A 72,089-nucleotide genomic window follows, 5' to 3' on the forward strand; every position below is an offset into this window, starting at 1 on the left:
ATGGTTTCTTCCACTGAAAACTGATAAGTCTTTGATAGAATTTGTATAATCTTCCTGTTAGATTGAATGCCTGTTACCTTTTAAAAATTATTTATCTATTATTTTCCTCTTTAAAAATATTTTCCTGTGCGTTATGAGTAAAAATATTAAATGTATTATCTAAGTGGTCATTTTATCTATCTCAACCTTTCATAGCCTCCAAAGATTTTAATGTTCATTTTGTATTTTAGGTTTTCTCTCTTCTGTTTCTTCCTCCCTTCCTCCTTTCCCACTCTCCTGTCAATTCCCATTGTATCTCTGTTTTTGATTCAAGGTGTTCTTTGTAGCTCCCTAATGGTATTAACAGAGACTTTTTTTAAAGATATGTACATCTTCAAAATCATCAAGGCATCATCCCCTTTTCTATAGCTTCTATTAATAGGCCTGCTGTTGCTTCTGTTTTTATGTTTGAGTTCAGAAGATCTCTCCAGTTCAAAACTAGTCCATATACATAATTACCACCATCCACGTGGGCACTAGTAAGTCTTCTTCCAGATTTCAATAAGAGGGTCAGGTTGATATAAAAAATCCTTACCTGTCGGTCAATTTGCAAATTATGTTCAAAGTTCTTTGATAATGTTTTATGGGCCTGAAATTAGGTCTCATCTTCTATCCCTTTGGATTTTCTGATTGAACTATAGAGTCAGGTGCAGTTTGAAGTTCTTCTTTTAACACTATAGTCCATGAACACCCTCACTCTCAGCATGGTAAGCCTTGTCTTAGCACTTTTCTCAGTGCTTTCCTAAGATGTGTAAGCACTCCAGGGAGTGAGGAAGCCCTGCACATGCCTATACCCTGCAGTGACGCAGGCTGGCAGAGTCTCCCAGTACAAGTGAGAAAGAGCTGTTGACAAAGGCTGGGGACAGAATTTTCACTCTGCCTGGATAAAATTGTAACTTCTCTGCACTTGAGGGAAAGCTGCTTTCCCCCCGCCCCCCTCATCATTTTTGCATCTAGTTCTCAGTCTGGCAAAGTCAGATGGGTTGTCATAGTCTTTTCTTCTTTTTCCTTTTTTTGGCAAATGTTCTGGTTTGTTAAGACTGTAGTTGAATGTAGTATGTTAAGGGTACATAATCCTTTCCTGTTTTGTTTTTGGTTACTTAGTCTCCTTCATATGACTGCGGTTGCATATGACATGTGGTTCATAGATAGACTTTTAATACTTTTAAATCCATCTCTATTAACAATGGCATTTATTTAAAATCTGATTGAAAATTTACCTATGTTCTTTTTTCTTCTTTAATTAGTTACAACAGCACAAACCTTTTTTCTCCCCTCCCTCATTGTGTGCATGTGCGTGTGTGTATGTGTGTGTGTGTGTGGAAGAGGAAACTTTGCAAGAAGCATATCAAACCCCTATAGTTTGTCAGATCATTAATCCAAAAGTTTGCCTCCTTCAACATTCCAGACTAAGGCAACTTGATATTCTACAAGCAGATATTCCTAGGACTGCAATTAAATTTACCAGGGGGAAATTTCTAGCATAGTCTCCCAGACCGTAGTCACAGTAGAGACGGTCAAATATCCAACAATACCAATTCTCATCTTCTTATTTTCAGTAATCCAACATTCCTTTCTTATTTCCTGATCAGGATTTGGCTGAGAATGTGGCTGTCCACCTAAGATTTTATTTCCCAGACTCCATTGCACCTTGCTGAGGAGATGTGAATAAGTTAGGGCAAGAAGGGGTGTGAGTGAAAACGATAGAGGTAACTTCCTAGTTTTATGGATATAAATGCTTGCTGTGGTATACCTTTTCCTACCCTATGTTATTGGAACCCAATCATGGGGGCTTCCAGCTTCAACCGCACAGGTGTGTCTGACACCCTGGGCAATGGTAGGGGAGGAAGACAGAAGGGTATGGGCCCCTGCCACTGTAGCCTTCTCACCCATGAACTCTTAATAAAAAAGAAATATTTTCCAATCTCATTTAAACCTCAGCATTTTGAAGTATTTTTATTGTAGCAGATTTTCCTGTACAGTAACTAATACAAAATGCATTTAAAAAGGGTAGATGCATTTTCCTCCCAAATATGAAGAAAAAATGACCATGAACAATTTGTAAACTTCTACATACTGCTTTGATAAGATCAGGCTCATGAGCACTGAAATGTTTTCACAGTAAAGACAGTGATTTCTTGGAGTATTGTTGCTTCCAAGGCTTTTACATGTGGGGTGGTTAAAATGGATGTGTCTGTGGTCTTTGGTGGGGGTGGGAAATGGAACCCTATCTGCTCTTATTTATTGGGATAAAATGATTGATGAGAAATCACAAATGGAAACCCACATTCTGCCAGAAGATCTCACAACAGCATGATATTACCTTTCAGGAAAACTATAAAGGGTTTATAAAAGCAAGACAGAGATAGTAGCCTTTTTTCAATGGCGTCTTCCATTCCCTCACAGAGCTACCATCCCTAGAGGGATATTTTAAAAGCTGAATCCTTAGCCTTTTGTAACAACATAAGCACAACTTTTTAAGACTGACCTGACATCCTGCAACTCCTTTTTTTTCCCTCCAGTGGAGATGTGAATCAGTGGCAGCTTCATAGCTTTTTATTGGATGTCTTTTGAGCATGGACTACATCAGTTTCCTATGGAGCTTGACAAAGGAGAAATTTTGGCAATGAGAAGAGCCTCTGGCGTGTTAGAAACAGAAAGCAACATATATGTTTCAGAAATAGCAAATGGCTTGCCTGCCAAACCAACCCTGTGGTGCACAGGGTTCTGTATTACAAGCCTGCCTGCCTCTAAACTCAAAGCAGAGGGGAAAGCAGTGGAGTTCTTCTGGCTTAGAGCTGTTTCTCTTAAATCTGTGCTAAAAGAAAAACCCATGACCTTCATCTCTTAGCAAAATCCTCATGCTTTGCTGATTCTTATTTTAATGCAGATTTCTATGTCCTTGTATATAAAAGCAACTCTTTGAAGGCTTTAAGAAACAAGGAATTGCAGTGGAATGCACATATGAATTATTATTTACTTGGAATCATAAGCATGAATAGTAGGCAGAAACAGAATTGACTTTTAAGAATAACAACTGAGAACTGTGTGGCATGTACTGTGCTAAGCATTTGACATGTCATTAATCTTAATACTCCCAGAGGATATACAATGTTATCTCCATTTTACAAATGAGAAAACTAAAAATAACACTCCCAAGGGAATACAACTAGTAAGTGGTAGATATGGGTTGCTAATTCAGGTTAAGCTAGTTACCAAATCTGTTATTGTCACTATATTTTGTTGTACAGACCTTAATTACTACACAAAGCAACATAAACTATTTAGTGTCTATGTACTAACTACAGATAAGTGTTACCAAAAAGAAGTAAGAGTTAACTTTATTTTTTGTGAAAGAAATATGACCATGAACTGTATAATTACAGATGTTTTCTCGAATTTTGAAGCCTTACCTAAATTTTGAACTGAAGTCCTCAGAAATCATGCCAACCTTAAAAGCCTGTGGCAGGCAATGAAACATTTATAAAATGTGACAATAACTGCTATTCTTGGTAATAATGTCTAAGTCATTTGATATTTTGCATTTGCTTTTTTCTTAAAATCTCCAGAATTCCAAAAGTCAAAAAGCACCATTATGGCAGACACACACACACACACACACACACACACACACACACACGCACACACACTAAAATAACACCTTTCAAGGACTTTGTTTTTGGCTTCTCAAGAGAAAAAAGATTTCTGTTGCTTAAGAACACAATGCTGACTGAACAAAAAACAAAACAAATCAAAACCAAGAAACATTAACAACAGAAAGATGAGGACCATTTGTTTTTGTAAGGAAAATGCAAGGGACAGAACCTTGGAACCCTTTTGCATAACTTGTTTCTCCTGATTTTCCTAGCAACAGAGTGAATGCAGCTGCAACTACCAAGCCAAAACTTGTGGTTTCTTTGAGTCAAAGCCCAGCTCTCAGCAAATTGATTTTGGTTTCAACTAATTGCCTGACGTGTTGGAGGCACAAAAAGGTAAATTAAGCCTTTTGTACTCCGGATATTGAGTTTGATTCTATACACGAAAATAATCTATTTCATTCAACCTTTCTGGACATAACAGCTTCACTATTCAAAATACAATATTTTTGCTGTTTTTGGCACCCCTCCCAATCTGTTTGAAAGTCTTCTGGTATCTCCCACTAAATATATCATTTTGCATCATAGTCACCTAGTCTTTTTCCCTTGGTCATTGAATAATTTGAGGCAGGCCTCCTGGGAAGCTATGCCCAGAGTATTCACATTTCTCTCTCTCTCTCCCATTAAAACTTACCTCTTCTGAGTGATAAGCTATGTCAGTCCTTGCTCTTCACAAGTGTCATTACATTAGTTTATAAAATCTCACTGTGGTCATCTATTTAACTACAGAAACACTTGTCTGAATGTAAAAAGAATATCAAGCATGGCGTAAGAACCACTGCAATTCAGCAAAATGCTATCATTTTATTTAATGGCTTTTTAAGATTAAATCATGTAATTTACCATTTTATTACCACCACTTCATATTCATTCACTCATTCATCTATCCATGTACCCATTCATTCATCATCCATCCACTTATCTTTCCATTCACCCAACCATCCTCCATTAATATTAATTTGCTCATTGAAAAAATTAGTATTGAGCTTCCAGCTTAGTTTTTTAGGTGCTAGAGCTACAGCAGTAAAAACGTAAAACAAAATGGTTCTGCCCTCAGAGTACTTGCATTTTAATGCATAAACAATTAATAAAAACAAGCAAAGGAAAATATAACATGCAATATAATAATAAGCCCTATAAAAAGGATAAACCTGAGCAGTGGGGAAAATGGGGAGATGTTGGTCAAAGGGTAAAAAGTTTTATTTTTGCAAGATGAATAATTTCTGGACATTTAATATGCAGCATGGTGACTATAGTGAATAATACTGTATTATACATACTTGAAATTTGCTAAGAGAGTAGACCTTAAGTATTTTCACTACAGAAAAGCAAAACATCACATTGCACACATGAAAAACATACAATTTTTATTTGTCAAGTATACTCCAATAAATCTGCAGCGAAAAGGAAGGCTAAAACAAATTAAGAAGCAAAAGCAAAAGAAGTGCTGAAGGTAAATGGACCTATTTTTTGTTGTTGTTCTTTTAAGATTGGTTAAGGAAAAGGTTTTTTGTTTGTTTGTTTTTTGTTTGTTGTTGTTGGTTTGTTTGTTTGTTTTTGAGACGGAGTCTCACTCTGTCACCCAGGCTGGAGTGTAGTGGCACGATCTCGGCTCACTGCAAACTCCGCCTCCCACGTTCAAGGGATTCTCGGGCCTTGGCCTTCCAAGTAGCTGGGAATATAGGCGCCCACCACTACGCCTGGCTAATTTTTGTATTTTTAGTAAAGATGGGGTTTCGCCATGCTGACAAGGCTGGTCTCAAACTCCTGACCTCAGTTGATCCACCCACCTCAGCCTCCCAAAGTCCTGGGATTACAGGCATAAGCCACTGCACCAGGCCAGAAAATTTTTTAATAAGGCGATATCTGAACAGATCAGTGAAAAGGGTAGAGAAGCCAGCCATAAGAATAACTATCTGAAGGAACACTTATAATTAGAGAAGAGCAAATTCAAAGGTCCTGAGGTAAACACAGATGCGTGGCATGTCTAAAGAATGTTAAGGAGCGCAGTCTGATGTGTGATTGGAATGAGGTAAATAAGGAGAAAAATGATAAGAGATGAAATCGTGTAGTTATCGATGGGCCATATAAAGTAAGGTTTTGTAGGTCATGATAAATATTCTGTTATCCGTTATGATTTATCAATAAATTACCTTAAATAATTTATCGTTATCTTCTCTGGTTCCATAAGCTGAGTCAACTGAGAGTGAGGTTCTTGCTTGTAGTTTCTTAGGATGTAAGTCAGATTTCAGCTGGGTCTGCAGTCATATGAGGATTCAATGGGCTTTATGTCCATGTCACTTGTCTGAGTTGGTGTTGGTTATCTGTTTGATGCTTTTTAGGGCTGTCAGACAAAGAGCCCATGTGTGGCTTATTTATGTGTCTTGAGCTTATTATAAAATGGGGCCTGGGTTTTTAAGAGACAGTGCCCCAAGAATAAACTTTAAAATTGAGCATTCCAAGAAGTAAGAAGGGGAAGTTGCCAATTTAGTTAAGGCTGTGTCTAAAACTGACACAGCAACATTTCTGCCATATTCTATTTCTCAAAGCAGTCACAAAGCCCCTCAGAAGCAAAGGAATGTAGAGATAAACTCAATCTCTTAATGGAGAAGAGGCCAGATCGTATTACTGAAGAGCATGTGAAATGGTAAGTGCTGTTGCAGACACATTTTGGAAATGTAAGTTGCCACAGTAAGAATATTGGATTCCATTAGGAATATATTATAAAGGTACTGGAGGGTTTTGAGAAGAGAAAATATATCCTATTGTATGACTTAGAGTCTTTTTGTTGAGAAAGAATTTAGTGGTGCAAATTAGAAAAAATGAGATTGCTTAAGAAGCTATCGGCCAGGCGCAGTCGCTCACGCCTGTAATCTCAGCACTTTGGGAGGCCGAGGCAGGCAGATCATGAGGTCGAGCAATTGAGATCATCCTGGCCAACATGGTGAAACCCCACCTCTACTAAAAATACAAAAATTAGGTGGGTGTGGTGGCACGCGCCTATAGTCCCAGCTACTCAGGAGGCTGAGGCAGGAGAATCACTTGAACCCAGGAGGCAGAAGTTGTAGTGAGCCAAGATCCGCCAGTGCACTCCACCCTGGCAACAGAGTGAGACTGCATCTCAAAAAAAAAAAAAAAAAAAGGAACTATCAAAATAATCAAAGTGTAAGGAATTAATTTAATGGCTTTGGCTAGGGTGTTGGAAGTGAAGATGGCAAAATTAGATTGGATTGTGCATTTACTGACATTGAGATTTGCTGATGAATTCGATGCAGGTTGTGAGAAAAAGAGATTAGTCTACTAACAACATTGGCTGAGCAACTTGGAAAATAAAGCTCCCAGTTACTCAGGTGGAAAAAGTGTAGGAAGACCAAATGTGGAGGTTTCCAAATCAAGAATTGAATTGGACATGTTAAATTGTAAATGCATATTGGAAGTTAAAATGGAGCTAATTTCAGGAGTTCAAGTGTTAGGTTCAAGACAGAGACATGAATTTGGAAAAATCGAGATCTAGATGATTTTTAAACCATGATAGTTGAGGAGTGCCCATATAATAAGCACACAAAAAGAAGAAAAGAGGGCACTGGATGCGTGTCTGGGTTACTCAATGTTCGAAGCTTGGGGAAACGAAGAAAAGGATGTGCATAGCCATAAGTATCACTCTAGTGTAACAACCTCCTAAGCATTCTTACTGACAATATTACTGATGACCCCACTGCAACCCCAAGCTTTCTTTATCCATTTGCCTGTCAAGCCGGAATTATCTTCATCAAGTACAGCTATAGTCCAGTCATGTTACCTTTCTGCTTAAAACCATTTGTCAGTAATTTAGCTAATGCTCAAAGACCTTACTTAGATCTCATGACCTGTAAGCTCCTGAAGGAGGGCTCATCTGCAAATGTTCTTCTTGTTACTACCTGTACTATCTGCATCGTGTTCTACCTGGCATGTTTTCCCCAATCTCAGGGTATTAGGCCTGCCCATCCTCCTGTCTAGAATTTAATTCCACTTCATATCTTCGCCAGTTTAACTCCTCATCATACATCTCTTCCCCATTTACATGCCATATGCCCTGATACTTCATCAGATTCCTTTGCTTTCACCCTTATATCTTCCTATCTGTTACTTCAAATAAACTGAAATTTCAAATTACTTTATTCTGTATTTATTGGACAAATATCTGTCATGATCATTAAACTTCAATAAAAAAGGCTTCCTGTTTCTTTAAGTGACTACTCATTGTCTGGGGTGCTGATACAGTCTCTGGCATAGAGAAATCACTAGTTGTTACATAAATAAATTAATTAACTTTTGTGTAAAATTACTTAATGTCTAAAATGGGTGCTGGGAGATAACAACTTACATGGGAATTTGAATATAGATTTAAGAGAAAGATAAATATATATAAGAGATAATGTAATTCAGTTAATTACCCTTAACTTGTAATGCTACCCCCATCTGTGGAGCTTTCTAATATATTAGCATGACGTTAGAAGGAATAAAAAAAAAATCTCAGACAAATTCTCCTTCATGTTCCTCTTCATTGGCTACTAGTTAATCCACTTACTCATAAAACTGTGTTTGGTGGACAACAGTGTTAGCAAGTTAGGGTTTCCAGGCACTAGGATCCCTGGGTCCATTTTGAAGGGCCCATAAGCCTTTTCTTAAAATTTGTGTAGAGTTCATGTTTTTCATCAAAAGACAAACCCTCTTTGTTTTCCAATGCATTATCCTGAATTCTTTTCATCTTGCTACAGTTTCCATTTATAAGACTTCCCTACCTTCCTCTTGTTCCTCATCTGCATGAGTTGCAAGCATTTTGCCAATGCCTCCGGCAAGTGGAGTCTTTTTCCTAAACCATTTCCACATGTGGCAATATCTTCTCCTAGGGCTGTTAAGCTTTTTTATCCTTGCAGTTTGAGACAGAGGTAACTTATAGCATAGAGTCTCTGGGTATTGAAAACATGATGGATGTCTTGTTTGTCTTGATTGTACCTTGCCTCTATTTCAGGCATGCACCAAATAGTCTGCCTTATTGATGACTGTGACTCAAGTCACTAACACTCAGCAGTGACAGTTCAGCTGCAAACTGATCACCAGCCTTCCCTTTTGTGCCATTCTTCCCTCACTTAATTCCTAAATGGCTATTTCTTATATTTTTATTGAATTTGTTTTTGTTCAGTCCTTAAATATTTTCTAAAGACCCTTCAATCAATTTAAATCAGAATGTTCTTTACCTTATAGTGTTGGTTTTTTGTCCTTGTTATTTATTAAGACACTTACTGAATCATAATTATTTACTTCATAAATATTATTTGTATTTTTCCAATTGCTTATATGTGAGATAAGAATTAATATCTTCATTTCAGCTTTCAACAAACTGTACTTTCAAGCAAAATTCATATTCACTTTTACAATGCCCAAAAGATTCTCAAGAACATTAGAATCCAGAAATAAAAAAGTATAAGATGATACATCTAATTTGCAAAAATATATATATATAGTGATTTTCAACATTAGTTTGATAAATAGAAATAAGAATAGAAATTGTAGAAACCTCTTTTGGTGTTTAAAATCCATAGCAAAGATAGAGATACATAAATGGGGTATGTAACTAGAGTGTAGAGTTTTCTATCTCTAACATATTTGAAGACTCAGGTCTGTGAAATATTATTTGTGATACCACATTTTCTCACAAGTAAATATTGTTATAAATTTTAGGAATAACTTGTGAGTTGAAACTAAGTCTTTTAATTTAACATTATTACAGTAAGTTAAGGGGTTGGGAGGGAATATTTCTAAAGAAATAATTTGCAGCGATGTGTAATCTAAAAAACAGGAATTCTGAATTGCACATTAAATGATATCAGAACATTATTTTGGAAAGTTACTCTAAAAATGACAAGAATTGAGTTCTGTTATGATTTTTCTAGAGAGTTTCTGTGTAGATATCTTTAAGCAGTATTTGCATAATGGTGAGTGCTGATGGTAGAGTAACAAGATATTTTATTTACTTACAGTAGAAAGCAGTATCTTGCAAAAGAAAATAGTTCTGTCATAATAACTTGTGACTCTGGGATTATGACCAGGACAAGGCTGGTTTTGTGATAGCAAATGCTGTATTTCTCTGTGGGCAGAATAGGTTTACATGCAAAGAAGTACTGATATAGAATATTTTATTTCTTTCAATTGAATTTTTTTATTTTTATACACAATATAATTAACAAGTGAGAATCTGCCCACATTACACCAGCAGAAGAACAGAATAATAGGATTTAAAAGTATTTCAACACCTGACTTTTCAGTTAATAAAGACATCCAAATGGTAAAATTCTGTTTCAGCCAATTAATTTACATAAGTTAAATTAACAGATCTTTAAAAAGGCATCTCTACTTCCAACACACACCATGCTGGTGGGTGTCAATTGCACAGCTGAGAAGAGCAACAGTTTTGGGTCATGAATTTTAAATGTGACAATTCAGTTCAAGAAACCATGTCCCTAATAACCAGCTCTCAGTAATTTTAAAAATAGTTGTTTTGTTTGTTCAAGTTTTTATTTGAACCACTGATGTCCCTCTCCCTTTCTCCATCCCTAGCCAGTCATTTTTGAAAATTATGGGTATTAGTACATTGTCTAGAATGTACCAGTAAAATATAGCATGGGTACACTGATGTGTTTATTTTTGTTATACAAGATTTAAAGATGCTTTTTTAGAACTCTGAAGCATAAGCCAATGACATAATTAAATGGAAAACATGTGTTATTTCCTCTGTTTTTATTAGCTAGCTGTATAGGCAATTGATTTCCAAGTGATTGGTTATTTTGCACCATAGTCAATTTTTACTTGTGATATATTCTAGCAATAGAATTTTTTCTACTGCTGTGGAGAAATTATTTGGTATCTTCAAATGCATAGAAGAGTCACCTTTAGCATCTATGTGATTGGAAGTTACTATTAGTTGTTAATCTTTTTGTTGAGCAAAGCTCCTTTTTGTTCCCATTGGCTTGCTCATAGTCATACTGGTTAAGGCCTTGCATCCAAATAAAGTTCTTTGCATGATGAATTATCATCCCAGAAGTTTTAAAGTTGTTCAAATTTTAATTATAGAGACCACTCAGATTTTTTTTTTTTTCTAATTCATTAAAGGTAGGCAGTAACATGAACCTAAAGTTTAGCATGTTTACAAGGTTCATAATTTTCATGCTTGGAAGCATGGAAAATCTCAAAACTAGAAGAAATTAACATTGATTGTTGCCCCTTGATTGCCATTTGATTTGGTTCCTTTTCTTTGCCTTTGCCTTTTTCCATAAACTAAGGGAATAGCAAGGCTACTCTTGTGATTAGGATAAACATCAACCCCCTACTTAGAACCCCATTAGTCAGTGTACTCAAAGGAAAGTTGTAATTTGTTAGCAACACTTTCAAGGCCATGATTTCCTTTTAATTCCTACCTTTCATCACTTTCCTGATTTCTCACCAACTCCCTCACAACATTTTCCTTTCCAGGATCCTGATGTGGGCCATATTCCAGCTACTTGATATTCTTTCTCTCTTACCTGAGCTGTCTGTCTTCCCCAGTTCTTCTTCTTTTCTTATATCTGCCTCCATTTCTCGACAGTCACTACCTCTGAGAAGCCTACCCTGACCTTCAGATACTAGGCTGGATCTTCTTACATGGACTCTCATGGCATTTGTTACTCCGATTCTCCTTCCTCAACCCTACTCCAGCAGCCAGAGCATAACTCTGTTATGGTTGGCTGTATGTAATCCAGGCTTCAGTGACATTTCCAATTTCTGGTTAAATATAAGTGATTTAATAAGTTTCTGATTAATTAAAAGGTTTATTTGCAAACATTCTAGAAAGCATAATGCATTATTTTCTTCCTCCATTTGATTATCAGTTACCAATTCCTTAACACCTTATAATCTGGTTTTCTTCTGGTTTCTTCTGGATGTCATCTTTGGACATAATCTATTAACAGAGTCGTTCTGATTGTCAATCCAGTTTTCTCTTCTTTGTCCTACCCTCTTTTACTTCCTTGTAGTGTATAACACAACTGGTCGTTTCATTCTTTTTAAAAATATTGCTTCCCCTCAATTTATAATAAATATTTAACTCTACTTGATTTATCTCCAAATTTCCATAGACAATGATTAGATGTTCTCCAAGTTTTCGTTGGGTGAGATTTTCTTTGTTGGCCTTCCTTTAGAAATCAGTCAGGTTCACAGCCTCAAGTCTCACTTCTGTGCCCAGGATGCTTAAATTATTCTTTTTAGTCTAGCTTCTTTCTGGAGATTTAGTCTGTATTTTCTCTATTTGTAATGACTCTCGAATATTTCCACGTAAATGTTCCGCTACTTTAAACCCAACAAGTTTGTAAAACACTCTCTTAGACCCCATTACATACTCAAAGTCTTTATATTCTTTGATAACTCTCAAAACTGCCTGAGGTTGAAAGCTTTCATTCATTAATGGCGAATTCTGTCTTCCCTCTTAATGTCTATGTTCCCAAATCCTAATGAGTCCATTTCCTCAGGATTTCTTACGTGCATATTTTCTTTTCTTCCTGCTAATACCACTATAGTTATGACACAGGTTGGGTATATTTTGTTCACATTCTTAAAAAAGAAAAAAATTCATTTAAGTGACATTTCTGTCTCAATTTTTTCACTATTACTGTAATAAAATTTTAACCCTTCTCAGAATGTTTAAGTGACTTTCCATTTTGACAACAGCATAAAGTTAAAACATCTAAACCTTATACTCCAAATTCTAAACAATGTTGTCCCAAGCAACCTGCTGTGATTCACCTCTCATCACTGCCTTTCTCAAAGTCATTAAGCTAGCCTAATTCATTTATTCAACTCCCGTCTCAGTAAATGTTATATTTTTCTGCCTTTGAGATAAAGGCAGAAAAGTTTATACCATTCACTGAAGCTGATAATGTGTTCACTGTACTCTTGGCCTATCTATTTCTATTGACTAAGTTTAGCAACCTTCTTCTATGCAACTTTCTGAGCTTATTTTCATATTAAGCCCACTCATATATTATTATTTGAGGCAATAATTTATTATTTTTCCTTTTGTTTTATCCTCTAGAAACCTAGTTCACCATATATATGAATGCTTCATAATTACTAGTTGATTGCATTTTGCATTTAATTTGATTAACATTTTTAACTGGAAAATTATGTTTGGTTGGAAATTTGGAATCTTTATTTAGTAAATGAAGACAAGAAACTAAATCATAATCATTACCACATAGGATTTAAGAGAAAAAATACATATTAAATGCTTTTGTGAATAATAATATCAGAATATGTGTTAAATTAGCTCTTTCTAAAATGTTTTTACTTTGTTTACTTGGCATTTAATAAAATACTCAGAGAAATACCACAATTTTCTTGAATACCTTCTTCCTATCCTAGTTGTTTTGGTCAGTTTTGAAAGGTAAGTTGCTTTACCATTTTATCTTTGAGATGATCTTGTTAGCTGGAAATCCTTGAAGATTTGAGTGAAGAATCTATTATGTTAATTAATTTTATCTAAGGCACCTCCTAATTACAACATTTTGCTTAATATAGATACCTGCATTTATATATAAACAATGAAAGTTTATTATCCATTATTGTGTGTTTTTGTATGTTCTTGATTATTGTATTATAATCAGAATTGCTGTTGATTGTATACACTGTTCATATCTCTTTAAACAGTAAGGTTTCTTTTAAAAAAGGAAAAGTAAAACATTTATTTTATTTATAATTGCTAAGGCTTTCCTGTTAATTATCTCTGATTTTCTTAACAACATTGTGAGATAAGAAGTACTATTATTACCCCTATATTAAGGAAAGAAATGTCATTTAGGGAGATCCTGTGATTTGCGTAAGATGAGAAAGTCATTAAATAGCAGACATATTAGTACATAAATATCCATGAATCACTCATCAAACTCTCCTTGCCTCTGTAACTTGGCTCACTTTAGAATTTAGAGGCAAATTACAAAATGTTGCACATTTTTGTGTGTGTGTGTAAATTATATACTGTTTTTCCTATACTAATTTTGGGTTAGAAATTTCTCATGTAATATTTTACTCTTTCCTGACATTGTCAACCTCTAGAGCTGAGAACTCTGGAGCCCTATTCTTACCACATACTATACTGAAACCAACTGACATAATGTACCAGGCAGAATTTGCTTGAATAAGTAAGGTATTCATCATTGGAAAGATTTTAAAGGCAAATTATTGAATGTTGAATATTTTTGTTATGTAAATAATATGCGCATTTTCCTTATAAGAATTTGGGGTAAGGAATTTCTTATATAATTAAAAAGTCTATAATTTGACAAGTTGCTTTTTGAGACACACATATATAATTTATATACATCATTCCTTGGTATTCATAGTTGCTATACAGTATTGTTTAGGAAATAAAGAGAAAAATGTCTATACATGTTCAGTACTGGCTTGGTTGTTTTTTTTCCTTGTATTTTCTATCCATGGTTAGTTGAATCCAGAGATAGAGAAACCACAGATACAGAGGGCCTAGGATATATAAAATCTACTCAAAATGAATCTAGATTGACAATTTTTGTGCAAGATATTTGACTTTTACACAAAGTGATCTGAGAAATCATGTGAGGATTTGGAACAGGGGAGTGACAATTTCTGATATCTTTTAACAAGATCATTTTGGCTGTTATGTTTAGAATAAACCCAATGGGGCAAGGACACGGAGACTCCAGGTAAGAAATGATGTTAGTTTGGACAAGAATGACGGCAGTGATACAGGTGAGAAACGGTGAGATTCTAGACGTTTGGAAGGAAGAGCCAACAGGGTTTTCTGATAAACATGATAAGTGTTGTGGGAGAGTGGAGGAGGCCAGAACATAATTCCTACCTCACCAGAATACTGTGAAAATGCTTAACAGGCAGCCAGCACACAGTAAGTTCTGAAATGGTATTTGACAATGTACGTTCTCTGGTAGAGATAAGCAAACTGAGATGCAAAGCTGTTAAATCACTCACCTAACATGACCTTGATAGGTAGTTAATGTTATTGCTCTAATGCAAATCCAACTGTAGATGAACTGTGCTAAAGGTCAAAGGCTGGGTCTATATCCTTGTCATTTTTTTCTCATTCTACAATGTCCTTTTGATTTGAATAAAGATAAAATGCAGTGGAAATGTCAGTGGAATCAGAAATACGTTTTTTCCTAAACATTTAAGTCACTTGCAACAGCCAGGTATAATTTTGTATTAACTGCAGGAAGTCTAATAATCAGGTTTCTTAAACAAGCATTTTAATCCAATTGCCTCTCTTGAATAGATATTTTCCCATTAATGTTGCACATAGGTGAAATTCTGAGCCACACTTAAAGTCACATTAATAGAGAACAAAATAATATAGCCTTGGGAAATTTATTTCATGGCCTTTAGACTGCTTCTTTCAAAATCATTGTACTTTATAAATGGTTGGAGAGTTCTTCAGGAACCATTTGATTACTGAGAATACTTATGGGGGCTAGGAGATATTGAAGGAAAAACAAAAAAGCAGCAACACCAAAATAGCTCTATAACATACACCTTAATAATTAATTTTAACTATACTTTTCTCTGACCCTTTCTACCTTCTTTGATCACTGTACTATGAGTTGGTTTTTGCTTAGATAAAACAATGTTCTGATTCATATAATTTTTATGGTAGTGCCTGAGATATTTCACTTTCTCTCCATCTTGTTTAGCTTCTGTAGAGAAAGAAGCCAATGGAAAAATGAAGAATGCCTTATGGTCAGGCGCGGTGGCTCATGTCTGTAATCCCAGCACTTTGGGAGGCGAACGAGGGCAGATCATGAGGTCAGGAGTTCAAGACCAGCCCTGCCAATATGGTGAAACCCCGCCTCTACTAAAAAATAAAAAATACAAAAATTAGCTGGGCATGGTGGTACGCACCTGTAATCCAAGCTACTCAGGAAGCTGAGGCAGAAGAGTTGCTTGAACCTAAGAGGCAGAGGCTACAGTGAACCGAGATTATGCCACTGCAGTCCAGCCTGGGTGACAAAGCGAGACTCTGTCCCCCCCAAAAAAAAGAAAAAAAAAGCTTTATTTATTGCCTCAATGCTCAATGTTTCATTATATTTTCTATTTTCTTTTACGTTATTATTTTTGTTTTTCCATAAGTTATTTGGGTACAGGTGGTATTTGGTTACATGAGTAAGTCCTTTAGTGGTGATTTGTGAAATTTTGGTGCACCCATCACTTGATCAGTATACGCTGCACCACATTTGTAGTCTTTTATCCCTCACCCCCTTCCCACTCTTCACGGCAAGTCCCCAAAGTCTATTCTATCATTTTTATGCCTTTTCATCCTCATAGCTTAGCTCCCATGTATCAGCGAGAACATACGATGTTTGGTTTTGCATTCTTGAGTTATCACAGTTTCTTTATCCTCTTGTTGACTGATGGGCATTTGGGTTGATTCCATGATTTCTCAATTGTGAATTGTACTCCTATAAATATGTGTATGCAAGTTTCTTTCTCGAATAATGACTTCTTTTCCTCTGGATAGATACTCAGTAGTGGGATTGCTGGATCAAATAGTAGTTCTACTTTTAGTTCTTTAAGGAATCTTCACATTGTTTTCCATAGCAGCTGGAATAGTTTACATTCCCACCAGCAGTGTAGAAGTATTCCCTATTCATCATATCCACGCCAACACCTACTGTTTTATGATATTTTCATTATGGCCATTCTTGCAGGAGTGAGGTGGCATCCCATTGTGGTTTTGATTTGCATTTCCCTGATCGTTAGTGATATTGAGCATTTATTCTTCTACTTGTTGGTCATTTGTATATATTCTTTCTAGAATTGTCTATTCACGTCCTTAGCTCACTTTTTGATGGGATTGTTTTTCTCTTACTGATTTGAGTTCATTGTAGATTCTGGATATTAATCCTTTGTTAGATGGATAGATTGTGAAGATTTTCTCCTACCCTTTGGGTTGTCTGTTTACTCTGCTGACTGTTCCTTTTGCTGTGCAAAAGCTCTTTAGTTTAACTGAGTTTATCTTTGTTTCTATTGCATTTCCTTTTGTGATCTTCGTCATGAAATCCTTGCCTAAGCCAATGTCTAGAAGGATTTTTCCAACGTTATCTTCTAGAATGTTTAAAGTTTCAGGTCTTAGGTTTAAGTTTTTAATCCATTTTGTGTTGACTTTTTTATAAGTTGAGAGATGAGGATAAAGTTTCATTCTCCTACATGTGGCTAACCAATTATCTCTGTACCATTTGTTGAAAAGGTTGTCCTTTCCCCACTTTATGCTTCTGTTTGCTTTGTTGAAGATCAGTTGGCTGTAAGTATTTGGGTTTATTTCTGGGTTCTCTATTCTGTTCCATTGGTCTATATGAAAATGACCATACTGCCAAAAGCAATCTACAAATTCAACGTGATCCCCATGAAAATACCACCATCATTCTTCACAGAATTAGAAAAAATAATTCTAAAATTCATATGGAATCATAAAAAAGAGACCTCATAGCCAAAATAAGAGTAAGCAAAAAGAACAAATCTGGAGGCATCACACTACCTGATTTTAAACTATACTGTAATGCCATAGTCACCAAAATAGCAAGTTATTGGTACAAAAAATAGGTACATAGATCAATATTTCATTATATTTTCTTACTTGCATGTTTCTATCAGATTTTTTCCTTTTGGCTTACTGACAAAATTAATATCCCTATGTACTAAGCCAATATATTGCATAACCCTTGGCATACTTTTCTTCTCTTTACAGGTTCATCAAATATACAGTCCACATTACATACCAGTAGAATTTGTTCAAAAATAATTTCTGACATGAAAGTTGGGCTTTAGAGGTTGATTAAATGAGGATAGATCATCAAAAAATCAAAGACAATCACATATATTTGCATGTATGTGTGTATGTATGTACATGTTTTATATCATTGCATAGTAATTTGACCTTTTTCTTTGTGTATACAGTTCCATATGTTTTAGCACACATCTAAATTTGGGTAGCCACCACCATATACAGGGCAGTTGCATCACTCCAAACATTCCCTCCTACTCTCTGATATAGTCACACCATTCCTCAATACCTAAACTCTGGTTGTCACTATCCTTCATCACTACAGTTTGTTGCTTAGTGAATGCCATATAACTGAACTCATAAAGAGGTAATTCTTTAAAACTGGCTTCTTTCATTCAGCATAACACCTTGAGATTCATTCAAATTGTGTTTATTTGTGTTCAAGTTGTGTTGTCAAGTTGTGCTCATTTAAGTTGGGTCATTTCTTTTTATTGCTGAATAGTATTCCATTGTATGAATATACCACAATTTGGTTTAAGGACATTTGGGTCAAGAATATCTGGATTATTTCCAATTTGGAGAAATAGTGAATAAAGATTCTATGAACAGAAATGACATCAGCAAAATAGTTGACTGGAAGCCTTTAGTGCTTCTCCCCGCAACAAAAACAGCCAAAACAGCTAATAAACAACTACATTTTAACAAAAATAATTAGAGAACATGAGAGTATGTCAAACGAGTAATAGAAACCCTGGTGTACACAGAAATTCAGGACAGCCACATAGAGAACAGAAGAAGACATCTGGCCTCCAGTACCCCTTCCCCAACCAGGATCAGCTGGGAACCAGGAGGCATTTTTTATAGAGAAAAGATAAGCAAGAGGAACCCAGCTGCCCACATCAATATCATGGACAACTACAGTCCTCGCCACTGAGGTCCGCTGCAGCCCTCACAGGTACTAAGGCCCCTGAGGGAGCTGCCTGAGGTCTACACAACTGAGCTCCCAACAGAGAAGCAACCAATCCTGGGTCCCGCCCCCTGTGGCCTGTGCAGCTATTGTGCTCTGCCATCGTGGAGATAGAACTACTGCTGGAGTGTGTTGTGCTAAGTGGGCAAGTGCCCATAGCACCCCTTAATCCTTGAGGCAAGGCTGCTGCCAAACCACCCCATTCAGTGGTGTGATATCCCCAAACTAAGCTGCAACCTGCTTTTACATGGGGCCAAGTGGCAGTGGAACTGCTACACCTATTTACCCCTCTTAATCCCCAGGCACAGCTGTACCCAGATCCCTGAGGTTGGGGCTGAAGATGTACACTCTTCTGGGGAAAGTGTGCTTGGCGTAACTGTTTCATTTACCTCTCTTAGATGTGACTGTGCCCAGTCTCTAAGGGCCTAAGCTGAAGCTGAATGCTGCCTCCTGGGAAAAAAGTGTCTTGGCAGAACTCCTCCATCTACCCCTTCCAAGTGCTATTGAGCTGAAACTGCATTCCTCCTCCTAGAGAAATTAGGCTTTGGCAGAACCGTCTCATCTGTCTCTACCAATTACGGTGCTCTGCACCCTTGTGTCAGAACTGAAGCTGCCCAATACCTCCTGGGGAAAGTGTGCCTTAGTGGAGCTGCTCCATCTACTTTTCACAATTGCTACTGCTGCATCCTGCCTCTTGTGGCCTCAGCTAAAGCTATATATTTCCTCCTGAGGTAATGGTGCCTTGTCATAGTTGTTCCATATGCCCTTCCCAGTCACTGATGAACCCTGCCCCTAAAAGTCTGAGCTGAAGCTGCATACTGAGTCCTGTTGAAATGATGCCTTGGCAGAGCTGCTCCAAAAACACATAGGCCTGGTGCCTATGTTAAAGCAGCATTCTGCCTCCCAAGAAACACACCTGACACCAAAAAAGAAGCACACCAATAAACAAACCTGACTCCCAAAAACATCCTTTAGCTAAGTCTCCCCACTATGAGAAAAATAATGGGAAGACCCCAAAAGCCCTTGTCACCAAGGATTTTAACAACGTATACTGTCACCACCACTTCCATGAACTTCAACTGCCTAGGCTACCGAGGTACCTGCAGTTATTGCTCATGTTGAATGCAGGTGAAGAAGCTGTATAATGACTATAGCACTACATCTACCTAAAAATAATCACCACACCCTTCCTAAAAGACACAACGAGACTCAACTGCAGATGAAGATCTTTCCCTATGAAATCCACACTACAGAGCTCGGAGGAGGCAATTGTTCTAGTAGAAGCACAGATACCAAAGCAGGAACACAAGAAACATGAAAAATCGTGGAATTATGATAGCACCAAAGTAACACAGTAACTCTCTGAAAAAGGCCCCAGTGGAAAGGAAAACAACAAATTGTCAGAAAAAAAATTCAAAATAATGATCCTAAGGAAACTCAACAAGACAAAGAAAATGCAGGTAGACAATTCAACAAAATCAGGAAAACAATTCACAATATAAGTGAGAAAATGAACAAAGAAATAGATATCATAAAAAAGAACCAAAACTTCATCTAAAACTTCAATGAATGAAATAACAATAGAGAGCTTCAATAGCAGACTTAATTGAGCAGAATAAAGATAGGTTATTTGAAATTACACAGTCAAAGAAAAAAAAAGAGATAATAAAAAGAAGGGAATAAAGCTTACAAGACTTACAGGCCACCTTTAAGTGAAACAATATTCATATTGTGAAAGCTTCCATAGGTGAAAAGATACGCAAAGCATGCAAAATTAACCTATTTAATGAAATATTTCTGAAAAATTTCCACATCTGGGAAGAGATATGAAAATCCAGATCTAAGAAGCTGAAAAGTCTGCAAATACATTCAACTCAAGAACGTGCTCTGTAAGGCATATTATAATCAAATTGTCAAAAGTTAAATGATGAAGAAAGAATTCTAAAAACATCAGGAGAACAACATCAAATCTATTCCTGATATAAAGGAATCTTTATTAGACTAACAACAGACTTCACAGCAGAAACCTTAGAGGCCAAGAGAGAAAGGGAAGATATTCAAAGTGCTGAAAGAAAAAAATTACCAGCCATGAATACTATATTCAGTATAGCTATTCTTCAGAATGAGGAAGAAATAAATTCTTTCCAATACAAGCAAACACTGAGAGAATTCCTGGCCACTAGATCAACCTAAAAAGAAATGCTCAAAAAAAAAACCTACATCTGGAAGTGAAAAGATAATAATCACCATCATAAAAACATGCAAACGCAGAAATCTCACTGGAAGAGCAGATACACAAATGAGAAAGAGAAAATAATTATTCTATATCACTAGAGAAAACCACCAAATTGCACTGATAAACAATAAGAGAGAAATAAATGGACAGTGGATATACAAAACAACCAGAAAACAATTAACAAAATGACAGGAGTAAGTCGTTGCCTATCAGTAATAACTTTGACTGTAAAGAGATTAATCTCCCCCACTTAAAAAACACAGAGTAGATAAATGGATAATAAACTATGTCACAATTATATAATACCTACAAGAACTTTACTTCACCTCTAAAGACACACATAGACCAAAAGTTAAAAAATGACAATATATATTCCATGCAATGAATTCAAAAGTGAATGGGAGTATCTATACTTATCTCAGATAAAACAGAGTTTTAGTAAAAAAACAGCAAAGAGACAGAGAAAGTTATTATACAATAAAATTTGATTCAGCAAAAATGACATAACAATTATAAATATATATGTGCCCAACACTGGAGCATCCAGATATACAAATAAAATAGTATTAGATCTAAAGGGAGATAAACATTCCAATAAAATCACATTTAGGGACTTCAACACCCCATTTTCAGCATTGGAGAGATCATCTAGACAGAAAACCAATAAAGAAACATTAGCTCTCGATGGCACCAAAGACCAAATTCATCTAGTGAATATTTACAAACAAACAATAATCTGATTAAATGGGCAAATTAGCTGAATGGACATTTTTCAAAAATAAGACACACAAATGGCAATAGGTATATGAAAAAATGCTCAACATCACTACATTATCAGGGGAATGCAAATCATTGTGGATATAAAGATAAATATGATAAGACTCATAACTTAAAATAATTTTCAATCTAATGAACTGATGTTTTTGGCCAAATAGGCCCTAAATAATGAAATGCTTTGTGAAGTATCCTAGCTGTGACAGTTTAAAGATCAGAAATATCTTATATCTAGTCATTTAATTCATGGAGTACTTTATATTCTTCATCTTATTATTTTATTTTTTAAGATGCCGTACCATAATTTTTTCTTATTTCTTTGAAGAATGTTATTTGTTTTGTGGTAGGAGTTGATTAGATATTCAGATCACTTTGGGTGATATAATGATTTTCACAGTATTAATTCTTCCAATTTATGAACATGAACTGTTTTTCCATTTTTTTTTTATACTTTTCCTGTTAGAAAGTTATTTTGCCTTCTTGGTTAAACGTATTCCAGTCATTTTTCTTTTTCAGATAATCTGTTGTAAATAGGATGGCTTTCTTGATTTTTTTTTCTGCTAGTTTTTGGTGGTGTATTGCAATGCTACTGATTTTTATATGTTGATTTCATATCCTGCGATTTTACTGAATGTTTTATCAGTGCTAAACGATTTTTGGTGGATCTTTTAGGTTTTTATGGACCCCAGTTGAAAAAATGAAAAAAAAATCCATTTTTATTTCCAGTTATTCTATAACAGAATATGAATTCATGAATACAAAAATAAAATGCTAGTGGATTGGATAATTTTATTTTCTCTATGAGGCAATTGATGGCCCCTGAAGACAAAGCTATGGAATTCTTTCTTACACACTTTTTAATCTTCATCTTATATGTCCAGGCAATGATTCCTATGCTCCAGTAGTTCCTCACTTGCTTTCCCTAAGCAATAATTTGCAACATAATAAAATCACTTGTTAACCATTTTCAAGTGGCTTTTATCATTCAACAATCATGGCACAAGAACAGGGTACTTAGCTATTTGTGTGACTTTTTCCTGTTTTAGGAATCCACCCTCAATTCCTTCAATTTTTTACTCAAATGTAGCATTCTCAGAGAAGTCTTTCCTGACCCCCTACTTATAATAATTGCCCTCACTTCTTATCCTATTCCTTTCCCTTGCATTGTTTTTCTCCTTAGCACATATCATTATCAACTATGTCATGTATTTTCCTTATTGATTCAGTTTTTTGTTTGCATGCCCCACTAGAGTGTAAGCCCTATGAAGGCAGGAAGTAGTTCCTGTTATCACTTCAGAGTTTAGATCAGTTGCTAGTAAATTTTAGGAATTCAATAATATATGTCAAATGAGTGAAGGGACAGCTTATAATTCCTCCCATTTTTCTCCCCTGGTGAAGAACAGATTTTCTTTTGCTGGCAGCTGCATTCATTTTTCTACTTCTTTCCTCAAAGATTCACTGAGTGAATGAATGGACTAAACTTGCCTTGTTATGCACTATTTGGGTACCAGTTATCTACTTTTAATTTATAATAATAATGCATAAAGGATATTTACTATATGAAAAACACTTTATTTTTTAGTATTTATTTATTTACTTATTGTTTGAGACAAAGTCTCACTCTGTCACCCAGACTGGAGTCAGTGGCAGGATCTAGGCTCAGTGCAACCTCCACCTTCCAGATTCAAGTGATTCTCGTGTCTCAGCCTCCCAAATAGCTAGGATTACAGGCATCCACCACCACGCCTGGCTAATATTTGTATTTTTAGTAGAGATGGTGTTTCACCATGTTGGCCAGGCTGGTGTCAAATTCCTGACCTTGGGTGATCCACCAGCCTCGGCCACCAAAAGTGCTGGGATTACAGGCATGAACCACCACACCCAGTTGCAAAACACTTTAAATACATAATGTCATTTAATTCTCACAAGAAACCTTTGAGATAAACATTATTTTCCCTGTGTTAGAAAGACCAAGGAGCAGAGATATAAAGAGGCTGAATACCTTTCCTAAGGAAGGTCACATAGTGAATAATAGTGCTAAGACTTGAACTATTTGTTAGTAAAACACATACTTTTAAACATATTACTATCTTGCATTAAAGTTACAAGATGCGTAATGTTAGAGATGCAAATGATATTAGAAATTGCCTAAAACTTTCTTAAGTCAGATAAAGGAATGAGACCGAAAATGATTTGCCAGTGATGTGATACTGTTTATTGGAGGAGAAAAAGCAAGAAGAGCTTATGAACACATTTCCTGAAACACATTAGAGTACTTTTCTATTATACAAAGAATGGATGATGTTACAAATATCTTCTCATAAGCATATGCAATGAGAAATTTTTGATGATTTCCATAGAGCTAGTATCAACGCAGAATTACATTCCTTCTTACTATAATAGTTGATTAGACAGATCTGGACACATTCGCACCCCCCCCACACACACATACACACACAGACACATACACACACACACACACAAACAGTATGGTCCTAGACAAAGACTACTGTTATAACCATAAAGATGTACATCAGATAATTCTTACTTGGAAAGTACGACCTTTGAAATCTTGAAAAAATTTCAGTGAAAGCCCATTTAAAATCAATCAACAATCAGATACAAAATTTGAGATACACCAGGATGATTTTGGGAAATTATCTAAAAATTCCTTTTTTTGGGTACCTATCAATATTTTGATGATGCCAAAATTTTTCCCTATAATACTTTCATGCTGTAATATATTAGATATAGGAAGCACACAGGAAGTATCTATTTCATTATCTGAACAACTTGATAGTACATAAGTATTATACAGCATTTGGTGTCTTCCATCCTACTTTTGCCACCTATTTATGAAAAACAAAATGAAAAAAAAAATCTCATGTACTTATGACCTGTTTTTATTACCTGAAACTTGAAATTGTGTCCATTACCAATACCAAAATCTAGTTAGAGCTAGAAAAAATAATTTTCAGACCAATTATTTCAAAATAAAATTGTTTTTGGAAGATATATTCAAAATATGTATACTTCATTTTATTTTAAAATAGTTCCTTCTTATAAGAGATTTAAAAGACACATACAGAGAGTTCATTTGTACTTCTCATTCAGCTTCCCCTAACGATAAGTATCTTACCTTACTACAGCATATTATAAAAACCAGGAAATTTACATTAGTACACTGCTATTAACTCAACTGGATTTCACTAGTATCATAAGAACTAATTTTTTAAGTAGAATTTATACTTATATGAACTTTTATTACATATGTTAATTCATGTAGCCATCACCATAATCAGGATAGAGACTTCAGCGTTCATGTTACTACTCTGTAAACATCTTCCTTCTCTTAACTTCTGGCAACCACTGATTTTTTCTCCATCATTATTAATTTTGTATTAATAATGGATAATAATATATAATATTATGGGTAATAATATATAAATGGAATCATATAGTATATAACCTTTTCAGATTGTCTTTTTCTTCACTCAACATAAAGTCCTTGAGATCAATGCAAGTTGTTACATGTAACTATAATTTGTTCCTTTTAATTACTGAGCATCCTGTTTTAGGGATATATCATTAATGTTTGTTTATATGTTCACCCTTTGGAGTCAGTTGGGTGGTTTCCAGGTTTTAACTATTACAAATGAAACTTCTGTGAAAATTTACATACAGGTGTTTGTGGGAGCATAATTTTTCATTTTCTTGTAATAAATATTCGAGAGTGTAATTGCTAGATCTTATGCCAAATGTACATTTAACCTTACAAGAAGTTACCAGACTTTTCCAACACGGCCATGTGTCCCAATTTTTTACTGGTTTGTAACCTTATAATTCTATAAAGCAAAATCTTTATTTACCTAGTCACACATTATAGTCACTGCACCTGAAATGGTAAAAATCGCCGGGATTAGACACCCAGAGAGTCTTTATTAATTACTTCAGGTCATTGGGCCATCTGTGCTTTAATTATTTTCCAAGCTAATGTGTACTGAGATACAGCTTGATCATCAATTAAATTGTACATAATGAGAAAAGCAAAAATTATCCACTGGTGTTTCTTTGAATCTATAATCCCTCAATTTACTCCCATATGAACCAGTTTTAATTCAGGTTCTTTCCCTGAGGGGGTTCCACTTTTTCAGAGGAAAAAATGATACTCACAACATCCAATGTTCACAATTGATGTATACATCATACTTAGTATTTAATGGTAACATAGCATTAGAACAAAGGTTTTTCAGGTTTGTAACATCCACAATTAAATAACTTTCAAAGAGTTAGATGCAGGAAGCTCAATATTATAGTGGTTATTCCAAGGTGATCCACAGAAAGGCCAGAGTGGAATAGCATCTAAGATCCTTGAAATGTTATGTAAAACTTTAAACTTTGAGATTCAATTCCCTTTTTTATGCACAGATCTTCTCATAACACATTATCCTTGACTTCTCTCTTTTCCTTTCACTCTGAATATCTTATTTTTAATTGTGTTCATCTATAATCTCTCTTGCGCTCTTTCTCTCTACTACCTACCAACTACCTACCTACCTCTCTACTATCTACCTAACTATTTATCTGTCCTAAAATTCACCATAGTAAGGTACATGCAAATTCCCCAGGCTATGAAAATCAGCATAATATATGTAATATTTGTTCTCATTTTGTCAGGACTACTTGGATATTAACCAGTACATAGAATTATTATTCAAACCAGATAGGAGATAATATTTAGTTTTCTTAGACTTTGCGTGTCAGAATCCTTAATATTTTGGTGCCAAAAGTAAATTCTGTAGTGTGATTATTAATATTACAGCCAACTCCGTATTTAGCCCATCCCTCACTTTTTAAAAACTAAAGAACAGAAAGCACTTAAGCAAAATCTTAAATAACGTGTCTTCTAAAATAAATTTCTAGATGGGTATCAGTTGTTTCTACTGCATGTATTAGCTTGGTATTAGCTGCATTTGGCTCAGTCACAGACATTGTCAGCAGAAACCAGAGTGATCAATACAAATCTGCTGATGGGGTCTGTTTCTGTACAAAAACAGAGATAAACAGAAAAGCAATACTTGGAACATCTGTGTTGCAAAATTTTACATTTTCTCTTCTTCCTATTGAAACATCACAGAAAAATTTGTCAGACTTATGAATTGTCTATATTTCCATATCAAATTGCTAAAATTATCACACAGTAAGTTAATATTTCAGGCTTAGATTTTTGAAAGAGGACATCATGGCTACAAGTTATCATTACAAGATAACTGTTGTAGTCACAACATTTTGCATGCAAGGAAGAGGAACCACTCAAGTTATTTTGAAAAAAGTTTAGCATAGTGCTACAGAATATGTATAAATCTAAGAAGAAGAGCCATTAAACAAGGCTTTGAAAGTAGTCAGAGGCTTAGGATCCTCCCTTCCCAGTAGTGATGCCAAGGGGAAGATAAGATGGCAATCTTCTCTCTCCAAACTCACTGCAAAGTATCCCCCAGTTCAACTGTTTAAAAGAGTGGTTGCTCTGCAAGCTCTCAATTCAAAAACATATACGGAAGTAAAAGCAGTATGCATTTCCTCTCAACGTCTGAGGGCATCGATTTTCGATTTTTAAAACTATTAGATCCATTAGTTCATACAACAATCTTATGAAAGTATGTTCTAGTAGTACTACCACTTTATATATAAAAAGAGTAAACAGAGAGAGCTTAAGGAGCTCTCCTAGGATCATACAGCTAATATGTCACAGAGCTTGAGTTTGAAACCAGGGTTTCACAATTACCAGACACTTCAACATCAGAAATATCTTTTTTATTTTTATTTTTAAGAGACAGTGTATCGCTCTGTCACCCAGGCTGGAGTGCAGTGGGTGTGATCATGGTTCATTGCAATCTTGACCTCCTGGGCTCAAGTGATCCTTCTGCCTCAGCCTCCCAGGTAGTTAGAATTACAGTTGTGCACCACTACGCCCAGCTAATGTTTTAAAAAGTATTTTTTGTAGAGATGAGGTCTCATTGTGTTGCCTAAGCTGATCTCGAACTCCTGGCCTCAAGCGATCCTCCTGCCTGGGCCTTCCAAAGGGGTGGGATTATAGGCTTAAGCCACTATGCCCAGCCAGAAAGATCTTTAGGCAAGAAACAACTGATTTTACCATTAAGTTTTACTGTAATCATTTACCATTGAATAGCATTTAGAAAGTCATGGTTTGCTAATGATAATTTCAAAAATCAAGTTCAAGTTTCTTTTCTCATTTCTCAGCTTTCCATTCTTTCCTCCTGTGACTCTTCCTCTATTTCTGATTTCCAAGTCCTTCCTTTCAGGAGTAAAATCAAAAGCCACCCCTCCCAACATATTATCCCAAAATGTTAACTTAGAAACTCTGTTTTCTCCAGCTCCTACTATCATGTTTTAAGTTTAAATATGATGTGTCAATGTAGGCTGATCAATTGTAAAAATACACAATTTTGGTGGGGGATGTTGATAATAGTGAAGGTTATTGTGTGGGTGCAGGAGATAAATGACATATTTCTGTACCTTCCTCTCAGTTTTGCTGTGAATCTTAAACTGCTCTAAAAAAATAAAGTGTTTTTAAAAAGTCTCTATTTGAATATTCAATGACTAGGCTGATGCTTAAAGTTAATCCGCATAAGAATACAGTCTGCCTACTTAAATCTTAGTAGGCTTTTGAAGCTATGTATATAAAATATTCCATCTCTGTCACCCATTAGTTTGTATCCTGATTCTGCCCCTTGTCTGTCCATATTTTAGGTTTTCAGTTTCCTAGTCAAAGTATATTTGACTCTCATTGCCAACTAATTGAATATCAGCACTTCACAGCTTTGAAAGCCACAGGCTCTCTTACCTCCTTGTGAAGGAAATCTCAGTAAGACAAAAGTGATAAATTGCTCCTTTCCTTACAGCTGAGGAAGGGTAGATACTATTCAGCATTACAAAGCTTTTCTTCCAAAAGTTATTTCTAATGACAGAACCTTGTGAAACCACACCCAAATTATAGAGACTATTTGTTTCTGGAGTAATTTTTAAGCTCTAATAAGAAGTCTATAACTTGTATTTGTTATCTTCATAATATGTTGTCCTATTAAAAACTAAGTTGAAGCCAGTTGCTGTGGCACATGCCTGTAGTCCTGGCTACTTTGAAGGCTGAGGCGTGAAGATCATTTGAGTCCAGTAGTTCCAGGCTGCAATGAGCTATGATCGTGCCTGTGAATAGCCACTTCATTCTGTCCCGGGCAACACAGTATGACAAAGTCTCTAAAATAACAATAAATAAATATATTTTAAAAATTAAATTGAAATCTCTATTTTCTGAAAAGTTTAAGCAATTATGAAGTTTTTTTAAAAATCAGGAGATTATTAACATATTTTCTTTCTCATGGAAAAGGTAAAAACAGTAAGACTGTGATTATGTATGTTTTGTATTAAATAAACAATTTTGTAGTTTAATCTTATTTAAATGATCAGATATAAATATAGTTATATGCATATACATTTATATTTTATATATTTGTATATATTTTCCCAAACTACACTGGTTACATTACTTTTATTTATGATCGAATTTATCTAGTACTGCTAATTTAATTGTTTATTTACCTGTAGATGATAATTTTTTTTTTTTTTTTTTTTTTTTTTTTGAGACAGAGTCCCACTCTGTGGCCCAGGCTGGAGTGCAGTGGCACGATATTGGCTCACTGCAACCTCCGCCTCCTGGGTTCAAGCCATTCCCCGCCTCAGCCTCCGGAGCAGCTGGGATTACAGGAGCCCACCATCACGCCCGGCTAATTTTTGTAGTTTTAATAGAGACAGGATTTCACCATCTTGGCCAGGCTGCTCTTGAACTCCTGACCCTGTGATCCACAGCCTTGGCCTCCCAAAGTGCTGGGATTACAGGCGTGAGTCACTGTGCGAGGCCTTGCAGATGATAATTTTTGTCCCCCTGAGGACAAATATGTGTGGCTAAGCAAATTTTCTGTTAGTGAGATGATATTCTAGACATGGAGTTTCTTTACTTTGACAGTGGTTTGTGCTACTTGAGGCACTGCACTTCTTCTCTGACAGCAACACGTCTTATTTAAAAATTGTCTCTTGGCCGGGCACGGTGGCTCACGCCTGTAATGCCAGCACTTTGGGAGGCCGAGGCGGGCGGATCACGAGGTCAGGAGATCGAGACCATCCTGGCTAACACGGTGAAACCCCATCTCTACTAAAAAATATAAAAAATCACCCGGGAGCGGTGGCGGGCTCCTGTAGTCCCGGCTACTCCGGAGGCTAAGGCAGGAGAATGGCGTGAACCTGGGAGGCAGAGCTTGCAGTGAGCTGAGATCCAGCCACTGAACTCTAGCCTGGGTGACACAGTGAGACTCCGTCTCAAAAATAAATAAATAAATAAATAAATAAATAAATAAATAAATAAAATGAAATTGTCTCTTTAGGAAGTAGCTTGTAGCATTAGCCCTTGTGGCTTCAGCCCTTTATAAAACACTGGGTACTGGAAATTCTAAGCATAGAGTCTGAATCAGTTACTTTAAAGCCATTTAATTAATTAGCCGAGTAATTGCACTACTACGCCAGGGACCATGTCCCATCTCAGACCCTGAGTTATTCTGGCCACTGCTCAGGATACACACAACTTTATTCTGAGGTCTTTGGATAACATGAGGCTGTAAATTAATCAGCTCTATTGGGTTTATTATTTTATCTGATTCTATGAGTCTTATGTATGGGAAAATTATCATGTCTATAGTTTGCTCATGATAATATTCAGTTTTTTAATGCTACAGTGCATACTTAAATTTATTCTATAATTTCAATTTGAGGAGTAAGGGAACCCATTCTATTTAGTCAGGTATCATAAATTGGAAGTGTCTATAAAGCTAAAAAATTATAATAATTGTGTTTGTGAAAGGAAAGACATATTACTCCCCATATAATGTTTATTAAGGGAAATAACCAATATAACAAAATTCAGATATAATAAATTGAATATAACTTATATTACTGGAATTGCAAATATAAATGGACATCTGCTAAAGGTAGAGGATTTAAAAAGGTAATATTAATGGTAGCCAATTTCCTCCTAAATTGTTTTTATAAGATTTCATTTTAAGATGATATATTTGTGATTTCTATACTTTGCAAACTCAATAAACATCTCTGTATATTATGATTTAATATAGCAATTTATTGAATAAACATATTACACTTTTCATTTTCCTTGTGCTTGCTCCCTGAGGAATCTAAATTGTATTTACAGAAACAGAACTAATTTTCAAAGTGTCCCTTTAAGGAAGAGGAATTAGAAGGAAAAGCCCACAGAAGCAAAACTTACAGTGATGGGCAAAAAGGAAAATAGCATCTAATAATATAGTCCCATATGCTACAATTATTCAAGATGGAATAAAATAAAGTATTTTATTTTATCTAAAATTCATAATATTTATTAATAATCATTTATAGCTCTGTCATATAGGCATAATATAAGGATAAAAGGAAAAATCTATAAGTTCTTGATGGGCTACTAGGCTTGAATTTACAAAACCTCATCCATAGTAATTTATGCCCCATGTAAAGTATAAATATTTGGGAACAGATTTAACTCTTAGGTATAAGTAGTAAAGTTGCAATCATTTCTGCAATTCCAAACCTATTCATTGGTGTTATCTTTTGTGCTCAGCCTTGTGCTCATTGGTAGGTTCACAAGCACAGGATCCAGAATCCTTGAAACTCTTTGTAAAGGAAGAAAACCTTAGATAAGGAATGGCCACAGTTGAACTGCTAAAACCAGCCTACTTATGTGCTCTCTTTGTGCATCCATCTGCAAGTAACCAAGCATTCACAAAGGCCATCAGGCTACACTAGAGCCAAGAATGTGTTATTTCTGCAAAAGAAAAAGGTTGATTTTTTAGTACCAAAACTAGTTCTCTGGCTACTCTCTTACATTTGGTTTGGTAATAGCAAAAAGCATAGAATAATTGCCTTAGTAGATTTTTAACATTTAAAATATAATACCCAGATAGAAATCTTCCTATTAAAATCATGAGCTAAAAGTATATTTCTTACCTGATACTGTATATAAAAACGTTTTCCTATAGTGTTCCCCTGTACGGATATTTTCAATAACAATATGATTTCCTAAAGACTTTGTAAATATAATATAAGGATGTCAATAAAAACTAACAAAAACTGGGCCGGCAAGGTGGCTCATGCCTGTATCCCCAGCACTTTGGGAGGCCCAGGCAGGCGGATCACGAGGTCAGGAGATCAAGACCATCCTGGCTAACATGGTGAAATTCCGTCTCTACTAAAAAAATACAAAAAAGTTAGCCAGACGTGGTGGCGGGTGCCTATAGTCCCAGCTACTCGGGAGACTGAGGTAGGAGAATGGCGTGAACCTGAGAGGCGGAACTTGCAGTGAGCCGAGATCACGCTACTGCACTCCAGCCTGGGCGACAGAGCAAGACTCCATCTCAATAAATAAATAAATAAATAAATATAATAATAATAATATTAATAATAAAAACTGGCATATATTGAATCAATGTAATTGGTGATTACAGTTGAGAAAATAAAGATTTCTCATTTAAAGGAACCCAGTAAATATAATATATTATTTTAAATGCTATGGACAGAATTATTCACAGCTATAAATGTTCTATGGAAAGAAAAAAAGCTAATCCTTAAATTTAAGGAATAAGTTTCCAGATGAGATAAAATATGCACAGAGTTTTAAATACTAAATGGAAATTTTGATAGGTAAATCATGATGGACAAAATATATGAATTAACAATCACTAACTATAATTTCCTTCCAGACTTCTATCTTTTCTTACTCTCTCATCCCTCCTCCCATTTCTCTTTTCTTGATTTAATTATAGCTGTTTGAGCTAATTCTATTCAAGTGGGACAGTTATTCCCTTTGTCCCCTTTCCCTGAGCTTTCTTTTTTAATTTAAAGGAATTACAGCCACCATATCTCTAGTTCCCTTTACTCTAAGACCCCGACCAAGAGTTCAAAATTGCACATTTTTCCCCCTTTGCCTTGTATTAAACTTTGGTTAGGCTTCTCTTCTCCCCATAGGCCCCTGTATTTGTCCTGTACTCAGTCCTGATCTAGGACTAAAATGCAGAATTTACTCTCTTTAACAGCTATCAAGAGAATTGGCCTATCAGACTCCTCTGTCATGCCTTCTACTCACTCCCCATTGCTTGCCCAATTTCCTCTTAAAAATTTTTGCTCTCCCTGGTTACTTTTTCCTATAAGAGGAAAGACATGTTCTGTTTGATTTTGAGATACTAGCAGATTTCTGAGACTGGAGCACTCTCAATATTACAATAATTATTTTGAATAAAGTCTTTCTCACCTAAGTCTGAATTAGTTTTTCTTTGGCAGAGTCTGGTGCTGAGTCAGGTTGATTGCTGATTGCCCCTAGGACTATACCATCTGCACCGAGGTTTTGATGCTGGCTTCTCTGACCCTGTGCATCCTTCCTAGCTGGACAAATCCGGATCTATGCTGGTGAGTAGCAAACCTTAATTCAGTATTCCAGATATTTGTCTTTTGTAGCGGGATAATAAATTATTTTTATACTGTTAAATGAGGCTCTTCCCAGTTCATTTCTGTTGAGCAAGACCTTTCCTAGGTAGAGGCTTCTTGGTTCCTTCCAAGTGGAGATTTAATCCCTGACTCTCGTTGAGCAGGACTCTTCTTAGCTTTTTTTCTGCTATGTGCTTAGTTTTTTTCTGGCTTTTTGTGAGATCTCTTTGGTTATCTGTATACCAGCCTAATCTCATGGGTAATTCTCACTTCCATGCCGTTCTGTCTCCTCTGCCCCATGCTCTGCCACTGGGCACTCTTTCAGTCTAATTTCTTCAAAAATGGTATTTTCACAAAGTATAATTTGAAACTATAATCGCCTCTCTAAATTTCTTGAGATCTACCCAAATATGTTCATCTCTTACGAGCCCTTGAATCCAACAGTTCAAAATTTTCTCTAAACAGTAGAGTGCACAAACTATCTGCAAGATTAAGTTAGACAACTTACTATAAGATTTTCTCCTTTCCAAGTTCCCTTCTGTGTCCTCTGGATCCTATAATGCCAAACACAGCATTTTATTAAATTCTATAACCCCTGTTAATCTGTTAATCAGAGATCTACTCTCTCATTGGAATGTTAATATTTTATGTTCACCTAAGGAACTAACCCTGAAGTCCTGAACTTTTCTTCAATTTGCCTTTAACCTCTGATATCTCTGATAGATCACCCCAGTTTTCTTGCCCAGTTCACTGCTCCCCAAGCCGTTAAAAATCCCCACATTCAAAATTCCTCATCACATTCCTTCCTGGCTCAATTTTGCTATGGGTTTGCCAGATGTAGGGCACAACTGTAGGGTACCTTAAAGGTGAGGAGAGATCCTAGTATGCACCCTTTGTAAACTGCCCTGGTATCCTCTACAACCCGAGGCAATTGAAGGTCTCAAAACCTACTATCCAAGCTGACAAAGCACTCATGATTTCCACCCCGTAGTCCCTCAATGCACCAATTTCCTGTTAAAAAAAAAAAGCAGAAAATATCACTAGTTGGTCCAAGATTTGCAAGTCATAAAGAGGAAGGTAAATCAAGATTCCCTTTGGTCTCAAATACACTATTGCTATCCTTATTTCCATACCTTCCAACACCACTCATTTTGCTGTTGTCATTGTGCTCTGCTTCTCACAGCCCCTTTAGCCTATTTCCCTATTTTCTTTTACATGAGAAAATCAAGAATATGCTTAGTTATTTATGCCTCAGGACTTATAGAAGCCCTCGCTTAATTTTCCCAGACATTAACTGCAAATTTAAAGAATTCGATCTTCCCTGGCACTTTAGTACTCAATATTATATGTAGATACTTTTCATCTTTGTTCTAAGGCACTCAATAATTATTTGCAAGATACCCAGTACTTATTAAAAGTCTTGGCTAGGAAGAGACATAAAGTCTCAAAAGTTCTGTTTCTGTGCCCTCAAGTGTACAATTTAAGCAATGATTATTTATCCTCAGGGAAAAATGTTTATCCCCATATCTTATCAAGACATTTCGTAACTATACCTTGCCCCAAAACCAAGGGATAGTTTAGGGACTTTGGGGGGGCTGCTTAGTTATTGTAGAATAAATTCTTAGCTTTTCTGCTATAGCATCCCTTTTCTATGGTGTAACTGAAGAGCTTGTATCTGAATCTCTACAATGGGACTCACCTTTTTTTTTTGGTCGGGGGAGGAAGAGTTTCATTCTTGTTGCCCAGGCTGGAGTGCAATGGCACAATCTTGGCATCTCGGCTCACCACAACCTCTGCCTCCCTGGTTCAAGTGATTCTCCTGCCTCAGCCTCCCAAGTAGCTGGGACTACAGGCATGCACCACCATGCCCTGCTAATTTTGGATTTTTAGTAGAGAAGGGGTTTCTCCATATTGGTCAGGCTGGTCTCAAACTCCCAACCTCAGGGGGACTCACCCTCTTTAAAATAATTTGAATCTCTAAAGACCTTTCTTTCCTCCATGCCCACTTTAAACCTTCGTAACTTCCTTTTGCTTTTCTCCCTATGTGTTTATGAAAGAGAAGGACATGCCTTAGACATCTCAAAAACATAATGAAAATCAGAGGCCAATGGGATACTTTAACCCCATCCTAGATACTATAACTCAAGGTTTCCCTTCTTGCTTGAAAGCAGTTGCAGCAACTGTAAAATTAGTTCAAACCACAGCTGACCTTGTTTGGATTGTATCTTGAACATCTATTTATTTTATGCAGCTCCGGCCCTTATCCTAATGGAAAATACCCAGCATTTTTTAGTTTCACCTCTTACGAAATTCTTCTGTTCTCTTCTTATATTACCATCGACTGCTCTCAAAATCTCAATCCTGCCACTATCTTCCCTCTTCCAATTGAAGAGAAATTACATGATTGCATTATGAAATTCAAGCCTCAATCCTCAGCAATATTGACCACTCAGAGATCCCCCTTAAAAATCCAGACTTTGTCTTCTGTGCTGATGGTTTATATCTCTGCCCCTCAGAAAAAAAAATCCAGGCAAGTTATGTCATTACGATTTTTAAAACTCCATAGAACATAAACTTCTACCTGGCACAAGGCACCTCAGATCACTAAACTTTTAGCTCTCTTAACAGCTTGATTTTTGGCCAAAGAGAAAAGAGTTAGTATCTACACAGAGAGTAAACACGCTTTTTGGATACTACATGATTTTAGTATTGTATGGAAAACGAGAGGATTTATAACAACTTTGAGGACACCAACTAAAAATGGACACAAGTGTCTGTCCCCTTAGTAGCTTTGTGATGGTCAGAGGAGTTAGACATACTTAAAGTAGAAGCTCACATGGATGATAAAACCCCAAAGCAAAAAAAAAAAAAAAAAAAAAAGTCACTGCCTGACAATATGTTTACCTGGTGGCAGCTTACAAATCTATTCCAATTTCAACACAACCAGAAAAAATCTTAAACTGACTACACTTACCAACTGAGCCCCTAACAAAAGAGCTTAGAATCTCCCCCATTTAAAGCCCCCTAACATGAAAGAACAATTGGAAACAAGTTGGATGCTTTACCTTCCTAGATGTACTTTGGAGACACCCAGATGGCCACTTGGCTCTCTCACCTGAAATTTAGTCACTGGCCTTTACAAGATCATTCAACATGGGAGAAAGAGACTAAATCATGTCTTCTGCCAACATTGATGAGGAAGTTTTACTCCTATCTGAAACAGTCTTCTTGCAAACTCCAGGAATTCCAACCTTGAGTTTATGGCTCTCAACTAAAAGGATGTAAAAGCTACTCTGAATGGAAGTTCAACTCAATTGGAGATCTTAAGGTAATCCATGCTCTGTTTTTTCAGACCTCTAGAATACAATGTCTACACAGCAAATTAGACAGCTTTCCCAAAAACTTCCCACCAAGCAGATGACAGCTTTACCAACATAGCTCTACCAACAACATTGGAACAAAACACTGTGAGATTTTCCTTCCTATACATATATTTTTACCATTTTCTTTCTCCTATGTTCCTCCATTGTCACCTTTGCTGTCCATATAACTTTCCTCATTGTAACTGCAGACTTTCATAATGAGTCCTTGTAGTATTTCTGTCTCCTCTTCACAAAAGCTTCTTTAATAATTATTCCATCTCAGTACTCTATGAGAACCCCAGAATCTATGGGTATTATTTTACTCCATGTGTAGCACAATCTCAAAACCTTACTTTTAATTGCTGATTATATACTCTTTTTTCCTTTGGAAGCCTCTAGTTTATTCCAAATTCCTATACCACTATTAGGCTAATGGGCATTTGTTATGGGCTGAATTTTACTCTGTTCCAAAAATTCACATGCTGACGTTCTAACTCTCAGCATTTTAGAGTATGATTGTACATGAAGATATTATAGAATTTTTACAGAAGTAATTAAGTGAAAATAAAGTTGTGAAATGGACCCGAATACACTGTGACTGGTATCTTTATAAGAGAGGAAAGTTGGACAGGGATATGTGCAGAGGAAAGACTATGTAGAGACGCAAGGAGAAGACAGCATCTATAAACCTAGGAGAGAAGCCTGGAACAGGTATTTCTTTCATGGTCCTGAGAAGAAACCAACTCTGCCAACATTCTGATCTCAGACTTCTAGCCTCTAGACCTGTGAGAAAATAAATTTCTGTTGGTTAAGGCACTCATTATGCAGCATTTTGTCACAGAAGTCCTAGCAAGATAATCCTCTATTTTTTATATTATCACTTTGGAGCCCTTTAGCTTTTTCCTTTAGACTTCAAAAGGAGTCTTCTTCAATATCAATAGTTTTCAATAGGGCAATCTATGCTTCCACCACATCACCAAAGGCCTTTTCGTGGGCTTAAGTATTTGCAATTGCCCCTAATTTTCCATCAGTACAAATACTACAGTATTATTATGGGTGATAAGAGTACATTGCCTTGTTATATGAATCTTAAAGATGATCCTGGTGATCCTAAGCATAATTGTGCCTGGTATGATTGGGACTGTCTTGTGAACAACAAACATGACTTTCCTCAATCTGAAAATTTCCCATTTGGACAGAATAACATCCTTATCAAAACAGCTCATGTGAGCTCTAAGGTGCAAATCCATGGTACAATCACACCTATGAATCCTGTTCAGTCCCTAATGAGACACATTGTATTAAGGTAATGGTGCTTACTGATGTCTGCTTGATAATTGCACTAGATCCTGTTATCTGGCTAATCTTACTAGCCATTATCAGACTTTTAACTAAATTGCTTTCTTTTCTCACTTTAACTAATCTACTACATCTAAGTTTCCTAGGCACTGGGCAATCAAAAATATCTGTAAACCATGTTATAGCTGCAAGGTTAGGTACAGAATCCCAATCCTAGAAGGAGGCTATGACCTTTATTTATTTATTTATTTTTTCCTCCAGGTTCTTAAGAAGCCTTGGAACAAGAGGATAAGAGATTGAGAGTAAAGTTAAAAGACTACTGCAGCAGATCACATATGAGCAAACTTTCTGCCTACAATTGCTGTGGACTGGTCAGGTAGTTTGCTGGAATTTGTACATATTCAGTTGTTCGCTCCTGAAATAACCAAGACTGCAGAAAGTCTTACCAAAGCCACCAACATCATTGCCAAAGTATTCCAGAAACTCCAGTGAATGGCTGTCTACAATAATCTAGATTTGGGCATGATTCTGGCTTCTCAATTGTTGTGCATATGTTCCCTGAAACCTCTCTAATATACATGCTAAAACTAAAAATATCGAGACCACAAACTTGGAAATTCATCAAACTACCCACTATTTAAGGATATTTTCAATGTCCTAGAATCTCCTTAACTGCCACCATCTGAACCGCAAACCTTGGCATTACTCCTCTATTTCATGTTTAATAGTTATTTTTCTACAATATTCCTAGCCATAGCTCTCATTAAAAACCTGATCTCTAAGACCCTTCAACAACAGTCGAACTACAAGTTGGCAGATGATACAGCTAGTCCTTTAATGCCAACAAGAATGTGAAGGCTCGCTCAACCCCTAAAAACTACTTTGACCAATCTCAGTTCATGATTCCTATTCCGTCCCTAGTAGTGTTTAAAGACAAAGGTAGTTTGTCTTAAACAATGGGGAGGCGGGGGTGCAGGTGAGCAGGGAGGGACTGACCTATGTTCACAATTGCTCATTTCTTACCCTTGGCCATGTCTTGACTAAAATTTGGAAAGGCTTATCTCTTTCCCACAGGCCTTTGAATCTGGGATTGCCACCAAGCTTGAGCAAGCATTAAAATGCAGAACATGCCCCTCTTAGTAGTGTATCCTGAGAGTCAGCTGACCACTGGGAGGCGTGCTTCCTGTCAGATCACTCTGCTTATGCTGTCTGCTCATCCATACTTTCTTGCCCAATTTCCCCTTAAACGTTTCTGCTGACCCTGGTGACCTTTTCCGATGAAAGAAAAGTCTTTTTCTGTTTCCTTGTGTAACTTAGGCAGATTTCTGAAATAAAAGTTTTCTCTACTACAAGTCTATTTGAGTAAAGTCTGTCTTTATTAAGTCTGGATATGTCTTTGACACCCTCAATCCATTCATATATTGATAACCATGATGGGACACCTATATGTTTAATTTTACACATGCCACGTGGCTGATTTTAAATTAGCCTTTGTTGCTCAAAGGCTTCTCACTTCTATCTTCCATCATTTGGTTCTGAAATATATACAGCTTTTCTAACATTCAAGGCCCTGAATTTCTGAATTCAATGCCCTCTTATCTGTGTTTGCAAGACTATCATTTCTTTTCTGAACTTGTTGCCTTCTTAAAATACCTTACCAAAACCAGCCAACAAAAACCCACACACAACTGCTAACACTTGTTTTCCCGACTTGTTCCTCTGAGCCTTCATGTCCATTATTATATGATCTGCCTTCTGAGTTACTGTTTTACCAGAATTTGGCCACTACATGAAATGGGTCTCCATCTGTCCACCCTCTAACAGTTGCCTTACTACCCACTGCCTGCCATTTAAGCAAAACCACATATTTTTATTTTTTTCTTCTTGCTAAGACAGGAATAATACAGACTGGTCACAAGAGAATAGAAAATTTCAGGCAGCAATTTCACATGAATAAACAAAAGGAAGCTGTTGAAATAGCTGCAGAGGCTATGGGCTGATAAGACCTTCCAAAACAAGGTGTGAACCAAGCTGGCTAAGATTGACTAGACCCAACATGGTACTGAATTTGACTTGGGTTTCACCTAGGACCTAATTATATACTCATTAGCATACTAAATCACACACCCAACAGCACTATGACTGCTCCAAAAACACCATATTTGGTGTAAAAGTGAATAACACTACAGTTCTGAGAAATCTCTACTTTCTCGAGGAATTTTCATGAATATTTCATGCCTCGGTTAAAGAAACCCATAAAGGTAACAACCCAACCTCAAACCACCTAGGGTGCAACTCTCTTTTGAGTATGTCTGCAATACCCTTTCTCAGGTGTATACTTTTCACTTTGCAATAAATATATATACTTTATTTTATGACTATCCTTAAATTACTTCTTGAGATGGTGTCAATACCCTGAATACTAGCTGGGATCAAGGTTCCACTTCAATTTGGGAACCTCCCCCAGGCCACTAGTATCATTGCTGTTAGAGAAATTTCTGTATCAGTCAAGGTATGCTGGATTATGATACAGTAAGAAGCAACCTTAATATCTCAATTTCCTCTCAATCTCAAATGCAGTTGGAACACTGAATATCTATAGCCGATGGAAAAGGACATAACGGATTTCCTAGCAATTCTTATTGTTTCAATTTATAGGTCACACCCACACATCACTAGGCTAATATTTTATTTGATAAAGTAAGTCATGTTGCCTAACTTGCAGGGGATAAAGTCCAGGAAGGAAGAGTACCAGAGTATTGATGAACTGCAATAATGATTAATACAATTGTCATCCAAACAGATATTTTCAACTGTCTTGGTTTTTGCCTACTTCTAACCATAAAGGATTCAATGCAAGATGCTAGTTTTTCAGTTACTCTGAATTAAGGGGTAGCTACCTGCCTCCATTCCATTCACAGATACATCAGAATAAGTTAGCCAGAGGATTCTGCAAGCAATTTTGCTCCTATATTAAAGGAGTGTAGCACATGAAGGTACCAGTCATATTTATGTTTCACATTTTCTCTCTTGAAGTGTGCTTGTGGGAGGATATGCAACAGAGTCATCTGAAAACATACAATACTGACTGTGGGTAGAAAAAGCCAATGTGGTAAGGACTGCAGAATAAAAGAAGTATCTATTCTCATGTAAAAGATAGCTGAACAAATCCTGAAATTGTCTACATCCAGGCATCTCATTAAGTAAGACAATTAAAAAGTCTTACTGTTTAAGCTTTTATTCTTCTTTATCTTGAAACCAAAAGCATCCTAACCATAGCAGTTAACTGAATAAAATTATTTACAACAAAAAAAAACAGTGATAGTATGTAGATTAAGATTTTTTAATTTCTTCGTTCTTAGAAACCTTAGTTCAAAAACTTGCATTTATATAAGTGGTAGGTGTTGGCTCATTGTTCCTACCCAAGTCTCATGTTGAATCATAATCCCCAGTGTTGGAGGAAGGACCTAGTGGGAGAGGTGATTTGATCATGAGGGCAGGTTTCCCCCATGTAGTTCTTGTGATCGTGAGTGAGTTCTCACAAAATCTGATAGTTTAAAAGTGTATGGCCCTTCCCTTTCACTCTCTCACTTTGTCTGTCCTGTCACCATGTAAAGAAAGTGCTTTACACCCCTTTGCCCTATGCCATGATTGTAAGTTTCCTTGGGCCTCCTAGTTATGCCTCCTATTAAGCCTGCAGAACCGTGAGCCAATTAAGCATCTTTTCTTCATAAGTTACCAAGTCTCATCTAGTTTTTTATAACAGTATGAGAACAAACTACACAGAAAATTGGTACCAGGAATAGGGTAATGCTATAAAGATACCTAAAAATATGGAAGCAACTTTGGAACTGGGTAATGGGCAGAGGTTGGAACAGTTGGAATGCTGAGAAAAAGACAGGAAGAGGGGAGAAAGTTTAAAAACTTCCTGGAGACTTGTTGAATGGTTGTGACCAAAATGCTGATAATGACAAGAACAATGAAGTCCAGGCTGAAGAAGTCTCTGATGGAGATGGGGAACTTATTGGGAACTAAAATAAAGGTCACTCTTGCTTTGCTTTTAACAAGCAGACTGGTGGCATTTCGCCCCTGGCCTAGAAATCTGTGGAACTTTGAACTTGAGAGAAATGATTTAGGATATCTGGTGGAAGAAGTTTCTAAGCAGTAAAGTATTCAAGAGGTGACCTGGCTGTTTCTAAAAGTGTATACTCATATACACGAACAAATAAATAATCTGAAACTGGAACTTGTATTTAAAAGGGAAGTATGGCATAAAAGTTTTAAACATTTGCATTGTGACCATGCACTAAAAAAGTAAATCCCATTTTCTAGGAAGGGACTCAAGCTGGTTGCAGAAATTTGCATAAGTAAAGAGGAGCTGAATGTTAATAGCAAAAACAATGGGGAAAATGCCTCCAGGACATTTCAGAGACCCTTATGTCAGCACCTCCCATCATAGGCCTAGAGGCCTAGGGAGAAAAAATGGTTTCATGGGCCACGGTTAGGGCTCTGATGCTCTGTGCAGCCACAGGACATGGCACCCTGTGTTCCAGCTGCTCCAGCTCTAGCCACGGCTGAAAGGGGCCAAGGTACAGCTCAAGCTGTTGCTTCAGAGGGGGCAAGCCATAAGCTTTGGCAGCTTCCATGTGGTGTTGAGTCTGTGGGTGCACAGAAGATAAGAGTTGAGGTTTGGGAACCTCCGACTAGATTTCAGAGGATGTGTGGAAATACCTGTATGTTCAGGCAGAAGTCTCCTGCAGGGGTGGAGCACTCATGGAGAACCTCTGCTAGGGTAGTGCAGAGAGAAAATGTGAGGTTAGGAGCCCTACACACAGTCTCCACTGGGGCAATGCTTAGTGAAGCTGTAAGAAAAGGGCCACCATCCTCCAGACCCTAGAATGGTAGATACACCAACAGCTTGCACCATCCACCTGGAAAAGCCACAGGCACTCAATGGCAGCCCATGAAAGCAGCTACAGATGCTGTACCCTGAAAAGTCACAGAGCGGCCCAAGGCTTTGAGAGATTATCCCTTGCATGGGTGTGGCCTGGATGTGAGACATGGAGTCAAAGGAGATTATTTTGTAGCTTTAAGGTTTAATGACTGCCCTGCTGGATTTTGGACTTGCATGAAGCCTATAGCTTCTTTGTTTTGGCCCATTTCTCTCTTTTGAAACTGGAGCATTTACCCAATGCCTGTACCACCATTGCATCTTGGAAGTAACTAATTTGTTTTTGATTTTACAGGCTAATAGTCAGAAGGGACTTGTCCTGCCTCAGGTTAGACTTTAGACTTGGACTTTTGGATTAGTACTGGTAGGAGGTAAGACTTTGAGGTACTGTTGGGAAGTTATAACTGGGTTTAAAATGTGAAAAGGACACAAAATTTCAGAGGGGCTGGGGCAGAATGATATGGTTTGGGTCTCTTGTTCCACCCAAATCACATGTTGAATTGTAGTCTCCAATTTTGGGGTAGGAACCTGATCAGAGGTGATTGGATCATGGGAGTGGATTCCCCTCATGCTGTTGTCATGATAGTAAGTTCTCATGAATTCTTATGGCTTAAAAGTGTGTGAAGCTTTCCCCTTTGCTCTGTCTTTGTCTCCTGCCACCATGTGAAGAAGATGTTTGCTTCCCATTCACCTTCCACAATGATTCTAAGTTTCCTGAGGTCTCCTACATGCTTCCTGTTAAGCTTGTGGAAATGTGAGCCAATTAAAACTATTTTCTTCTTAAATTACCCAGTTTCAAGTAGTTCTTCATAGCAGTATGAGACAGACTAATACAATCAGCATAAATTTCAGTTTAGTGTTTTTTGGTTTGGGTTTCATTTTTAGTAAGCATATGGACTCTATAAGAGCAGGAACCATCTGTGTTCTATTACATACTGTTATATAATCAGTGATGATAACAATGAATATAGAAGGTCAACGTAAATTTATTAAAAGATACATCTTTGGCCGGGCGCGGTGGCTTAAGCCTGTAATCCCAGCACTTTGGGAGGCCGAGACCGGCGGATCACGAGGTCAGGAGATCGAGACCATCCTGGCTAACACGGTGAAACCCCGTCTCTACTAAAAAAATACAAAGAACTAGCCGGGTGAGGTGGCGGGCGCCTGTAGTCCCAGCTACTCCGGAGGCTGAGGCAGGAGAATGGCGTGAACCCAGGAGGCGGAGCTTGCAGTGAGCTGAGATCCAGCCACTGCACTCCAGCCTGGGTGACAGAGCGAGACTCCGTCTCAAAAAAAAAAAAAAAAAAGATACATCTTTATAAGTTACTATTAAGTTGGAAGTTCTGATGGGCTGGGCAATCCAATATGACCTGGACACATATCTTGGAGTAGGTACTAACCTTGTTACCTGGCATGTGCCTTTACATTCTCTGTAAGATAACACTTCCTCACTAATCCAGGAATGGTTCTTATCTATCTGTCTATCAACACATACTATATTCTTAATCTATGTACGTCATACTCCAGAGATAGAAGTTATTCTCCTTGTCTTCTGCATATTTTCTGACTGACGTTGCTTTGCACAGAAGATATTTGTTTCTCCATTTTGTTAGGATGGGTAGCACATTATAAGTTTCTTCTCTGAGAATAGATTGCTCATCCAGCCTGGGTGCATCCACTTAGATTTACATAATATTTCAGTCATACTCTACTTCTTGTCATCATTGGGCCCATAATCATCATTCTAACCTCTTCTTAGGTTAGCCAAAATTTATTATTTATTTCTCTCTCTTTTACACACATGAAAACAGGTTCTCTCTCTCTCTCTCTCTGTCTCTGTTTCTCTCTCTCTCTCACTCACATACACACACACGGAGACTCTGGTTAATGGGGAAAAACCAAACAAAATTGTGATTATGTTCTAGAACTTAAAATTTTTTTATCTGATTTTAAGTTATATAAACTCACTAAGACCTAATTACCTAATATTTAAATCAGAATATTGAAATATCTTTATTTTACTGAATTCTGTGAGACAAGCATCTTAAAAGGATCAACTTTATAAAGTGTGAGACTTTAAGCAATATAATTTGTATGGTATGGCCATGTTTATCTATGAAATATACAATGTAGACAAATAAATATGTTTTGTAAGAATTTTCTTCCTAATTATAAATAAACAGTTTAAACAGTTATGTAACCCTGTAATTTTGTTTAAAGGGCAAAGCAGAGATACATTGCAATTTATAATTTAGTTCGTCCATTTAAGTTTACTTTTGCTGTAGTTCATTAGACAACTGGTAATTTTAGAAGACATTTGGCATATTATGCATCATTATTATGACAGGTGTAGCCGGAAATTTTGTGTGTTTGTTTTTCTTCATCTTTTTCTTGTTAATTGAAACAAGACAATTCTCAAAATATGTCTGTAACACATTTGATGATATATATTGAGAGGGAAGTTTATTTCACTTCCTCATGTGCCCTTAAGTAGATTTTATTAGAATAACAATAGCATTTTTTATTTTTGCTCTAAAACCTCACTGGAGAATGAGTGAAACATTTAAATTATTTATACTGAGAAATATAAATCAGTCTTTAAGTTGTTGACCACATATTACAATAAGGTGGAGTTGATGTATTCAAAACCGTGTTTCATATTTCTCTTCACTCTTCCTCTAGTATCTCTCCACCTATTATTCCTCTCACTTTCTTGCACTTCCCTCTCCTTGCTGTCTCTCTCTTTTGCCCCTATAGTATGAAACAAGACCTTCATTAAGTCTCTTACTATGCAGGTGAGACTTTCCCTCCGGAGCTCTTTCCTAACCAGGGTTTACCTCCTGTCATTCAACATTCTCCATTCCACAACTTTTAATAACAAAACTTATATACATATCAAATGTTCAATTAGTTCCAAAGTCAAACTGTGTGTATGTGAGGGAGGGGGAAGTATATGGTCAACCTAAAATTCAAACTGTATGCTAGCCTAGTTGCTAATTGGTGGAAAAAAAAAAAAAATTCAACCACAAGGAGAGACAAAAGCTCTTCCCTTACCAATAGAATTACTGATTAGAAAGTTCATGGGTTGTAAGGCATTAAAGAATTTTCTCAGAAAACTTCATTTTCTTTTCTTCTTAGCTATTACTATTTTTATAAAGCACTGATACTGTATCCTAATTTTCTATCTCTTGAAATGGATGACTCATGCTTTGCTTTTTTTGGTGAATATCACCTCTGTTAGTGTTGTTTATTTTGTCACATAAAGTGACACCTATCTAGTTCACAGAAAACTGTTTTTACACTAAATTTATTTAAAAGAGAAAATATGAGAATGTGAGAAATCCCAATTAAATCCGAATTCATAGAAAAGGTTCTTTGAATTTTATTTTTAAAATGTCATAAATTAATAATTTTCATGCTAAAAAGTAATAATCAGCCAACTTCACCTAGTACTTATAGCAAAAAGCTCCACAGATGTTCACTCATTTAACCTTAAAAGTAATCTATAGAAGTAAATACTACTTTTGCCCCCATTTTACACATGACAAAACTAAGACGCAAACAGGTTTAATGACTTGCTCAAGGTGACACATTCAGAAAAGAGTGAAGTCAGATTCAAAACTAGCACGAATGCAATTTCTAAATGTTTTCTATTCATAGACAGGAAAAAAACTTTTAGGAGAAACAAAATTTGACACAAAAAATTAATATAAAAACTCAGAATAGAAGATAAATTATATTAATAATATACTTGTAGTATCTAGTTGAAGAAATAATTTTATTTTTATTTTTATTTTTTTTCGAGACGGGGTCTCGCTCTGTCCCCCAGGCTGGAGTGCAGTGGCATGATCTCGGCTCACTGCAAGCTCCGCCTCCCGGGATCAGCCATTCCCCTGCCTCAGCCTCCTGAGTAGCTGGGACTATAGGCGCCCGCCACCACGCCCGGCTAGTTTTTTGTATTTTTAGTAGAGACAGGGTTTCACCGTGGTCTCGATCTCCTGACCTTGTGCTGGTACCTCCCAAAGTGCTGGGATTACAGGCGTGAGCCACCGCGCCTGGAATTTTGTTTTTCTTATAACGTACTTAATGTGAAATAATCTTGAAACCAGAAAATCAATTTCCTCAAACAATAGAGCCAGTGGCAAGGGATAATGACTGGAAATATAATTATTAACGAATCAAATCAATGTCCTCACAGCACTCAGATTCTAGAGAAAAGGAACAAAAATAAGGTAATTCCTTATCCACTTCAGACATTTTCATACAATGTTAAATATTTTAGAGACAAGTAAAACAGTGAAATGGATAAAAAATAATTAGCATTGTTAAAGGATTTGAGGATTCTAATTTAGTCATACCAGTTGAGTAAGACCTTCAAGAGTACATTTGAGGTGCAATTTGAATGATGACAAGGAACAAATCAAGAAATGATCTGCAGAATAGAGGGAACAGCATGTACAAGTTTCCCCGGGAAAGTAAGAAGCACAAGGCCAGTGTGCAGTGAGTATAGTGAACTGGGGTGAGAGTAGCTGGAAATGAGGTTGGAGAAGTAACTTGCTGCAAGATCACATAAGACCTTGTAGAATGCAAGATGCTTGGGTTTATCCTAATTTGAATGTGAAGTCAGAGAAAAATAGCAAATAGGATTATATTATTTGAGCGGTGTTTTAAACATATATCATTGGCTAAGTGTAGAGTCTACACTTGGGTATAAACAAGTATATATAAAGTATATATAAATAATAAATATATGTATAAAATAAATATAAATAAGGTATACATAAAAGGTAGAAACAAGTAGAAAATTTTGGAATATATTTTAAGAAACCAAACAAGAATGTGGATCTATGGAAATGGTGAGAATTAGTAAGCTTAGGGATTTTAATTTCATCTGGTGTCATGAGGTCTTTCGAATGAATTTAATATAAGTAGAAGGGAAAGACGGGAAGCAATGATAACAAGTTTTGTGGTTGGACAAAATGATGAAATAGTGAGCCCATTAAATAAAGAAAAATACAGGAGAGGTGCAAGGTGCATGTGTTTGCTGTTGTTATTGTTTTTCTGTTTGTTTTATTTTGAGAATGATAGAATAAATCACTATTTTGAAAATTTTAGTGTAAGATACTTATTAGATATCCAAGTGGAAAATGAAGTTGAATACACAATTAGACACATGGAACAGAAAGATGTCAGACCAGGAGTCATCAACAGCATGGAGACGGTATTTAAGAATGAGATTACCTGGGGAAAGAGCATAGATAGGAATGAAATGAGGACTAAGAGCTGAGTTCTGAGGCATGCTAACATTTGAAGTTCAGATAGAGGGGAAAGATCCTGCATTCTCCCCCTGTTTTTCTGCAGAAATACAGTGCAACTTATTTTCAATCTTGATGTCTGAGTATTCATATTTTTCTAACATGTATTACACTGTTGTTATAAATAAAATTGTGACCCTCTGCCAAAAATATACATGAAAACCCCAACCCCTGGTTTCTTAGAATGTGACCTTTTTTGGAAACGAATTTGTTACAAGTGTAATTAGTTAAGTAAAAATGATGTCACACTAGAGAGAGTGGGCCTCTAATTGGAGTTAATGCTGCCACAAGCCAAGGAACACTAAGGATTGGTGGCCGCCACCAGAAGCTAGAAAGAGGCAAGGAAGGATTTTTCCTTAAAGGTTTCAGAGGAATCATTGTGCCCAGACCAAATTGAGAGTCAGGATGCTTAATGTTGAGGCCCAATAATAAGACGCAGATGAACTGGGGAAGAAGAGAGTTTATTTCCATAACCAGATACAGGGAGAAGGCCAGGAAAATATCACCAGACCAACTCAAAATTACGAAGTTTTTCAGAGCTTATATACCTTCTAAGCCGTATGTCTGTCTGTGTGTAAGTGTGCATTCATCTCCAGACATAAGTGATTAACTTCGTCCAATCTATAACTAAAGTCTGAGTCTTGAAGATCTTCCTCTGGAGACTCAGTAAATTTACTTAATTTAAATGGGTACAGGTGCCAGGGGTAATTACCCTTATCTTGTCTTCTGCTAAATCATGGAGGTTTGGGAAGTTCCTTTAGACCTCCAATAAAACTTGTTCATGGAGGTCTGGGGAATTTCTTTAGACGCCCATTAAAACTTGTTTAATCCTAAATGGGTCCTGTTAAGAATTCCTTCATTATCTTGTCATGCTTCAAGGCCCAGGAAAGGCCTAGGCAAAACTTAACCACCCAGTCAGTGCTAAAACAGTTGTCATGGAGGCCTGCTGTTCAGCTGATAGTGAGATCTAGTCTGCCACAAGCCCCACTGTCAATTTGAGCATGATTTCCATATGCTTGTATATTTGTTTATTATGAGAATTGTAGGGAGATTGGGTGTCTCAGTCTTTCTGGTTACTTCCTGCTGAGAGGAGGTCGTTGTTATGGGACACCGAAGGCAGCATTGGAGTGGAAGTGGTGGATTTGTTCCCAGTGGTATGTTCTGTTGCAGGGTCTTAGAGGCAGTGTCTTTTGAAACATAGTAGTATGAGCTCTATGAATGTTTTGGAACAATATGTAACAGCAATACATTCTGCAACATAACATTATGCCCATGCCTACAAAGATGGTCACCAGGATGGTCCTCCACTAAACCATGATGTGATCCAGTCATGAAGTGATAACCTGGGACTGGAGATTGCCTGAATCTGCTGGTGCATATACTTTAATACCAGAGAAATATTCCCGGAATTGTCAGATATATACATGCAACATTTGGTTCTGATGAGGGTGCAGGTTCCCCTCTGGGCTGCTGTTAGAACGTCTAAGGCCATCTGATTTTGCAAGCTAGCTTTCTGCATACGGTACAGTTCAGCATTCATAAGGGACATACTTTGAAGATCCTCGTTCAAGGCTCACTGTGTAAAATTAGCTAGTGCCTCTATGTGCCATAAGACAGTTTCTAAGCCTATTGAGGGCATAAAGATTGCAGCCAGATGATTGTACTGACCTGGTCCATCTGTTAAGCGTAAGTGGGAGATTAGCAGGGTTTTGGATGGTTTTTACCCAGCATCCTTGTGCCCATGGGAGACCTAGAGTGCAGAGCCCCAGCCTGTCCAAGGGCAGCCATGGCCATAAATTGGTGCCACAAAGCCAATGGGTTCTGTTAGGGACATACCAATTCAGGCCGGGTCACTGGGACCAGTCGGTGGCAAACAAATCTCTTTGTTGAAGCACTATAGTATGTTGTTGCTGTTCATGTGCAACTCATCTCAAGACTTAAGTTACGCTAGGCCAGTGATCAAGGGAGTGGTTTCATTGCGGCCAGTATAAGGGGGAAACTTGGTTTAAATGTCCATTGGATGCAGTTAGCCAAATACATCTGTCCCAAATTTGAAGAAAGCATTTTTATAACAGACATTTTCTATTATAACAGTCTGGACATATACCTTCAGATTCAGCAAGGAAGTAGCTAAACCTATTACATCATCCCTTGTTTTGTTTACTGAGAATGGCTTTTTGTGCCCTGGGTCTTCTAAAGTTTTGTTTATGGGCCACTCTGAGACATTCACCCTGGTTACTCCTGTCATTCATGACCCAGTCCAAGGTCTTAGATTTCCCAGAAAAGTTTGCAGGTAAATCCAGTCCTTCCCTTGGATGGGCAACACCCACCAAGGCAACCTTGTGGTGTTACAGAGGGGTAATAGGTCATAGACCCAGCAGGAGCTTTGTTGCAGTTTATCTACATAATCCTGTGCCCAGTATAAGAAAAACTTAGAGGTGAGAGCAGAAACAATGAGAAGCATGACGAGGAAAAGGATTATAAGAGAAAGTCTTATCTTTTCCTGAATACAAACTTCAGGTCTTCTAGGGGTTCCACCTCCCATCTCTTGGCCGGGACTTCTCTGCCACAGGGCTCTTGGCTGGCAAGATTCTTTTCACTCACGTTCGATGGACCCAGGGCTTGATGCCTGCCGATTACAGTGCCGTGTCCATGATCAGTAGCACATCCTAGGGTCCTTCCATTTCTCCTGTAGTTGCTGGGCAGAATCGGCTTCCTTCTAGTCCTTTAGCAGCACTTGATCCCCAGGTTGCAGCAGGTGGCAGGCTTCTACAGAATTCACAGCATTCCTGTTGGAAGCAAACTTATGCAAAACGTTAAGAGTTTGCCCTAAGTGAGCAACATAATTCTTAACAGCTGACTGCCTATGCAGAGGCACTTCAGTAACCTGAGACAGATTAGCTACAAAGGGTCTCTCAAAGACAATTTCGTAGGGGCTTATTTTAATCCTGCTTCTGGGGGTAATTCTTACCCAGAGCAGTGCAATACTAAGTACCTGAATCCATTTCAATTGAGTCTCTTGACACAACCTGGCAATGACTTTTTTAAGGTGTGATTCATTCTCTCCGTTTGTCCAGAAGATTGAGGTCTCTATGCTGAGTTTAGTTTCCACTTTCTTCCCAATGCTTTATTTACTTGTTGAGTTATCTTAGAGGTGAATGAAGGCCCATTATCGCTTTGAATTACATCAGGGAGCCTGTATTGTGGTATTATTCTTTTGTTTAGCAAAACTTTAACTACTTTGGTTGCTCATTCTGTGTGGCATGGGTATGTTTCCATCCAGCCAGAAAAAGTGTCCACTAGAACGAGGATGTATTTGTATCCCCCAGGGGCTGGTGGCATCTGTGTAAAGTCTATTTGCCAGTTTTCTAGTGGGTACCTTCCTCTTTCTTGTTGTCCAGGCTGCCCTTGGCTATGATTATTAGGCTCATTCCTGGTGCAAAGATGGCAATGCTCAATTACATCCTCTAAGTGGGCTTTTAGTTCTTTCCCTTTCAAATAAATTCATGCGAAGGCCAGCAAAGCATCTCTCCCCAAAATGCATACTATTGTGAATGTACTTTAGCAGTGGGCAAGCAAGATGCACTGGTGCCCAAACCAGGCCTGCACTGTTTACTCTTCACCCTTCTTTGTTTAGTTTGAATCCCTTATCTTCTGTGGCTTCCTCATCTTCAGAAGTGTTCTTGGGCTTGAAGGCCATTAAGTCTACTTGGGGAATTAAGGGTGCCTGGATTTCAATGCTGGCACTGGCTAAATTCCTGGTGGTGTGATCTGAAAAAGCATTGCCCTTGCTACTCTGGAATTACTGCATTAATTTCGCATGAGTTCTTTGTCACTTCTAACAATTCTAACACCTTGCTTAGCATATTTAACTTTGGTGTTATCCACCATTCCCTTAGCAGTCCTCTTTCCCTCCAGAGACCTCTGAGTGTGTGAACTATCATGAATGCCTGCCTGAAGTCAGTGGATATGTTGGTGCTTTTACATTGGAACAATTGCAAGACTCTCATGAGGGCAATTAACTCTGCCTTCTGGGCTGAGGTACTGATGACAAAGTTTTGCCTCTGTTACCTCTGAGGGGGTCACCACAGCAACATTTATCTTCCTGTCGGTGACCAGGCTACTCCCATCTACAAACAATGTCCAGTCTGTGGATGGGAGGCATATGTCCTTTAGGTCTGAGCGGCCGGAAAACACTTGGTCTATGACCTCTAGACAATTATGTAGGGGTTCCTTCAGCTCCTCGTTGATAATAGTGTAGCAGGGTTTAGAGTTCTGGCAGTTTGCAGCTTTACTGTGGGGTCTTCCAAAAGTATGGCTTGATAGTAGCCTCCTTTTTGTTTCAGTAACGCTAACACTTGATGGGGCACATATATTGTGACAGGCTACTCCAAGGTCAGCTTTTCAGCTTCCTTGAGTAGCAGACAGGTGGCAGCGACTGCTCTAAGACAAGGGGGCCAGCCCTTGGCTACTGTGTCAAGCTGCTTTGAAAGGTATGCTATGGGTTGTAATACTTCACCTAACTTTTGTGTCAGGACTCCAAGTGCTAAGCCCAGTCTTTCCTATACATAAATTTAGAAGAGCTTATGAGGATTTGAAAGCCCTAAGGTGGGGTGGAGATTAACTTACACATCAGTTCCTTCAACAAATGTTGGTGTCTTGCTTCCCACTGAAAAGGATCATGGTCAGGTGCCTCTAACAGTTCATATAAGGGCTTAGCATTAGTCCCTATTTAGGAATCCAAATCTGACAAAATCTGGCCATACCTAGGAAGTCCATTAGCTGGTTTCTGGTGGTGGACATGGCAATAGAATTCCGCCTTTACAATTGCATTCCACCTCTCCACAGTCAGGGTTCTGCTTCCTTTCTGTAGGGGAAATCCTAAATATTCTACAGTTTGCTTACATACCTTGGCCTTTTTGCTTGAAACCTTAACCTGCAAGCTGCCAGGTGGTTTAAAGTTTTAACAGTATTATCCTGGCACTGTTGCTCAGACGGGCTAGGTTTGATAGTTCCCCAGATGAAATGCGTGCCTTGCCTTGTCTGAGAGGGAGAGATGAGTTTTGCTGCCCTCCGCCCAATGCCCCCCGTGCTCTGGGGGTGCTGTTTCCCCATACTCTGGGGGTGGTGATTCTCCCCTTTCCTGGCTACGTGGTGGAGCATTAGCCCCTGCCAGGTTACATGGAGTGTTATATCCCACTGGGTTGGGTGGGGCTTTAGCTCCCAACTCAACTGGGTTGAGTACATTTATTAATTGTTGGCTCTCTGAGTCTATCTTCGTCTCTCTAAGAATTGGGGCAAACTTTGATTGCACACTGCACCATCAGCTTATCTCGTTTCTCTTTGACATTCTTATTATGTAATAACATAAATGACTCAACATAGGGTTTTTCTTCCCATCTTCCCGAACACTTAACAAAATAACTCTAGCTCAAAAATAACGAAATAGTTCAGGGTCCTACAAATTAGCCATCTCCCCTCAGATTCTAAATGTACGTTGGCCAAATCTTGTTAACAATAGTAAACTAATTTCCTTTTAGTCAGGGGAGCATACCCAAACTGTTTCCAATCCAACAAGATCTTTCCCAGTGGTCTCCTAAAGGGAATGGACTCAACAACGCCCTTTTCAAGCTAAAACAGTATCAAAAGAGACAAGACAAATATACAAACAAGTAGAGATAGATTTCAGACAAAAGCAATGGGGAGTGTACTCAGGCAGAACAGACTCAAAACCAACTCAAAACCCAATTTTAACCTAACGCAAAGTAGGTGTATATGCGAGCCCTATTGCTTCCCTAGTGGTACACCTGGTGGTACCAGAAAGATGTCTTAACAAGCCCAGATAGAGAAACAATAGGCTCCCAGCATATGATCTGGTTTTACCCACCCTTCAAGTGCATCTGCTCCTGATCTCTGTTCTTCCCTAGCAGTGAGGGGACGTGGGATTTTGTGCATGGAATGGTCTTAGGAGGGGTCCCCAGGAAAATCTCAACTGTCAGCTGCTGGGATCTTCCTGAAGACTGTCTCCTCGCAAGCCACTGGCCGCTGAATGCAGCACCAACCTAGCCATCTGCTGCCTGGCTCACCAAATTTGTTCCCAGACCAAATCAAGGTTTGGACTGCTTATTCTCATGGTCCAATAACGAGATGCAGATGATCCGGGAAAGAAGAGAGTTTATTTCTCTAAGTGGGTACACAGAGAAAGCCAGGAAAATATTGCCATACCAACTCAAAATTACAAAGTTTTCCAGAGCTTGTCTACCTTCTCAGCTGTGTGTCTACGTGTAAGTGTGCATTCTTCTAAAGACATAAGTGATTAACTTCTTCTAATCTATAACTAAAGTCTAAGTCTTAAAGACCTTCCTCTGAAGCCTCAGTAAATTTATTTAATCTAAATGAGTCCAGATGCAATGGGTGATCACCACTATCTTGCTTTCTGCTAAATCATGGAGGTTTGGGGAGTTCCTTTAGACCCCCAATAAAACTTGCTCATGGAGGTCTGGGGAATTTCTTCAGAATCCCATTAAAGCTTGTTTAATCCTAAATGGGTCCTGTTAAGAATTTCTTCATTATCTTTCATGCTTCAAGGCTCAGGAAAGTCCTAGGCAAAACCCTTGGTGGGCTTTTATTACACTCCAGCCTTTGTATACGGGCACTGACTCTTTCAGCTTTTAATATTTAACTTAACCACTCAGTGCTGAAACAGCTGTCATGGAGGCCTGCCTGTCCAACTGTTAGTAAGACCTGGCCTACCACAGCCTGGCCCTGCCCACACTTGGACTTTGGACTTGTAGCATCCAAAACCATGACAGAATACATTTCTAATGTTTAAGGCAACTTAGTTTGTGGAATCTTATTATGGTAGCACTGAGAACTGTGTATGTTTATATTTTCCATGATGGGAGAGAGAGAGAATAGAAAATAAATTGGCATGGGCATATACAGTGACAATCCACTAAGGTCACAGATAAGTATAAGCAGTATAGTTAGAATATCCCTATATAATTGTACTGGCTTCTAATCTGAATTTAGACTTTTTTAAAAAAAATCTTTGTCGGAGAACTAGTATAAAAATAAAAATTCTAGAATCCTAAGATGTGTTTCAAAGCGCCTATCAAAGTGGTAGACATTACAGAATTCATTGCTAAGTTTCAGCTGACAAATCTTTATGCAGGGCAAATGAAACAGAACCTCTGTCTTCTTTCTATTACATGTCTCACAAACAGACACAAAGAATAGTCTTGAAATAATAAACTAAACTTGAGGTGCTATTAAGTAAACACAAGGAGTAGTTGTCTCTTTAAATTTAATTTTCTGCTTACAAAAGTACAAAGCCAGTGGCATTACGTTAAGCAACCAACCGCTTTCTTAAACAGACATTTAAAATTCTAAACACTGCAAAATAATTAACTTATTCAGGTGCTAGTGAAGCTATATAGGTAAAACTTGTGACTGATCAAAATAATAATAATTACTACCAAGATGCCTCAAAATGTGTAAGTATGGAATACACATGTATAATTCAATTATTCAATTTTAGTTTTTGAAAAATGCAAAATAGTGGTTGAGTTACCTTTTGATTTTGTAAAAATAAAAACAGGAAATATTTAGAGCAGCATCAATAGAAATATGACCTTACTTTTTATTTTTAATGCACTTCCACATTATCTTGAGCCTCACAGTAAACAGATGACAATTTTTTGTTTATGACAAATGTTTGCCGATTTTATTATAAGCATAAATTACAATTCCATCTAAGCTTTTCGAAAAAAACCTGTAATAAAAATTATTTTTTATATAAACTCTTTTATTGAAAAGCACACAGTTCATTAGGGTACAGATGGATACATTTTCAGAAAAGTGAATATACCTATGTGTATTCTATAATGCAATATCAAAAAATCTATAGCATACAATAAAAATAAAAATGTACAGTAAAGAGTATTTTTTTTTACATTTAGTTCAAGATATAAAATATTTTTATGCTATAAAAATTATATTTTAAAATTATATTTGCTAGTTTTTTGGCAAAATTATGTTTTGAAAATTAATCTTGTGTCCAGAAACTTTGGTAAAATTATTTATTAATTCTAAGAGTTTGTCTGCAGATCCTTTTGGATTTCCTGTAATATGCGTAATTCCTGTACCTTTTTTAAACACTATTTTGGAAATTATTCTCTGAGAATATCTTCAAAGCATTTTCAAATTTATTAATTCATTAAAGTGGATTTAAAGATTGGAGGATCAGACTAGGATTGGACTTAAAAGAAAGAAGGACATTTGCAAGTGGATACATGTTCCAGAACAAAAAAAAAAAAGACTGTTTATAGGCAGAGAAATGAAAATGGATAGGGAAAAGTTAAAATTATTCTCAGAAAAAAAATTCGTATACTTTCAGTTTATCCAAAGCATTTTATTTCAAATGAACACATTTTCAGAAGCCAAGGGCATGTATTAATAAAACCTATAAAAAAGTATTACATATTGATCATATTTGCAAATTATTGTACTTGTTTACAATCTATATTATGTTTTACATAAATTTCATGGACATATTTATGTAATCTGTTTTCTTTCATCACAAGAATTAACTGAGAATAGGATGCTTATTTTTTGTAGATAGTTATGCCAGTATTTTCTCTTTAATAAACTGTATCAATTTCATATAAATAATCTCAGTTCAACTATTGATGAAATCTAGCTTGTATGACATTAGAAATATTAGAGGTCTAAAACACCAAAAGCAACGGCAACAAAAGCCAAAATTGACAAATGGGATCTCATTAAACTAAAGAGCTTCTGCACAGCAAAAGAAACTACCATCAGAGTGAACAGGCAACCTACAGAATGGGAGAAAATTTTTGCAATCTACTCATCTGACAAAGGGCTAATATCCAGAACCTACAAAGAACTCAAACAAATTTACAAGAAACAAACAACCCCATCAAAAAGTGGGCAAAGGATATGAACAGACATTTCTCAAAAGAGGACATTCATACAGCCAACAGACACATGAAAAAATGTTCATCATCACTGGCCATCAGAGAAATGCAAATCAAAACCACAATGAGATACCATCTCACACCAGTTAGAATGGCAATCATTAAAAAGTCAGGAAACAACAGGTGCTGGAGAGGATGTGGAGAAATAGGAACACTTTTACACTGTTGGTGGGACTGTAAACTAGTTCAACCATTATGGAAAACAGTATGGCGATTCCTCAAGGATCTAGAACTAGATGTACCATATGACCCAGCCATCCCATTACTGGGTATAGACCCAAAGGATTATAAATCATGCTGCTATAAAGACACATGCACACGTATGTTTATTGCGGCACTATTCACAATAGCAAAGACTTGGAATCAACCCAAATGTCCATCAGTGACAGACTGGATTAAGAAAATGTGGCACATATACACCATAGAATACTATGCAGCCATCAAAAAGGATGAGTTTGTGTCCTTTGTAGGGACATGGATGCAGCTGGAAACCATCATTCTCAGCGAACTATCGCAAGAACAGAAAACCAAACACCGCATGTTCTCACTCATAGGTGGGAACTGAACAATGAGATCACTTGGACTCGGGAAGGGGAACATCACACACCAGGGCCTATCACGGGGAGCGGGAGAGGGGAGGGATTGTATTGGGAGTTATACCTGATGTAAATGACGAGTTGATGGGTGCAGCACACCAACATGGCACAAGTATGCATATATAACAAACCTGCACATTATGCACATGTACCCTAGAACTTAAAGTATAATAAAAAAAAAAAAAAGAAATATCAAAGTACTTTAGTACTTTGCATAATTAGTTCTGTGTAAAACAAACATGCAACGGTATAAAAAGGTCCTATTTTCTCTTGAGAACATAAGACCATTTTCAATTAGAGGATTCTTCTCATGGTCAGTGCTTTGGTTTGAATATGGTTTGTTTGTCCTCACCAAGTCTCATGCTGAAATCTGATTCCCAATGTTGGAGGTGGGGACTGGTGGGAGGTGTTTGGTTCAGGTAGCAGATCTTTCATGAATAGTTTGGGTCCATTTTCACAGCAGTGAGTGAGTTCTGGATGTTAGTTGCTGTGAGAACTAATTATTGAAAAGAACCTGGTACTTCCTTCTCTCTCCTTCTTGCTTCCTCTCTCACCATGTGATCTGCACACACTACTCCGCTTCACCTTCCTTCCTCCAAGAATGGAAGTTCTCTGAAGCCCTCACCAGAAGCAGATGTTGACATCATGCTTCTTGCACAGCCTGCAAAATTGTGAGTCAAATAAACATATTTTCTTTATAAATTATCCAGCCTCAGGTATTTTTTATAGTAACACAAGTGGAGTAAGACAGTCAGAGATCACTTGAAATTGTTGCTTTTCTGTATTATAATGTGCTACGTAATTCCATAGATTTCATTTTTAGTTGTATTAGTTTCAACTTGATAATAGAATATTTTTCATACATTAGTAGCATGAACAATTATTAGAAGCTTAAATAGCTGATCTTTCAAAGTGCCTCATCATTTGGAGGAACTATTATGGTCTTTACTTTATGAGGTTCCTCAGAAATGGTCTGAAATTCCCAGTTGCACATGATGTTAATCAGCTCCATCACACATTTTTTATTAGTTTTTTTCTTTTTGGTGTTTCACTTCCTCCACTCTCTCATTCTACCTTCCTAGGATCACCTCCCAAATAAATGTCCTGTCTTCAAGTCCTGCCTAAGACTCTACTTTTGAGAACTCCAAATGAAAATACCTATAATCAGGAGGTATTAAAATGCACCAAATTGTATTTCTCCATCAATTGGAATAATCATATATATATATATATATATATATATATATTTGTATCCTTTGTCTACTTCTACAGTGTTTTAGTGATGGATTTTCTAATATTAGACAACATATTTCTACAGAATTGTTTCCCTTCCATGTAAAATTAAATTAACTGTACTTTATAATGTATCCAAATTTTTTGATATTCTCATAAGTAAAACAAGACTTTATTGTAATGTTATAATTAACTTACTATTGTGTTATGATAGTTACAAACTATGTCAAAAATATTTTAGGTGTAGAGAACAAAATATTAACAGGAGTTTTCAACACACGTTACTGAGACTTTGGGAGATCAAATAGAAATGTGTTAGATAATGTGCATAACATAATAACTGAATCAGCTTTGCAAATGTTATATGAATATAGATTCTATGATTAACAACAAATAAAATATTTACTTTTGAAAAAAATTTATCTCTGGACATGCACACACACAAAAATCCTAGAAATTACTAACATGTAAAATTAGATGAATAAATGTTGGACCCAAGTAAAAGCAAAACTCAATTGATATATCATTTAAAAAGTAAGTATAATGAGAACACTAGCTATTTCAATGAATTACAATGGTACATATACATATGTATATGCATATATATACACACACACACACATATATGAACACATATAAACCATAATTGACGATTGCATTATTTCTAAACATAGTAGACCTTTTGAAGCAATGAAGGAATAAATAGGAAAAATAAGGCAACTTCATTAATCACATATGCATTTCTGTACCTCACAATAGATGTAATAAAGCACAATTAAAATGATGGGTTTTTTAGAAAATTATAATATTTTGCAACAAAAATGTTGAGATTTTGTAAATGAAATAGTGCTTTCAAATCATAAAGGGAAAAAGAAGCATTCCAATAAAAAATGCATCAACAAACTGCTTAGAATAATACTCATTTTTCTAACAACATGGAAAACTGTTAAAATTCCTTAAATGTTAAAGTTTGAAATCAATAGGCTTTATTTAAAAATTAAAGCAATTATGAAATTATATTTTTGTACTGAGTTAACAAAGATTATCTTTCATCTATTAATTTATAAACATATGTCATTAAATTACTGTTGGGCAGTAGTGATTATAATTTTGCATACAGTTTTGAGCTTCTTTTGTCAATATTAAAATAATAACAACATACATGTTTTTGTCCCAAATTTAATTTTAGGAATTTATTCTATAAAATAAGTGATGAATAAAATGTTATGTATTATGTAAGAGTGAAAATTTGGAAATACATATATTTCTAATAGATTAAATTAGAATAAGTCCACAGGAAGTAATAATATGTGGTTAGTTAAGCCATGTTTTATATGCATTTTGATAATGTGAAGAAATTTTTAAATGGAGAGAGAGACAGAGGGTAGAGATAAATTTTTGGAAAACTCCAGTTTAATGAGACTAGAGTAAGAGACTAGAGACCTAAATCTAAATGCAAACAACGTCTTGGAACATTATGGGTAAATTTAATTTGCTTATATTTTTTAATGATTTTCTAAAATGAATATGTATAACATGTTATACACAAAAAGTCGTCATTTTAAAAGGTGAGATACTGCTAAAGAGATTTTCCTTGTTGAATTTCATTTTGTTTGGTTTCTGGATTACTTTATAATTAAAGTCTTTATTTTATGTCTTCATATATCAACTGAAAAGCACAAAATACTTTGTGAAAAAAAATGCAACCAAAAGACTTTATATCTTAATTACTTATTTAGAATAATCAGGCTGAAACTTCTTCTTTTTGGGAAATAGAGAGAGAGAAAAAATAAAATCCCATGAATATATATTAATGAGATTATTTTTTCCTGACTGAGAACACAGGGTATATTTCATAAGTCTCCTGTGTAAAGAAATTCTTTTTATTCAGGTTGTTTGATTCCTTTTTGTTCTTTCAATCATATAAACAAAATCTTCCCACCAAATAATGCCATTCCTGCCAGTTTACTCTAATCAAATGAGTAGCTGATCCGTATGTTACACCACAGGGAGTTTTCTTCTTGGTTCATTTTATTTCTTACAGTAGAATTGAGGATTTTGTAAGGCATTTCAATCAGCTATTTGCTTCCTTGGCTCTCATATTAGCTATTGTACATAAAGCATATTTACTGAGGAGTTATAAAGGGCACCCTGCTACATTACTGGGAAAAAAATTAGACATTTTCAAACGTTCCCAACAGAGAACAGAAATCAGGGTAGGGATGAGTAAATAATGCTGGGTGCTTAAAAATCAATGTTTTAGAAATGACTTTTGGTTTGAATTTTTACATTCTGACTTTTTCCTAGCAGAAAACCACCTCCTTATTTATCAACTATAAATTGTCATAATGAAATAATCATTTTCATTTCAATTTGCAAAGCAGATAAATCACAGAGATGATGTTTAAAGTCTGCTGACATTCCATGTATACAAAATAATTTAGTTAATAATTAGTTAATAATCTTTTTTTTTTCTTGAGTCAGGGTCACTCTGCTGCCCAGGTTGAAGTGCAGTGGCATGCTAGTGCTCACAGCTCACTGAAACCTTAAACTCCTAGGTTCAAGCAATCCTTCCCCCTCAGCCTCCTGAATAGCTAAGGCTACAGATACACGTCACCATGACTGCTAATTTTTGAATTTTTATTTTTGGGGAAGCAAGGTCTTGCTATGTTTCCTAGGCTGATCTCAAACTCCTGAACTAGAAGCAAGGTCTTGCTATGTTTCCTAGGCTGATCTCAAACTCCTGAACTAAAGTTATCCTCTGGTCTTGGGCTCCCAAATGCTGGCATTACAGGCTTGAGCCACTGGGCCTGGCCCTTACTGACTATTAAAATACTATATATTTTAGTATTTAGTAGTTTATATTGGCCAAAGCCAATAAAACATTTCTGTTTGTCAATTACATGTTTATATATTCTCCATCACTTTTGGATGAAAATCAAATATGGTGAAATAATTTTTGATAAAATCTAAAGATAATTAATATATTAAAAGCAATGAATATGTTCCTTAATAAGTTCTAAATCTTTTGCTAAATTATGCCATTATAGGAATGAAATATATGACTAAACTATATCATATAGTAAACTATTTAATCTCTGTGTTTTTAGAAAATTCCAACTGTTTGTGTGAAAGAATGTATGAAACTTATTGCTGTGTATATAAAATGTTGTAGAAGTAAGTTTGCATACATTAACAAATATTCTCTTTCTAAATATTCCATTTTGCTTATCAGGAATAACAATACTTAACTGGGTAATCTTCTCTAAATTTGCTAAAGATACCTTACAGCTAAATTTCTGAGCCACAGAAAATAAATGAGCCATGGGCCTTGAAAGTATACATTTTGTCTTTATGTTCGTTCACTTTCATATCTCACTTCCTCTTTCAAGGCCTGTTTCTAGTTACCTTATCTTGTTTTATTTTGTTTCCTTAGAAATTTTCAAAAATGCCTTTGAAAACAAGGCCAGATATAATTGAATATTTAAATATTTTATTTTTCTGTACTGATGGGAAAATAGTGTAAACATGCAAAATGATTGCAAAAATATCATTCTAAAATATTAAATTTCAGAGTCAAGTTGAGAAAAACATACACCTATTAATCATTTTTCAACTCTTCTTTTATTTATTGAAGAGTCTGGGGACAAATAAAGCTGTGTAGAAAGTCTGCTTTTTATTTTTTTAATCTTACTCATCCACTAGAAAATCGTAGGCTAGTCAAATAATTCCAGAAATTTGGTCAATGATTATCAGCTCTATAAACGCAGTTTAGGGAAGAAAAAGAACACTACACCTTGGGGAGTTCTGAATAACCATGGAGAGGACAAGTAAAATATGAATACATGGGAATTAACAGAACTTTACACCAAAACGTATGCAAATTAAAGTTGAACATCTATTCCACAATCAAAACATATCAGAAGACTATATGTACACTAACTTCTCAGAAGCTAAGTCCTGATACATATCTGGAAAATTAGATGTGATATGTTAAGCATGGTAACATGAACTCAATTTGTTAGTTTACATACCCCCAGAAGCAGAAACTGGGAAATAATTTGCAGGCAACCAAGTAGTAGATTTGTAAAGTGCAGACAATATTGATTGGCTTGGAGAAACTGTTACAGAAAAAGGTGGGGGTACAGCCAACAAACGCAGGGAGTGAAAAAAACCTTCACAATCTACACATCTGACAAAGGACTAATATCCAAAATCTACAACAAACTCAAACAAATAGGCAAGAAAAAAACAAACAATCCCATCAAAAAGTGGGCTAAGGACAGGAATGGACAATTCTCAAAAGAAGATATACAAATGGCCAACAAACATACAAAAAGTGCTCTATATCACTACTAATGAGGGCAACGCAAATCAAAACCACAATGTGATATCACCTTACTCCTGCAAGAATGGCCATAACTACAACAACAAAAAATTAAAAAAATAGATGTTGGCATGGATGCGGTGATTAGGGAACACTTCTACACTGTTGGTGGGAACGTAAACTAGTACAACCACTGTGAAAAATAGTGTGGAGATTTCCTTCTTTCTTTCTTTCTTTTTTTTAAATTTTACTTTAAGTTCTGGAATACATATGCAGAACATGCAGGTTTGTGAGGTAAGTATACATGTACCATGGTGGTTTGCTGCACCTATCAGCCTGCATGCTTTAGGTATTTGTCCTAATTGAAGAGTTTACCCCTGACCCCCTGACAGGCCCCAGTGTGTGATGTTCCCTCCCTGTGTCCATGTGTTCTCATTGTTCAACTCCCACTTATGAGTGAGAATATGCGGTGTTTGGTTTTCTATTCCAAAAACAGTGTGAAGATTTCTTAAAGAACCAAAGGTAGAGCTACCATTTGATCCAGCAATCTCACTGTCGGGTATCCACCCAGAGGAAAAGAAATCATTATATGAAAAAGACACAATTTGCAATTGCAAAATGTGGAACCAACTTAAATGGCCATCAATCCACAAGTGGATTTAAAAAACTGTGAGAGAGAGAGATATATATATACAAGTACATACATGATAGAATATGACTCAGCCATAAAAAGGAATGAATTAATGGGATTCACAAGAACCTGGATGAGATTTGAGACTATTATTCTAAGTGAAGTAACCCATGAATGGGAAATCAAACATTGTATGTTCTCATTCATAAGTGGGAGCTAAGCTATGAGGATGCGAAAGCATAAGAATGACACAATGGGCTTACAAATCACCACTAAAGAACTTACTCATGTAACCCAACCACCTGTTCCCCAATAACTTATGGTAATAAAAAAAATTAATCAAAATTAAAATTAATCCCATGGGAAAATCTTAAAAATAGAATAAAACTCACATCAAAGAATTATCTCATGTGAGAGATGAGATGCTTTGGGGTATTTAAATAAAAATTACTATTTAAAAGTTATTGGGTGTTGTATCTAGGTAGTCTCAACTCCCCCACCATAGGCCTGCGATTAAGTGAGCAGAGCAGATAGTCTTTCTTCTCTGTTTTTGTTTGTTTGTTGTTTTTGTTGTTTAGCAAAATAAATAACTCAGACATAGATTTGTAGATATTAAGTATCTGGAGCACATAGAAATAGTAGGATCTGACAGATATGAGAAATATGAGGAAATGGGGGAGGGAAATGAATAGCTTCTACTACAATCAAACAGCTAATCACAGGTTGCAATTAATATAATCATATAAACTATAAGATACTTATATACTTAAAGAGATAAAAAGAGGACCATGAAAATGCGACAATTGAAGATACTGTTACAATTGGAGAGGCTGTCTTTAAATGATCAAATCAAACTTCTCAATTCAGAGATACTAGGGAATCTGAAGCAAGTAAAAATCCCATATCTAGGTAATTCCAGCACTTTGGGAGGTTGAGGCGGGCAGATCATGAGGTCAGGAGTTGGAGTCCAGCCTGACTAACGTGGTGAAACCCCCTCTCTACTACAAATACAAAAATTAACCAGGCATTGTGGCACATGTCTGTAATCCCAGCTACTCAGGAGGCTGAGGCAGAAGAATTACTTGAACCAGGGAGGTGGAGGGTGCAGGGAGCCGAGAGCACACCACTGCACTCCAGCCTGGGCAACAGAGTGAGACTCCGTCTCAAAAAAACAAAACAAAACAAAAACAAACAAAAACCCATACCTAGAAACAAAAGAAGCTAAATAAAAAGGAAATATTAGTTATTAATGAATGACAACTTGACAACTTCTCAATAAGATCAATTGACTCTAGATTAAAATTAAATCATGTTTTCAACATGAGAGGACAAAAGTCCACAAAACTCAGTTTAGAATTGCACACTCAGTGAACTGATCTATCAGGGACAAAAATATAAAATAATGAAAATTCCAGAAAATGCTATATGAATTTACCATCAAAAATCCCTCATAAGGTAAAAGAACTTTGGAAAGCCTCATTTCATGAAGAGAGTCAGTTGGAAACTAAGTGCACAGTCACAATAGAAGAAAAAATGAATGAAACAGAAAAATATTTTAAGAAATATGAGTAAAATAATCCCAAGGGAAATTAGAAAATACTTCTGACTGCATGACAATAAAAAACAAATAAATCATAATTTAGGGAACTTAGTTACATCAAGTTTTACAGGAAAATTAATCACCTTAACACCTTAATAAAAATTTAGAGTTTCAAGTCAATGTTTTAAACTTCCATAATAAGATGCCAAAAAAGAATAAATTAATGAAAAGAATTTAATTAAACTGCAAAAGAAACAACCCCCAAATAATGAATATGAATATTTGAGTGAAAATCAATGAAACTGAAAACACATAAACAATAGAGAAAAGTAAAAAGTCCTTTAAAAAGAATAATATGTTCAATAAATTCATAGTTTTACTAACAAAGAAAGAAATGAATATCATTACAACCCTTAGGTATTAAAAGAAATACCATAGAATAACATTAAGAACATCTTTATGACAATACATTTAATAACTGATGAAATGATGTTTTGAAAAATCCAACTTATAAAAAATAAGGAAAAATTATTTTTCTTACATCTCATAAATGAATTAAATTTGTGATTAATTACATTTTAACAGAAAAAGCTCTGGGGCCAGTTGGCTTCGCTGGTTATATCTGTCAACCTTACAAAGAAAGAATATTAACTTTGCCAAATCACCTTTATAAAATAGAGAAGAAAGGGTCTATTTTCCCAAGTCAGTTTTCAAGGCTAGCAAAATAACCTTAATAAAAAATGTTGAAAAGATAGAACACAATAGAAAATTACAGACCTGTATTTATTATTAAGATAGATGTAAAACTTTTAACAAAGTGTTAACATATACAGAAATTTATCATGACCAAGTTTGGTTTATCCCAGAAACATAAAGTTATACATTTGAAAGTCAATCCATAATAATAGAACACAATAATAGAAAACAAGATAAAATAGCATAATCATCTCAGTTTAAAAACAAAAAAAATCAACTTGATAAAATGTAACACCAATTCATTTTAAAAAAACTAAAAGTCATAGCAAGCTAGGATATAGAAGAAAAGTTTTCCAGTCTTATAAAAACATTCATAGACAAGTACAGCTTGCATTATGCTACTAGTGAAATACTGAACATTATACCAAAAACATTGGGAACAAGGAAAGGGTATATATTCTCATCACTTACTGTTTTACTGGAAGTTTTTGGCAGACCTGTAATGCAAAGAAAATAAATACTATTATAATTGCTTAAAGTAAGGAGAAAAATCTATTTGCAGAAGATGTGATTTTTTATTAAAAAATTCTTGACACTATTAAAAATGATATTAGAAAAATTTAACAAGTTTGCAATATACAAGATCAATAGGAAAAAAATAATTATATTTCTATATACTAGCCTAACATTATTTAAAAATAAAATTAAAATACCTCTACAGTAAAATTTAAACCTAGCATTGAAAAATTTAAAAAGGGCTAAATAGACAGATTTTCATAGTTTGGGGGTCTCCAAATGTGAAAGATAGCAATTTTCCTCAAATTGACCTTCCCATTCAACACTACTCAAATAAATGCAAGTTGGCTTTTATTTTTGGTAGAAATTAAAAAGTCAATTTTAAAATTTATATGGAAAGGCAAAAGGTGTAGTGCAGCCTAAACAACCTTAAAGAATAACAAAGTTGGAAGATTATTTAGACTTCTTGACTTGAATACTGTCTGTAAAGCTACAGTAACCAAAGCATTATGGTTTTGGTATAAGGACAGAAAAAATGATCAATAGAATACACAGAAAGTTCCGATATAGAATGACAGGTATGTTATCAATAAATGTACACAGAATTTCCAGGGTAGTTAAATAGAAACAGAAAAGCTTTTTTAAAGCAAGTATGCTGGATTGTTAGGATATTCATAAAAGAGAGGAAAACCACTCAAATCCTACTGTATTTCATAAAGAAAAGTTAATTTGAAATGGTTCCTAATCTTTTTATTTTTTTTTTTTGAGACAGAGTCTTGCTCTGTTTCCCAGGCTGGAGTGCAATGGCGTGATCAAAGTTTCCAGATATTCTCCTGCCTCAGCCTCCTGGGTAGCTGGGATTACAGACACATGCCACCACGCCCGACTAATTTTTCTATTTTTAGTAGAGATGGAGTTTGGTCATGTTGGCCAGGCTGGTCTCGAACTCTTGACCTCAGGTGATCTGCCCACCTTGGCCTCCCAAAGTGCTGGGATTACGGGTGTGAGCCACTGTGCCTGTCCGAAATGGTTCCTAGTCTTAAGTACAAAAGTTAACACTATAAACATTTTGAAAAAAGCGCAGAACATCTTTTAAACATGGAATAGGCAATTACTTTTTAGACAGGACATGGAAAACACTAAATGTAAGAAGAAAAAAGATAAATCAGAAATCATTAAAATTAATACTTTGTATTCTTTAATATGAATGACTTAAAAATCAAAAGGCAAGCCATATACTGGAAGAAAATGTTTGTAACACCTATATTTGATAAAAGACCTGTATCCAGAGTATTAATGCTTATAACCCAATAGAAAGTAAAGAAATAATCAGACAAAAAACTTCAAAGACGGATTTACAAAGGAAGATATAAGTGGCAAGCAACTGCATGAAAAAGTGCTCGCTACCATTAGTAATGAGGGAAATATCAATTACAATGATAGTGAAATACCATTATATATTCCCTACTACAATGGCTAAAATTAAGACATCTGACAACACTAAATACTTGTGAAGATGTACAGAGCAGAAATTTTATTTATTGCTGGTGAGATTTTAATATCATCCTTTCAAAACAACATGGCAGTTTCTTATAACATTAAATATTTGTTTACCCATCAAAAGGAAAACATGTGTCAAAAAAAGCCCTTGTAAAAAATGTTCGTAGCAGCTTCTGCATAATGGTCCAAATATGGAAGTAACTCAAATGTCCATCAAGGGGTGAGTAGATAAATAAACTGTGGTTTACTAGCACAGTAAGCTATAAAAATGAACATATTATTAGTATAAAAACATGAATGAAATTCAAAACCAAACATGTTACAAAGCCAGATAGAGAAGTTTATTTACTCTATAATCTATTTATATAAAATTCTTAGAATAATATTTCAGCTATCACTGTGATGGAAATCAGAATTGTGATTGCCTTAATGCTGAAGAATTAACTAGAAAGGGGTATGAAGGAACTTTCTGGGAATCATGGAAATGCTGTATGTCTTGATTGGGTTGTTAGTTTCATGGGATTATACACTTTCAAAGGTCATCAAATTGTACTCAAAATCTGATGATTAATAGTATATAAATTGCTTCAGTAAACTTTTTTATAAGCAATTACTATAACATGTTTAGTAAACCTTCCACTTAATGTAATGAGGAGCATGAACTCACACCCCTTTATGTACAAAAAGAAATAAGTAGACTAAAGACAGCAATTAAAGGTACTGTTCCTCAGTGTTTTTTTAAAAATCCAGATATATGTGAAGTACAAGACAGTCACCAAAACCAAGAGTCAGAAAGCTGAAAGAAAAAGATATGACAGGTAAATAAAAACACAAAAATGGGTGAAGTTATGTTAATAACTGAAAAATAGAATTTCAGACAAAAAGTATTAGTGAAGATTCAGAATCTCCACATATTGATGAAAATGTCAAATTGCCAGGGAGACCAAAAATTCTAAGCATGTATGATTCTAAGTAATCCATCATATAAAGTAAAACATTTACAGGACTGCATTACAATGTGTCAAAAACTGTCATAATGGAAAAAAAAACTTAATATACCTTATGTATTTATAGATAAATAATGTAGACAATGAAAACAATAGGACTCATGTGAACAAATTGGACACACCCTGATAATCCAGGAAAATCCATCCCCCATCTTAAGATCCTTAACCTTAAGCACATCTGCAAATTATATTTGTTATTTCTTTTAAATTTTATTTTTTTAAATTGCTACGATTGTACATACTGATGGTGCTCCATGTGATGTTTTCCTACATGTATACATTGTATGATTAAATCAAGGTAATTAGCAAATTTATCACCTCAAACATTTATCATTTCCTTGTGTTGACAACATTCCAAATCCTCTCTTCTAGCTATTATGAACTACTGACATGGTTTGGCTCTGTGTCATCTTGAATTGTACTCCCATAATTGAATTGGGGGTATTCTCATACTTGAACAGTACTCCCACCTTGAATTGTACTCCCATAATTCCCACATGTTGTGGGAGGGACCCCGTGTGAGATAATTTGAATCTTGGGTGTGGTCCCCCCATACTGTTCTCGTGGTAGTAAGTCTCACGAGATCTGATGGTTTTGCATCTTCCTCATTTTCTCTTGCCACTGCCCTGTAAGAAGTGCCTTTCACTTCCCGCCATGATTCTGAGACTTCCCTAGCCATGTGGAACTGTAAGTCCAATTAAACCTCTTTTTCTTTCCAGTCTTGGGTTTGTCTTTATCAGCAATGTGAAAACGGACTAATACAGACATCCTATGGTGCAATAGAAAATTGGAACTTATTCTTTCTAACTGTAATTTTACACCCATTGACCAAACTCTCACTTTCCCTGTCTCCTTTCTACTCCCCGAAATAAGTCTTTTGTTATTCATTCAATCATTTGTTTATATCAGTATGGGCTCATGCATGTTTATTCTTACTTTGGGTTATAATCCAATACTTCTTTATTTATTTTGTTGCTTAAATGATTTGAACTTGCACAAAAATTTCAAAAGTAATTTCATTTTTTGTTTATGATTAATCCATGTTTGTACAAACATATTTCTAGTCTTTCTATTTTGATCCATTTATCTAAACTTCTGTCCTTTCACCAAGGGCTGGATAGCTTCACATTTTAGTGAAGTGGGGATAGTTATATTACCCACCTCACAAATTGTAAGGATTAAAGGAATTAATATGCAAACAGCTTAAATCAGGGGCTTGGCAGTGACTGCATGTTACATGTCAGTTGCTCTTATTAGTTTGTTTATTGAGATATTGGGCCTCAAAGCAGCAGGCTGTCTCTCCATCTCTCATCTAACATCTGGAACTGTCAGACGCTTGTTCATCAATTAAAGTAAATAAGTATGTAAATTATATATATGTCAAAAAATTATTAGAAGAAATATGTTACTAACATTAATGCTTTTTGGGGGCAATTTTTGGCTAGAGGATCCTAGCAATAGTTATCAGAAAACAAAGGTTTCTCAGAACACAGTTTTTTTGGGAAATGTGTTTGGTAAATGCTACTCCAGTAGTTATGATACATACAAATGATTAGCTTCCAAAAGTTTCACCATGCACCATAAAAAGATAAATAAAGATATAGGCCTTATTCCTTTTTTTCTGTCTATAGGAATTGTCTCTTTTGGGACACACAGGACTTGTCATTCAGTTGCATCTGGAAAGAGCCCAATTCTAAACATAACTTGAATTTTCCTTTGAATATAATAGGGCCATTTAATTTACATTTTTTCATGCCTGTGTTTCTCAGAACATTAGGCTTCTATTCATTCAAGTAGAATAATTTTTCATATCGACCATAGCAGAAAACAAGTGTCACTTCTTTTTTAGTTTGCATTACCTGACTCTAATCTCTCTTCAGCACAACCCTCAAGCATTCTCAGCCATAGAGGAGAGTAAATTGAAAAATCATAGAATAATTTTTAAATATGTGCACAGCTGCACTGAAAACCAATTCTAAAAAGGGGCCTCCCTGCATTTTCCTCTCCCTTTCATAAGGTTTGACAATAAAATAATGTCTTTCAGTGACAAAGGGGCTCAAGCTTTCAGTGAGCAGAGCTCTCTATTCGGCCCAAACACAGACACCAGGATGATTGACTAGGGCTTCTGCCTCTCCTCTGACTTCCAGTGTCCAGCACACACAGAGGCAGGTCCTCTGTACCTTGTCGGCTGTCTGGGTATTTCGAATAAACCAGCAATTTCTCAGCACCTCTAGGACACCTCAGTGGGACCACACTTTGATCTCTACATTAAAATTATTGGTATAAAAAGATACTACTAATATTTTTTCCTTTATTATTCTGTAAAAATCATCTTATGAAAATTAGCAAAAACCAGGTATCATCTCATGTAGAGTTTCTACCTATTATTTTGATTAGGCTTCATCTTCCCTGCTTCTTATTAAGAATTTCCCCACATATATATGCCAGAAAATGTTTAAAAAAAAATATCTGGGCCGGGCGCCGTGGCTCAAGCCTGTAATCCCAGCACTTTGGGAGGCCGAGAGGGGCGGATCACGAGGCCAGGAGATCGAGACCATCCTGGCTAACACAGTGAAACCCCGTCTCTACTAAAAAAAATACAAGAAACTAGCCGGGCGAGGTGGCGGGCGCCTGTAGTCCCAGCTCCTCGGGAGGCTGAGGCAGGAGAATGACGTAAACCCAGGAGGCGGAGCTTGCAGTGAGCTGAGATCCGGCCACTGTACTCCAGCCCGGGCTACAGAGTGAGACTCCGTCTCAAAAAAAAAAAAAAAAAAAAAAAACATATCTGTGACTTAATTCATTCTAATATCCATGGTCATATATGGCAAATATTAGGGAAAGAAATCTTTAGAATATGGGATGAGTAACTCAAGTAATGTTTTGAAAGGTTATAAGGGTATATATAATGTCTTACAAGGCACATTGACATTTACTTATTGTGGTATCAGAGAAAAACACCTTAAGTTGCATGTTGAATAAATTAACCATATTTATTCCTGACAACTTGAGAAGCAGAAAATGTGTGGAAGTGTGCTCTGTGTGAGATGGGAGCATT

The 72,089-nt window shown here is 36.2% G+C and overlaps 1 long non-coding RNA gene across 1 annotated transcript; it reads left to right on the top strand.

Moving 5' to 3' along the window:
• Positions 1–6,256: 6,256 nt before the first annotated feature.
• LOC126936854 (uncharacterized) lies at positions 6,257–38,583 on the top strand. Its single transcript, XR_007719593.1, has 4 exons — positions 6,257–6,342; positions 32,916–33,041; positions 36,133–36,387; positions 37,982–38,583. It is a non-coding gene; the product is annotated as an uncharacterized LOC126936854 (long non-coding RNA).
• Positions 38,584–72,089: the final 33,506 nt, after the last annotated feature.

Source organism: Macaca thibetana, chromosome 15, assembly GCF_024542745.1.
Source record: "Macaca thibetana thibetana isolate TM-01 chromosome 15, ASM2454274v1, whole genome shotgun sequence".
In the NCBI taxonomy this organism is placed as follows: Eukaryota; Metazoa; Chordata; class Mammalia; order Primates; family Cercopithecidae; genus Macaca; species Macaca thibetana.